This window comes from Aplidium turbinatum, chromosome 3, assembly GCF_918807975.1.
Source record: "Aplidium turbinatum chromosome 3, kaAplTurb1.1, whole genome shotgun sequence".
Classification (NCBI taxonomy): domain Eukaryota; kingdom Metazoa; phylum Chordata; class Ascidiacea; order Aplousobranchia; family Polyclinidae; genus Aplidium; species Aplidium turbinatum.
In genome coordinates, this window is record NC_137474.1 from 39,980,274 (window position 1) to 40,051,571 (window position 71,298).

The 71,298-nt window shown below is 38.3% G+C and overlaps 4 protein-coding genes across 4 annotated transcripts; 2 read left to right on the plus strand and 2 right to left on the minus strand.

Annotated features, from left to right (window-relative positions):
* Positions 1–1,548: 1,548 nt before the first annotated feature.
* LOC145767399 (uncharacterized) lies at positions 1,549–4,520 on the plus strand. Its single transcript, XM_082579216.1, has 3 exons — positions 1,549–1,919; positions 3,370–3,502; positions 3,865–4,520. Exons 1-3 carry the CDS (start codon positions 1,746–1,748, stop codon positions 4,020–4,022), a joined length of 465 nt encoding a protein of 154 aa, XP_082435342.1. The 5' UTR covers positions 1,549–1,745; the 3' UTR covers positions 4,023–4,520.
* Positions 4,521–8,242: 3,722 nt separating this feature from the next.
* LOC145767025 (CTD nuclear envelope phosphatase 1A-like) lies at positions 8,243–26,874 on the minus strand. The gene is made up of 8 exons (XM_082578753.1): positions 26,840–26,874; positions 15,274–15,340; positions 12,684–12,808; positions 11,999–12,070; positions 11,496–11,612; positions 11,247–11,358; positions 10,494–10,578; positions 8,243–9,415 (listed from the first exon to the last, which is right to left on the minus strand). The coding sequence occupies exons 2-8, from the start codon at positions 15,305–15,307 to the stop codon at positions 9,352–9,354; spliced, it is 609 nt and encodes a 202-aa protein (XP_082434879.1). The 5' UTR covers positions 15,308–15,340; positions 26,840–26,874; the 3' UTR covers positions 8,243–9,351.
* A 26,960-nt stretch (positions 26,875–53,834) lies between these two features.
* LOC145767402 (uncharacterized) lies at positions 53,835–63,103 on the minus strand. Its single transcript, XM_082579218.1, has 7 exons — positions 62,782–63,103; positions 61,855–61,986; positions 60,375–61,124; positions 59,631–59,707; positions 59,117–59,230; positions 56,466–56,629; positions 53,835–54,011 (listed from the first exon to the last, which is right to left on the minus strand). Exons 1-7 carry the CDS (start codon positions 63,087–63,089, stop codon positions 54,009–54,011), a joined length of 1,548 nt encoding a protein of 515 aa, XP_082435344.1. The 5' UTR covers positions 63,090–63,103; the 3' UTR covers positions 53,835–54,008.
* A 4,579-nt stretch (positions 63,104–67,682) lies between these two features.
* Positions 67,683–71,068, plus strand: LOC145767330 (uncharacterized). The gene is made up of 3 exons (XM_082579132.1): positions 67,683–67,900; positions 68,554–68,695; positions 69,244–71,068. Exons 1-3 carry the CDS (start codon positions 67,711–67,713, stop codon positions 69,614–69,616), a joined length of 705 nt encoding a protein of 234 aa, XP_082435258.1. The 5' UTR covers positions 67,683–67,710; the 3' UTR covers positions 69,617–71,068.
* Positions 71,069–71,298: the final 230 nt, after the last annotated feature.

Below are 71,298 nucleotides of genomic sequence, written 5' to 3' on the forward strand. Positions count from 1 at the left end.
CAGCGCTAATCAAGAAAAAAAAATTATCGTTATCAGACATTATAGGCGATGATTTTATCGTTTAACTTTTTTTTGATTTATCGTTTATCGTTATCGTTTTAGGCATTTTTCGTTTATTGACTATCGTTATCGTTAAAGCTTAACTGAAAAATGAGTTATCGCACCCAACACTAATTAGGCTATATGTTTCTCGGCAGCCGATTGTAGCAAGAATTGACAGCGATAGACACCGTGTTTCGCCCGAGAAACATAGGCTATTATAGGCCTAGTTGATTGGATGGTCTAAACGGCTAGCGTGGAATCTACACCGTTATGGTTAGCAAATCGCAGCTGCTCGCTGTGCTAATGAGTGCTCCGCCTTGTGCTGATAGCCGGGAAGAACGTTCCTTTCTTTACAAATAATAATGATTTTTGGCCAACAATCTTTTGTTTCACTTCTGTTGACTGATCATAAATCATTGCAATAAAAATTTACATTCTTAGGATTTAGCTACCGCAACTTTCAGACTTGATAGCTCAGCGGATAGCTCAGTTTGATTAGCGCCCAACTTTGTGCAGGAAGAAACTTCAAGATCAAGCAGCGATGGTTCGACTCTTTGGATGTGCACTTGAGCAACGCATTTCAAGGATTGTTCTCCGTTTAGCGTCACCTAGTGGATGGAATAATTTACAGAGAACAACACTTTGACGATCGGAAAAGCTTTACTCCGCTACTCTCTGTAACCTGCTGGCTTGCATCAGTGGTTCAAAGCTTCTACAAGTATGCGAAACTGCACCAAAGTACTTATAAGAGGCTTTTTTAGTCCGAAGATAAAAAATTAAAACCAGCAATCAATAGTTAGAAAAGTAAATGAGCTATGTTATGGGCATAACCAGTTAGCCTTACGAATTGTCGATTGACAGCGATTGTTTTCAACTGAAATTTTGGTTTGTAGCTTACTTGGGTTGAAGTGTTCTCTCAAATAGCCTAAAAAATAATTTAGCGGTCAAGAAAATTTATTAAAAGTAGGCTATTTCCAGGCTAAAGTATTTTTCACACAATAGCGTCTATATATCGAGTTAGTCTGCAATGAAACATAACAACATTGCAAATTAAAGATTTGAATTTGGTGAGTTTGAAGATTCCCCCCTCTGTGTATAGCTTAATAACAAAATAAATTAGGCTCTAGGGTAGCCTTCCTACAGTGATTTAAACTAATAATCTAAGTAGCTAACACCAGTTCTTTTACATTGTTTCAACAACTACTGACCAAAATTCATCAATTTTCTGGTTGGCTTTCAGCGTTGACTTTTTACAACTTTTTTTAATTTACGACAAAACCTACCATGTTTAAACAGCAGTCCACATTTGCAACGTTTGTCAACAGTCACAGGGTATCCCAACCAGCAAATCAATCATTTGTTACATTGATTCAACGTCTGCAGACATAATATAAAAATGATCGATTTGCTGGTTGAAAAACTTCAGGGTCATCAACCACAGTTTTAATCTTTCCTGTCATGCACATTTCACGACGTAACTGGAAATGGGCTTAAGATTTGCAATACTCGTAAACTTAGTTATATGGACTTGTTATAGCCTACTTGAAGGCAAACGTAGCCCACCGATCTAAACTTGGTAGCTATGGGAAGTCAATGAAGAGGTTTTCAAATTACAGTACAGCAATAAAATTTTCAATTGTGAGGTAGGTTATTCAATCGTTCTCTAAAAACGTTAAGTTACAGATTAGCAGCAACTTTTTATTATGAGTAACGACGACCAAGATAAGCTGAGTGACGAAGAAGCAAAATTATTTCTCAAACAATTTAACAGTTTCGCAGCCAAAGGAAGTGGATTGATGCGATGTAGCGACATAGCAAACGCATTACGAAGTTGCGGGCAAGTTCCGACTGAAGGCTGGATAAACGAAAGATTGAGGGTATGCTACACACATCCTTTACAGTAGTTTTTAAATAAACTTTACGTTTTGGGCTAAAGCAACCAAATAGTGAAATCTTAAGTCTACTACTTTGTTTCTTTCATTTCTTTATGTCAGAATAAATCATTATAGACTCAAGTTATTTGCAATCAGGGCCGGATTCAGCTGATGGGGGGCACTTTTAGATCGGGGGGCACTTTTAGACCGGGTCACTTTTAGATCGGGAGGCCCACGCGCAAAAAACGTTTTAGCGCCTACGGCGCGAAAAACCATTTCTACGTTTACAGTAGCATTAATCCAGTACTGCACTGCACAGCATTTTGCAGAAACTTCAAAGGCTGAAAGAAAAAAATAATAATAACATAAAATCACATTTTTCCCCTTAAAAGTCGGGGGGCCCGGGGCACCTGCACCCTCTGCCCCCCCTAAATCCGGGCCTGTTCGCAATAAGCTTAACGTATGGTCAGAGGCGGATCCAACGAGTGGACGAGATCAATCAAACACAATGATGTGTATATAACTTAGGTCCACATTAATCTGACCATGCAATTTAGTTACAAATACATAATAAATAAAGTTATTTTTGTGTGTTTTAGAGGGGCAATTGCCCCAAAAATACGCGGTGGTTTTTCAAGTTTTCGGGTCTCTTGGTAAGATTTCGGGCCCATAAAATTATCCGGGTCAGGGTCCAAAAGTACCTTCTGGACTCCCCCTGTCAACGCTACTGATAATTTGTTTTAATGTAGGTTTACCAAATAAAGTTAGTTTACCAATAATTTTTCGTTTGGAAGTTAACTTGCAAACATGCTGGTAAAGAGCTAATAGCAACGATCGAACAAACAATCAGGCTACAAAGTTGTTGGCTCTCACAAAATATTTAATGGTTGTTTGCTTGTGGAGTGCTTTTGTGATCGAGATAATTATTAATGACGACGCCGCTTCTATCATAAAAAAAGTATAAGCGACCAAACGGGAACGTGAAAACGTACTTGAGATTGAAATAAGTTATATTAATAAAGTTATAAAATTTGGCACGATTGCAACACCTTCATTTAAGACGAAAAAGAAACAACAATAAACAAGCAAAAAATTATCATTATGATATTGGCTAACATCTGAACCCGCAGCATCAGGCTTAAATAAGTCATTTGCATCTAAATTTGTAAAGTAATCAACAATTATGCTACTAAAAGCGAAAGTCGATATATTGCCAATCTATAAGAGGGTTTATCTGAATAGAACCGTCATGTTGGTTTGTCATACGGTCTACATATTAACCACCAATGTCGTGTTTGGCGTTATGTGATAAAAAAGAGAATGTGGTAAAAAAACAAAACATGGCCTGTTTGATAAACTCTTTACCGAATTCGTGGATATTTTGATGAAGTTGAGTTGTTTCAATCTTCAGCAGTCTTTTTAGTGCTTTTTAAACAGCAATTATGAATTGCAGTTGTTTGATCCAAACAAAACAGGAGTCATTGATCAAGAGGCGTTTCTAGAGATCGCTCGTCTTTCTACTTTGGATCATCATCCCGATGATGAGCTCCTGGAAGCTTTCAGAAGATTTGACAAAGAACACACAGGTAAACCCAATCAATACTGACTTGTTTATCCTCGACACCTCGATATGGGCCTCATCTGGTCACACTCAGCTCCGATGCATCAATACTTAAAAAACATCTATGTTCCATGGCCTGCATTGTAAAATCTTCTATCTTATGGACAAGGATCTTCCAATAAATATTCCTCTATAAAAATATTTCAAATTTCATAGCTTTTTTTTATTTCATAAGTTATTACACTTAATTCATATTCTGGCTTAAGTTGCTCTTCTGATCCAAGTCTTTAGTTATGCTCACTTCTGGTTAGTTATGACATTTTATTGGTAAGTTACTACTTTCAGTGAAAACCTGATTGGAAATCTTATGCAGGCTATTTTTGGCAGGGTCGATTAAATGTTCCGAATTGCGATCTATTTTGACTTCCTTAGGAGACGTTCTCACGAAAAAGGAAGCAGATGAACTGATTCGTGAAGCCGACCCTTTAGAGAGAGGAAACATAAGATATGAAGCTTTTGCTAGAGATTTGATCTATGGACCCTAATAGAAATTATTTTGAATTTCAGTTGCTCTAGACTTCTAGATTATGACTTGTAGCCTATGTGGGTTTGAATTCTAATACGTTGCTTCAGAGGAAATTAGTTATTCTTGCTAATTGTTAATATTTTGGTGATTTTGAAGTATTATACTCGGGGGTGCCCTGAATTGAACAACTGTAGGTTTTTTTTTGGTGGCTTTACGATGTATCCTCATTGTAAATGAAATCAGTGGGGTACGCAAAGAGGGGGGGGGGTAAAACCCACCCCATTGAGGTTGATATTTGCAATTTTTGTATTGTTTTATGACTTATCATGGCTTTATTTAAATGCGCCATCGTCTATTTTTTATTTAAATGCGCCATCGTCTATTTTTTTGTTTTTATTTGACAACAAATAAAAACAAAAAAATTGTCATACGCATAAGGGAACGTTCAATTATTACGTAACGCCTTCGAGGGGGAGGGGGTTATGCAAAGCGTTACGTTAGCGTCACATCGGGGGGGTTCAAGCAAAACGTTACGTAACGCTTTCGAGTACGAAATGGTAGTTTTTTGTGCTGAATTCGTAGTGAAAAAGCGTTACACGGGGGAGGGGGGATTGAAAAAAGCGTTACGTTGGCGTTACATGGGGGAGGGGGGGGGGGGGGGTCAAAAATTCGGAAAAAAAGCGTTACGTAATATTTGAACGTTCCCTAACGCATTTTAGAGCAAAATTGTGCAAGTACCCATTCATTTTTGCAGACATTGCATTTCTAGTGTATACGTAATTGGGTGAGAAGATAAGGTTTTCTTTGTAGCCTACTCGTTCTGTTTAAAGTGGAGGAGATAGCAAGCCGGACTCACGTATATTTATCAGACAAGTAGCCTATGCTTTTCATATGATGCTGCATTCACATAGCCCTATTCACACGGTAGCTTGTACCGCTATCATTGGTCATTACTTTACAGAATTCTTCAATGTAGGCAAAATGTGAGACTGAGCGTACGTCGTTCGTTGCGTACAACGTAACTTAGGTACGCGTGCGTATGCGTAACAGACGCACAGCAAATTTAAAATCTATAAAAAATTCACTTTTCTTGCAGTTTATTGAAATATTACTTCGAAAGTAACTACGGCGTGACGTGAAAAAGAGGAACACAGCCAGCCAAGAAGTACGCGCATCGACGCATTTTCGATAAAAATATCAACAAACAACGTCACAATACCGCAAACTGACGACAAACGTTGCCACGTCAGGAAATCGACACGAAGACGCAGAATTGTTTAGAAATGAAATTAAGAATAACATAATTAAACCAGGACCAAACTGTTCGCCATGCAATTCGTTGAAAAAACTTGCGTGCGGTTTAGCATAGTGTTAGTGCAGAATGCAGCGTGGATACATAGAAAGCGAAAGTTAAACATACAGCAAAGAGTTTTCGTGCATTAGTGATCACCAAAATGGCTGTTCATGTATCATATGACGCCCTTGCAAAGTGGGTGTCAAAAGAAACATCATATGATATTTGAACGACCAACCGCACAGTATAGACCAGGAGTTCTTAATCAGGAAAGCACGCACCATTAAAGAGTGCTGGACTTGTTCCTATGGGGTAGGTGGATGCTGAATCTTTTGGGTTAGTAAAATAACAAAGTCACCCCTTTTTTTTCTATTTTTTAACCAACATTTAGCCATTCAAGGAGGGGGTGCGAAAACGTATTAGTGATTTCAAGGTGGTATCAACAAGGAAAAGGGTTAAGAACCACTGGCATAGTAGTTATAAATACTAAACTATGGAAAACACAACTTTTTGTAGCAAGCTAAATGTCGGAAAAAGAAGTCGCAAAAAGTCGCTAAATGTCGCAAAGAAAATGTCGGAAAGAAATGTAGAAAAATTTTACACCGGGAGGCTGCTTTTACATCTTGCGATAAAGACGGACGTTTTGCATCGGTATATGTTGTTAAAACGTAATAAAACTAAAATGTGCTGACAAAGCTGCATGCTGAAATGCAGCGAACTTCAATGCTTCTCAGCAACTAAGTTATCAGTTTCACATGTAAAAACATAATTTTTGCTGATTTGGTTTAAGATTATTATTGCAAAGTCAATCAATCCATGTTAATTGTGTGATATTGAGGTGAAAGTGTCCGACTCTTCACGACGCTCGAAGAACATCAGTTCGATACCGCTCAAGGGCACGCCGCCGTGCTTTGACCAGACACTCAGTGACATGGTTGCAAACTGGTTTTTCTTAACGAAATTCAATGGCAACAAGACGACAACTCGTCTACAGTGCAGCTCAGCATACCATTGTGCCAGAATGCTAAAAATATTATTCCGTCAACTGATCACCAAACTACACCACAGCGACTTCTGTTTCACCATTGTGAAGATCCCAGACAGGAATTCAGCCGTTTTTTACATTGATTTAACGTGTGCAGACGTTGAATCAATGTAAAAAACGGTTGATTTGCTGTCTGGAATGTCACATCCCTAACACCATTTACAAAGCAATCTAAGCATTTTTTTAAATATTACAATGACGTCAGAGCTATGGACTCTATGTAGCGGTGAGGTAAAATCAATAACTGTCTTTCCACCAAATTATTGTTGTTTGATAATGGTGTTAAGCTGATGTGTGGACACTCTCGTACTTTCAAGAAAAGAAAAACTGACACAAAGAAAAGAGATTTTTCATCCATGTAGTCAAAAAGTTACAAGCCCAAAGACGCGTATTCAGACGTGTAAAAAATAGAGACGGTGAGGAATTGAAAACGATGTAATCGTTTGATAAAAGTGTTTGAACATTTTAGTGTTTTTATCACATGCTAAAGAAAAACAACATCATCTACTGCATGCGTGTCACTATACGGCATCACGTATAAACTACACTGTTCGATTAAACATGGATTTCGCACATTAAACAAATCCAATTACAGTTTAGTTGTACAGTGCTTGAAGGGAAAAAAAAGCACTTTAAAACTCTCTATTTGCTCTGGTGAATTTCAGTAGTGTACAGAATACTTGAAACAGCGTTTACTTTGCTACAAATAACATATGACAGGTTACGAACTGTATTTGCGGGCTACTTCCAGAGAAAGTGACCGTTTTTACTTCTGATGACAGGCAGCTTTTGCTGGCTTGTTTTTAATAAAAAAGTGACGAGTGCCAATCAAAATCAAGGTAGTAGGACACGCATGATCAAACATTTAGTCATCCAAGCATGACGTAATAAGAAGCACAACAAATTACAATGGTTGGGGCATTCATGCAACCCAGAGAGTAAAATCTATCATTTTTTACATTGATTGAACGTCTGCAGACGTTGAATCAATGTAAAAATGACGGATTTTGCTGTCTGGAGAGAGATGAATCTTTGAAAGAACATCATTAGTTAACATTCATAGTTTCCAAGGCGGTTTTTGAAAGAGAATTTGCTCCTAAAATGCATTTGGTAGATGCAAATCGGACCGCACTGAGTGAAGCCCTCACACAAATCTCTGACCCTCTTTTTATGCGCATGCGCAAGATGGTAAAAGAAAATATGAACCAATGCAAGTCATTATGAAATCATGATGAAAAAGTAAAAAAGCAACTTGCAAGCAGGGGAAAGTGACGCAGTGATAATTAAAAGTGTGATCAGCACTTTCACAGAACCTCCACTGAGAAAGTAGGCTAGTTAGCGGATTTCAAAAGCCTAGAAAGGCGATCTAAACACGGTCGGCCGTATAAGACCAGAAAAACATCATTAATTGAATTTCAGACCATTCGGCCTTACAACCTTTCGGTTCATGGTTTGGGAAGAAATAGTTAATGGTGTGCATAGATGGCCCTTGCTTGCTGATAATAATGATTGTAGACAATAAACCTAACAACCAGACGGCATTTAACATAATAACAGGAAAATAGACTAACAATTACAAACATTTTCGGCCATACTCATATTAGCCCTTTTCAAGTAACCGACTGACTGATGTTCTTCATAAATTAAAATTACTGATCTGATCTACATACACAAATATCGAAAAATTAAACGTATAATAATGAAACGGCAAGGCAGAGGAGAGGCAAAATCACATGACGCTTAATTGCCTTGTGTTTTTTTCCTTGGCAATTAAGCGTCATGTGATTTTGCCTCTCCTATGCCTTGCCATTTCATTTTTATGCGTTTCTTTTTTCGCTATTTGTGTACGTAGATCAGATCTGTACTTTCAATTTATGAAGAACATCAGTCAGTTGGTTACTTGAAAAGGGCTAACATGAGTTTGGCCGAAAACGTTTGCAATTTTTAGTTTATTTTCATGTTATTATGTTCAATGCCGTCTGGTTGTTAGGTTTTATATGTCTATGGTTAAAAAAATCACCTCTCTACCAAAATTGTAATAATGATTGTGGTAACTAAAGTGATCAAACAGGAGCCATCATTTGAAAACGTTTTTTCTCAGATTTGCAACGCCCATCTAAATAGGTAGCGTACTATTTACCCGTAGATGCACTTTCAGAGCATGTCCAACAACAGCAATATCACTTGGTAAGAAAAGATAAGCGTAACTTTGGTTCTTTGCAGAAGCAACCATCGTACACACGCTTACTCAGGTTGAACGCTTCAGTTGTGCCTAAAATTGCTTCAGCTAAAAATCTAAAGTCGAGCTTTAATTTTCTCCATTGCATGCAGGGTCTACCTTTTAACTCGCGATCATTATTGTCACATATCAGACAGCAAATCCATCGTTTTTTTACATTAATTCAACGTCAGCAGACGCTGAATCGATGTAAAAGGACGGATTTTATTTGCTGGATATTCATGGCCAACATACGTAAGAAAACCACCAAGTCTGTTATGTGCTGTAGAGTGCAAAGGTTTGAAAGGAGAACATTCTGGATTGTATCAGCTTAGAATGAACCCTACGTCGAATGACATTCAAATGACGTGTGACGTTTACTCTGAGAGATATACGTTGTGGTTTATAGACGGTGTGCTAAAACAGCAGCAAAGGGTTGCAGATTTAATTTGGCCAAAGTGTATTTCTTAAATCGCGTACAACTCAGGAGGAATTGGTCTAGTAGATATCCGTAGGCACATCTTGCCTTGCCGTTGATTACACGTTCTTAGACGTCTGTTAAGCGTCAAAACAGCGTTGCTGGTAAGTCTGCTATTGCACTACTGTAGGCGCCATGACTCTCAGCCTCACGTTATGATTAGGTCGAAGAAACCTTGTTGGAAATCTCTTGGCAAACTTGACCGGGAGAGCTCAGCGCTCGAATAAAACAGCGTTGTGAGTAGAAAAATGGCTAAGCGGCTTGAAGCCACCGTACATCGGCACGAAAAGTGTTCAGAGGCGGCGATTGGAGTTCATTGCCACTGCATATGCTGAACTTTATTCCGATGTAGCACGTTCCTTACGTCATTGCAGAATCTGTAAAAACAAACAGAATTGAAAAAAATGTAATATGCTCTAGGATATAAAATCATAACACAAGTTTGTGATCGAAAAGTCAAAAAAATCCTTCCATTGTACGACTGTGGGTCGGCGAAGTTCGGGCTACGCATTGTTTCCAGCAGCTTGGCAAATGAGCTAAATGCTAACATCAAACTGCCAACATCAAAGAGTCTGGGCCGGTGGTTTACAGTTCCCACGTACTGACTTAAAGGCTCACAAAGCTGTCTAGTTTGTCTTGAAATGGATTTCAAGCCCCAAGATAAAGCAAGGAACAATTCATCAACAAGTACTTGGTTTGGTAAAATCACAACAGCGATTATGATGGATTCGATGTCAAAACAGCGCAACCGTTCATTTGATTAGCATAACCAATCGTGAGTTTAGTACAAAATTTCAACAACCAGATTGCCCCCCTTCCCCCCAGGCCGATCTCTTGGTCGTGCTGCCCACCAACAAACGGGCTCCTACCATCTAAGCAGGACAGAGGTTGAAAAAGAATTCGATTGAAAACACATATGATCGATTGTTTTGCTTGTCGTATCCAGACTTACACCTGGTGGTTGAAGATTTAGATTAAGTGGACGGGAAGGCAAGGAAGCCAATCTTCATGTCCACCTTCAGGCATGCCTTTAAGTGTCCTGCCAAAGACACACCCGCATGCTCTTGAGCGGTGTCGAAACGGCGCCCTTTCGATTGCCGTTCCAACGCTCTCACCACTCGGCTATGCAGCCGATCGATCATATGAGTTCAGTGATGTTCTCTTGTGTTACCTATGTTAATGTCTGTAGTCTTTTCCCTGTACATACATTTTTATATAACCCAACATGGATATGTTACAACATGTATGCACATTTAAAATAAACAAAGTCGGTAATACAGCAGTAAAACAGTATGGTGTTAAATCCTCACACAGGGCTTTTAGATGTTTCATTCAGAGATTAATGATGATAATTAATTCACCAGTCGCCGCATGTGCAGACCGATCAATACTCGCCACTGATTTTGACTTTAGATTCGTTGATTTGCAGCACAATTCTGAAAGAGCTTAGCTTACCTTAAAGCATCCAGCATGGGCAGAACATTCAACAGTGCGGTGTCGAACGGGTCGGCGAACCAAGACTTAATAGGGACGGCGTTCTCTGTACAAACACATCAGGACATGAAACTACTGATCAAAAAAGTTCTAAAGTATTCAACTACCAGTCTACCATGCATTGAAATTGATAGTTTTACGTAATGATGAAGAAATGCACACGCGAATTGTGATGATAAAAAAGCTCCTGAGCAAATTAACACTGCGATGAAAATCCAAACATACAACCACGACCAATTTGAAAAGGTTTATTAGACTGTGAAAAAGTACACTTCTTTGAAATATGTGCAGCAGTGCAGGTATATAACCCGATACAGTGGATAAACTATGAAAACACAGGCTCATTCATTTGACTAAACATTTAAACACTGTGAAGAAGGGGCGTTCTTCCCGGCCATCAGCACAAGGCTGAGCACTCACTAGTACAGCGAGCAGTTGCGATTTGCTAACCGTAACGGTGTAGCTTCCACGCTAGCCATAAGGCTATCCAAATTGGATAGTCTCAATGTCAATTCTTGCTACAAATCGGCTGCCCAGAAACTTATCATTTAAACACTCTCTACAATTTACAGCGTTATGAAACGTCGCGTCATGCATCTGTTGGTGAATTTCATAGTTTCTAGAGTAAGTTCTCTTTGCTAAAGAGGCACTGGCTAGAAAAGTGGCGAATAAGTTTTGTATAGCAAGTATAAACAATACCCGGTGTCCACTCACCAGGAAATCCTTTGTAGGCACCAGGAGAATTATCAAGGATGATGATGCTTGTGAGATCATTATGAACAAAAGAAAGATCTTTGGTAAAACTTCCAGTGTCCACTTTACAATGCTGCACAAGAATCACCTTAAACATTCTATAGCTTTTGCTTATGATAAACTAACAGTAGGCAAATTGTGGAAGGATAAAGTCACTAGAATCGATGGGTCATATTTTAACACTGTGTTAGGTCCAACACATTTACATACCTGTCTGTAGTATCTGCGCTTCAAAGTCCCTTTGCCTTTATCCAATCGATCACACACGGCAGAGCCATATATCTCCATTGATGCGGTAAAAACTACTAGTTCATACCATTGGTTCACCTGAAACGAGTTAAAGATGAAGTACTCATGTCCAAAACACTGCGGCAATACTATACTTACAAAAGAACGAATTAAATTGACTATCATTTCAGTAGGCCTAGATAGAAGACTTTGTTGTTTGAAACTAGGCACACCATGTCTGTAGTAAAAAAAAACAAAAAACTGGAAAACACTCTTTAATAACACAAAATATTATGCGTAACTTCATGCTCTTTGTAAAGACCCGTTTGTCATCGGTGAAGCATCAACAAACACTGAAAGTGTCGCTTACAATGTTACGTAATAGTTCCGCTTTCTCTATCTCAAAAGAATGCATCAGGTTTCAAAATAACCGAGGGAAAATATCCTCAATCGAGATTTGAAATTGCCAAAAATCTTTCACTTACCACGCTTAAAAAGAAATCAACATGAGGTCGCTTGTGCACAAAAAACTTGACTGGATGACGATCGATGACAACCTAGAAGGGTAAAAGTGATAAAACTGGTAATGTACTGTGTGGGGATTGGAAAATGTCAAATAATCATGTGACCTGGAGACTGAAATCAGCCAGATGAACGTTGCGTTGTTTTCATTGTCTGAAACTCACAAAACTCTACAAAGCGGTAGAAATTTTAATCTAACTGACTGTTTTTCACAGCACCATTAAGCATTTCAGTCCAAAAAAAATTCTTGGCATACAATTCAATTTCACACACCTTCCTAATTCAAACACATATAGTCTTATACGATATTATACAATGAAGCAACATACCTCAAAGGCACCTATTACCGAAGCCGGATGGGCAAAGTAATTGCTGAAAACACTTCCATTAGAAGTGAAAGCTTCTGCCTGTCAATTAGAGTGACTAGGCTGGCACCAGCGATTTTAAGTTGAATGCACGTGTGGAAAAATAATATTACAGAAAAAGTTTTAAAAAAGGCTTCTGGGGCCTCAACGTTTAATCACACACAATCATGCAGATCCACTACGAAAATATAACGTTAGATTGTCTCCAAACAAACCTCTTCTAAATCTAATCTTCACATTTCTTTAGCTTTGGATACGACTGTAGAAAGAAGAATATAATCACCTTTAACACAAAATCTGGAGGTGTGTCAGGCTTCACTGTCTGTCGAAGCAAGCCTCCACTATCATGCCGGGAGTGTATTAACGTTTCATCCAGGTCGAGAACTAGCACCTTCTTTTTTAATTGATCTGGAAAAGAGTTCAATAACAACTGATTTGTTTACCTCCTTCATAATCTACATGCAACCCACAACACTTTGATAAAATGAAATCTTCATATAAACATTAACAGCTGGGTAATTTTTATTGTGCTGTGCATACTTTTTAAATTATGATACAGTTTAAAAACTACATAATATACAACGTGTTTTCTTCTGTTATTCACAAAAAATAAAAACTTATGATGCCATTCTTAAACAGCCAATAAATTCTTTTATGGAAAGACAATCACTTCCTAAGGGTCCACGTCTTTTAGGCGCAGACAGTTAGGCGCCGGTCAAATAGGCGCGCACACTGTGGCGTCAGGATATTTAGGTGCGGAGCACTGTGGCGCTCATTCATTTAGGTGCTATTCCTAGTAAAGTCTGCAAATTGTATCAGTTCAGCTTTGGCAAAACCTAGTCAGGGTTTTGACGGAAAACTAAATTATTCTTCATTCAAGCCTACCACTCGCTTGAATACAGGCTACGGTATATATATTTTTTACTGATGTTTAGTGTAGTTATTATTTAACTTAACTAAAAGTGAACTCAGTCATGTTTGAAAACTTAAATAATTAATTTATTGACAAAGCTTTCGCCTACGCAAACCTGGACTAACAACAAATACATGCCGAACACGCGTATTAAAAAAAACAATATATATATTTTTCTGTTCAATACATATAACATTTTGTGTGAAACGCATTGCCGGTTTAAGCAGCTTCACTCACGGAAGCCATGACATATTTTTCTTTTCAATACAACATTTTGTGTGAAAAGTATTGCCGGATAACGGAATGGCCCGTTTCGGTGAGTCCGATTCAGTGAGTCCGATCCCTATTCAGTGATTTTTTGAATTTTTTTTTTAAATTATCGGGTACCGAGCCTAATTATCATTGCCGTTTTAGGGTTAGGGGCTATAGGTTAGGAACTCACCGAATCGGACTCACCGAATAGTAGCAGACCTGCCGGATAAAGCAGCTTCACTAACTGAAGCCATGACTAACAACAAATAAATGCACACGCATTAACAAAACAACATATTTTTCTGTTCAATATAACATTTAGTGTGAAAAGCATTGCCCTACCTGCCAAGCTGATACAATCTGCAGACTTTATTAGGAATACTGAATAGTACCTAAATGAACGGCCGCCGCAGTGCTCCGCACCTAAATATCCAGACGCCACAGTGTGCGCGCCTATTTGACCGGCGCCTAACTGTCTGCGCCTAAAAGACTTGCTCCCCTTCCTAAGATCACCCTTAATTTGCATTTACAACTTTAATTCCAGATGCTGGTATTGCAGAACAATTTAAGTTCTTAACTTCAATACTAATGGTACAGTGCACTGCACAATGATCAATTTTGCTGTGGTAGTAGATAGGAATTGCATCTTTAACTAATGTAAAAGGATTTTGTTAGAATCACCAAACAAATATGCTCGTGAAACGAATAGGTAGAGCAAATCTAATAAACAGTTAATACAAATTACTTACAAAACAATCTAAATAATTGTGATGTTAATGAAATCGATGCTTGGCAGTCAAAAATAAACAAACATACTTGTTACATATGAACAGTTGTATTATTGTGCGAAACTCTCATTGTGGTATCTACGAACTGCTAAGTGCTTCATAGCTGACATGATTGGAAAAACAAATAACAAATGTTTGAACACTATTAAGTCATATGTTTATACAATCAGATGCTGGTTTCATGGCTCATAACATTGTAAATTAATGCAAGTACTTGCAAACAACGCATGAAAGTCATAGTGCAGTGCTAGCACATTTAATACCTGAACCAAACTACCAATTTCAAAATAAATTTGACTGAAAATTATACACAAATATATAAATGGTTGGTTGGATTGGAATCTTCATCATTGGACCATGAAAGCCTCTGAAAGTTAATCCTGGTAGTTTCGCAAACTTGTAAAGGCTTTGAACCACTGCCGCAGGTCTAACCATGAATGTGTTGACCAACATTTCCAATAACCATAGTTGATTGGGTAGAGACAATTGCTGCAAGAAAAGAATCAACCACCCCCAGCCCCACTAGTGGGGATAAAACCTAGTTTGGACGATGTTGATGTAAAAAGATTTTTACATTAGGGTAACTTCAAAAGACATTTTAAAATCACGCTGTCATTATTGACTGGACTTATGCTATTCTTAACAATAGTATTGTACAAGATCTGCAAGATTAGTGTGGCAGTTAAAATATAAATCAAAAGTTACAACAAAAAACAAGGATAGGTCACACAGGTCTAGGAATCTAGGATGCTAGTACAAATAAAGTGAACTGAACAAAGTGAACAATACAGATATTACAATTAACAAGCTTTCAAGAGCTTAAAGTTAAAGTGGGTAGCTCAAGCCAGTTCACACTGAGGACTTTTTTATAATTAGAATCATTGGCTTGATAATTTCACCATATACTGAACACAACTTACTTAGTCGTAGTCTTGAAATTGGAGTAATAGGCATAATTTCGTATCGTATGGTCTGGTGGCCAACAAGCTAAAAAAAAATTGCGTGGTAATTAATTGGAGGCAGTTTAACTTGTGTACATTTTTTTTAGACAAACCATTTAATTTTGTAGTGGTGGTGGGCTATAAACCCAAAAATAAACATGACTGCTTGTGACAGCTGGCAACATTTTGCACTATTTCTACAAGTGTAATTTTGCATAAAAAAAATAACTTGTGCATAAGCAAAGCTGGTTGCAGCTGTCGGGGCATTGCCAATAAAACTTGTTTATAAAATTCACAGTAAAAAAATTACTACCGGTAGAAAAAATAACACAATAGTAGTGACTGAAGCATTCATTCACATTACAAAAAAAGTTTTGTATTTTGATTTTTATGTGAATATAAATAAAACTTTCAATTGAAATGTATAATTTTCACTTCTTTATAATAAAACGATTGGTGAAGGTTTCTAATCTTTAGGTAGTTTCTACTTAGATTTTATTTTTGTACCGTAAATGACAAGGAATCTATTCTATCAAAACTTGCATTGTTCTATCAATAAAAATGTTGTTATCATAAGCAACCATATTAGATTTAACGTCATTGCGATTGAGCTAACAGATGTCCAAGCATACCCGTGGTGAAGTACCGAGTGAATGTGCTGCATATTCTATCAAACAATTCGCCAAATGCCACACCTTATTTATGTACTTGAAATGTAGCTGTCACTAAAATACCAAGGAATTTTGAAATTTTTTAAAAAATTTTGAAAAAATTTTGAACAAAAAATTTTGCCACATTTTTGGGAGTTTTCATAAAGTGGTAAATGTATAGAAATGTTTTGAATGCATTTAAAGCAAACTGACAGGTAAACATAAGGCTGTTTGAAATGATTTTTCTTCGGCAAAATAACTGCAAACAAATTCTTGCAATGATGAATTCATACAAATCTAATCAGAGTAAAATTGTAGCAGACTTGTCATAAATTAATGTTGTCAATGCAACAAGAGCCAAAAATACATTTGAGTTTCGCCTTTAGCAGCATGATTGTTGCTTACTTCACAATGTAGATATTAACGACCTGTTTTAGCCAGATGCAGAAAGTTTGCTGTGGTAATAGCGGATTGCAATGCAATCTGCAATTGCAATCCGCTATTACCACAGCAAACTCGCAGCATCAAGCTAAAACAGGTCGTTAAAATCTACATTGTGAAGATTTACTACTTGCTGATGCTAACAATAGTAAAAACAAAATATTTTAAAACCAAGAAAAACTCTGTTTCCACATAACATTTCTTGGTGCTTAGAGATTACTCTGAAATATCTCTTGGTGTTTGTTTTGAATTAGCCTAGTTCTAAAGGTTTCAAGTGCTCAATGAAAAATGATTTTTATCAGCACTTCACTACCCAGTGAACCTTAAAAACATAGCTGTTGGTTTAAAAGAGTGGTTCTTAACCGGGGGTCTGTGGACCCCAAAGGGTCCGCAAAGCGATTTCAGGGGGTCCGTGAAAGTTTCCGAGTTTGCAGCATGATTGATAAATTACAAAATTTAAAAATTGGTTGGTTGTGTGCTACTTTATTTGTGTATTACCATGATTTTCAAACTGTACTTCCAAACAAACTATTGTGATGTCCTTTGAACTTTCAAAGGACATTGCACAAAGGTTTGGTTTCCTAACTAAAAAAATAAATGAATGTTCAACATTCTTTTGAGACAGCAGTCTATTGATCAATGCTTAAATTGCAGTAGAAATGCAAACGTTTGTCAGCAGTCTATCACCACTCACAGTTTTGCAATGACAAAGATTAGAACGAATTAAAATTGATTAAAAATGAAAAAAGAGAGAAATTCTTTGTAACGGTCGCAAAAATTCTATTGATTTTTGATAAAATTTATAGAAAAACATCAAACCAACATATAGATTACTGATTTTTGATGCAGCAGGCCAACATAAAGCTCATAACATAATTTCGTCAATGTCATCAATCGTCATAAGTGCTTCGCGAGTTCAGCAAATTCTTCAAAGTGTGTCGTTTCGAAACTTATGAAACATTTGATTCCATTAAAGGAGAAGCAATATGCCAAAATTTCAGATAAAAATTTTGTAAGGGTCCGCGACCGCTCCTAAGGTACCAAAAGGTGTCCGCCAAAACTAAAAGGTTGAGAACCACTGGTTTAAAACTAGGGTCTGCTACTATTCGGCGAGTCCAATTCGGCTAGTCCGATTCGGCAAGTCCAATTCGGCTAGTCCGATTCGCCAAGTGCTCTATTCGGCGAGTTCCTTATTTGGCAATTTTTTGAATTTTTTTTTTAAATTATAGGGTACCGTAGACTAATTATCTTTGCCGCTTTACATCGTTTTAACGTTGCTAAACGTTGAAATAAGACCCTAACCCCAACCCCTAACACTTACTCCAACCTCTAACCCCCAACTCTAAACCTCAACCCTAACCTCTAACCCCAACCCCTAAAACGGCAATGATAATTAGGCTACGGTACCTGATATTTAAAAAAAAATTCAAAAAATCGCCAATAGGGAATTTGCCGAAAAAGGCTCTCGCCAAATAGGGCACTCGCTGAATCGGACTAACCGAATTGGACTCGCCGAAATGGGCCATTCCGTTAAAACTAAGCCTACAGTCGTCGGGTCTGCTACTATTCGGTGAGTCCGATTCGGTGAGTTCCTAACCTCTAACCCTAACCCCAAACCCCTAACCCTAAAACAGCAATGCTAATTAGGCTACCAGCGGCGCAACTAGAAAAAATCAAAGGGGTCGGCAACAAGAGAGAAAACTAACAATTATTTGTAGAAGCGGATATATCACAGTTAGGTTGTTAAAATATTAGCCTAATGTAAATTGACTGCGCAATGATCCAATTCTGTGACGTGCGAAGCGACTTTTTTCGCTCTGTATGCGCTTAGCTACTCACTCTCAAAAACAGTTTCCCGCGCTTTCGAAAGTAGGCAGCAAATTGTTTGCTCTCCAGGCCCACATTTTAAAAAGTAATCCACACAAACTTAGGGCCTGGATACATGTCAAATTTGACAAGATTGTAAAGAAAATTTAATTGCCGTCTTTTTGATACCAAAATTATAAAATTGGTTTAAGAATGTGTGAAGTTGCGACCATACGAAGATTATGAATCAGACTAGCCTAAAGCCAGCTGCAGTTTCGTTTTGTGGGTTAGTAAGGTTGCATCCTAAGTAATCCAATTTAATAAAAAATTTGAGAAACCAAATTCAAAGAAAGGAAAAGAAATCCTTTTAGTTTCTCCACCTTCATTCTCGTAATCCCAATCAAGACAAAGGGTTAGCTATTCTAGCCTGGCCTCGATTGCCTTATCAGGCCTTAAAACTCGTGTTTTTTTCGGGCGGCCATCGCGGCCTACCAATCTAGGCGGCGTCCTGCAATAGAATCGTTGTACCACACAATAACTGTTTTATCGGGGTTGTCACATGCTATTGCGGGACCATCTAACAACACTAAATTGTTGCAACTTCTTGCAGCTCAGTAGATTGTTTCAACTGCATACCGCCTTTCATAAAACCTGACCATTTATTCCGTTATGATGTTGTTGTTTTTTTCGCTGAGACTTTTCCGTCATTTGTCCGAAATGACTTGAAAAAATTCGGTCATTTTTTCTGATGAAAATATTTCCTTTCAAGTAGCTGATACAAACCAAAATTTGCACTTCCTGACTTGCTACAACACTAAGTTTCGCTGAAAAACGTTGTCGTGTTTTATTTGAAAAAAGTTAGAACAGACAAACGGTTCTTCAACGTTCATCAGCAAAACTCAACCTTGCAATACCCGGCCGCAGACATCTTTTATTGCACCGAATTGACTATATATTTTTTCGGACATTTTACTAAAAAATCATCAATGACCGATAAATGACCGAAAAAAAGTACCCAGTTATGATGTCACCATTGAGGGTGTGAAGTCACTAACCCACAGCGGGAACATTTCTCAACTCTGAAGACACGTGTTTTCCTCTCCGATTTCAACTACCCTAGTTCTCCTTTTTAACAACGATTCAATGTCTGACAACATTGAATCGATATAAAAACGACAATATTGCCAGCCCATGTAAAATTAACACTTTGTTAAAATAAACATCGGGAATTGCAAACAAGACTTACAGCGCTGGTGATCGCAGCTGGATATATTCCATTTATATACAATAGCAAATGTTCCCGCGCAATACAACAGTGATGATTATGACGCGCTGACCTAATTCTGCGTCACTCTTTGATACTACATATTTTCGGCATTTAATCCACGATCATTCTAATGCGAAATTAAATAATTGGCTAGAAGAAACCGGCGGCCAAACTTGGCCGACTGAGGAGGTAGCACCGGCGGTCATTCAAACACTACTTAGCGGCGATGGCCGCCGGCTGCTTTAAAGCTTGCGTTATCTGTACCCAGACGAAATCATTCATTTAAAGCGATCGATACAAATTCAAGAAGAAAATTCTATGACACAAGTTTGCGTGAATAAATGACGGTCTGTTAATATTTTGTATTGCGGTTTATGCGACTTGAGCGTGAAACAAGTTTGGTATGCATAGAACGTAGCTTGAACTGACACACGTTAAGTAGTGCGTAAGTCTCAGTCTAGTTAGTCGTCCCTCTTCTTGAAGTTGCAAATCTTAAAGGGGGCTGTCATGCCGACTAGACAGCCCCCCTGGTTGCGCCCCTGTAGGCTACAGTACCCGATAATTTAAAAAAAAAATTGAAAAAATCCCCCGTTAAGGGATCAGACTCACTAAAACGGGCCATTCCGACAGTCATCAGCCAAAAAGCCATCATGAAATTTTTTTTCAATTAGTTCACAGGTACCTATCAGTCACAGTCAACTAAAACTTGAAAGCATGTTGCAAAACAGCTGCACACACTTTCATCTGGTCTTGACTTTAAACTGAAACACTGTGATCAATGAGAAATGAGAATGCATGCATTAGGCTGTACCAAATTTTGGTGACTTTATCAGATTTCTTAGGAACTTTGCCAAAAGTTGCGGTTATACAACCGTATCAAAATGTAACAAACATTTTTTTGTTTTGTTATGGTCTTACGCCTCCTAAATCTCGTTTCCATGACGACGCGGCTAAAATCAGAAAAAATGTCATAACTCCTCAACCACTAGTGCTAGATCAAAAATTTTTTTTCCAAAAGATGCAGAATACCCAAGTTCCTATATGTTGTCAATACATTATATATGTCTAACTGCTCAAGTTTTTGTGTAAAAGCCAAAAGATGGTTTTTTATATACTTTAGCTAACATTACACAATAACACATGTATCGGTATGGAATTTTACTGGTATGATATATTTTGTAATTTTCCATTTAAACGTCTGTCATAATAGCTTATTGTTGTATATTTGAATTTCAGGTGAGGAAGTCATTGAGCATTGCATTAAAGGATTGTTAATAACAATATTTTAATTCAATTTGTTTACCGGTAATAATAATCTGTTATATTTAGCATAACAAAATGTCCTGGTTTCAGATGTGGTAATTACTGTATATATATATATCTGATATTATAAAATGGGTAGTTCTAATGTTAGTACCGGTATTAGGTTATGAAACACTATGGTTACTGGATGAATAATATGTACCCTTGAAGAATGATTCAGATCAAATAGTATTTTGTGGTGCAAGCCCTCCTTCAGTTCAAGATGTCTTCATGAATTTTAAAGGACAGCATGCTAAACTTCAAGATGAAACCAAGAGGCAGTCTAAAGTTAGGGATGCTGCTAACGAAACTGTTTCTGAAGTTCAAGATTGGTGGAAAAGAACAGGTATAGAACTAAAATCTGAAAAAGGATTACTCAAAATGATATTGACTTTACATAAAAGATATCAGGATTTGCAAAAGAACGAAAAAAAAATCTTCCAAGCAGCAAGTAGAAGCTAGAAATAAATTTTGCAAGATTGCAACCAAATCTTTTGGACTGTATCTGCAGAATTTGAATGGAAATCCAGCACTTCACCATTTTGCACTCCAGTGTTGACTGCTGTACTTCTGCAGCTCATTTTGTGGATACTTCTGCAGCTCATCTTGAATAATTAAGGCTTCATTTTTTGCAGTGCTTGCCATGTTGTACAATTCTGTTGCGGACAACAGTATGTCATCTTCTGGATTTGTAAGTGAATGAAGGATAATAGCAACATGCTCCACACTTTTGTCTACATGATGCACCTTCAAGCATTTTCCCATCCCATTGTAATATATATATATAAACAAAGCATCAGGAGCAAATTGATTACCCAATATTATGCTGTATTTTTGAGCCAGCAACAGATCTTGCAGCATCTCTTTGACGTTTACAGGTCATGACTGAAAGAGTAACCTGACCACTTGATGTTTCATGTGTCGTCACCTTATCACCAAACACAATTTCAGTTAAAGCTCTATGACTGATGTGGTGTTTGTCAGCTACGTTACATATATACTTCCGGATTGATTAGATTTACTCTTTGAGTATTTTTGGTATGTGCAAGAAGGTTTAAAGTTTTCGTCATCTTGGCATGTTTCAATTTCACTTTCTTCGCTGTCAGTTTCTAATCGAGTAATGGTTTTGATTGAATGTTCTTTTCTTTTTTCCAAAGTATTTTCATTATTTACCTTTCTCTTTAATTTTTGAGTTGTCTTCATATCTTTGGATCCAATTACAACATGCTTTGTGGGATCTTTCAATGCTTGCAACCATTGGAAATTTTCAATTAAAACAGGATTGGTTGAAGTGCTGGTTTTCCATTCAATTTCTGCAGATACAGCCCAAAAGATTTGGTTGCAATCTTGCAAAAATTTATTTCTAGCTTCTACTTGCTGCTTGGAAGATTTTTTTTGTTCTTTTGCAAATCCTGATATCTTTTATGTAAAGTCAACACCATTTTGAGTAATCCTTTTTCAAATTTTAGTTCTATACCTGTTCTTTTCCACCAATCTTGAACTTCAAAAACAGTTTCCTTAGCAGCATCCATAACTTTAGACTGCCTCCTGGTTTCATCTTGAAGTTTAGCATGCTGTCCTTTAAAATTCATGAAGACATCTTGAACTGAAGGAGGGCTTGCACCACAAAATACTATTTGATCTGAATCATTCTTCAAGGGTACATATTATTCATCCAGTAACCATAGTTTGTTTCATAACCTAATACCGGTACTAACATTAGAACTACCCATTTTATAATATCAGATATATAATTATATATATACAGTAATTACCACACCTGAAACCAGGACATTTTGTTAATTATGCTAAATATAACAGATTATTATTACTGGTAAACAAATTGAATTAAAATATTGTTATTAACAATCTTTTAATGCAATGCTCAATGACTTAGCTCACCTGAAATTCAAATATACAACAATAAGCTATTATGACAGACGTCTAAATGGAAAATTACAAAATATATCATACCAGTAAAGTTCCATACCGATACATGTGTTAAGTGTTATTGTTGTAATGTTAGCTAAAGTATATAAAAAAACATTTTTTGGCTTTTACGCAAAAACTTGAGCAGTTAGACATATATAATGTATTGACAACATATAGGAACTTGGGTATTCTGCATCTTTTGAAAAAAAAATTTTTGATCTAGCTCTAGTGGTTAAGGAGTTATGACATTTTTTCCGATTTTAGCCGCGTCGTCATGGAAACGTGATTTAGGAGGCGTAAGACCATAACAAACCAAAAAAATGTTTGTTACATTTTGATACGGTTGTATAACCACAACTTTTGGCAAAGTTCCTAAGAAATCTGATAGTCACCAAAATTTGGTACAGCCTAGCATGCATGATATTAATATGCAAGTACAACATTAGCGTCATGCACATAAAAAAATTTGCAAGGAATGCCCATATACATATATACTGCTGTAAAATATTATATGGCCAGGGTTGAAAGTTGTTAGTCAAAAAGCAATGACTAATGACTATTTCACTATTCGATAGTGCCCAAAAAAGCAATGACTTTCTGCTATCGATCTATATATACTTAAAAAAATCAATGAATAGCAATTACAAAAATATTGCATTTTATTCTTATTCTTCTTCCTGTTTTACGTCTCATTTCCTAGAATCAGAGTAGGACAGGTCTGGCAAGGTACATCCTCAGTCTCCATTCATCACGATCTAGGGGGCTAGTGTTGGTCATCTACCAACGCTTCCTGTCATCATTTATGGTATCATTCCATGTCTTCTTGGGACGTCCAGGCTTCTTTGCACTAGCAACTGGCACATCTCAGCATTGATTTATCAATCCGCTGCTCCTTTCAACATGTCCAAACGAGCTGAAAGCCGGAGACGGTTGAATCGGAGGACATCTTCATTCTTCAATCTTTCGCAAGCCCAGCCTGGCGAGTAGTGTGTCTGAGCTGGTGCACTGGTTCTCTTGTGGTCTGATGTTGCAGATCCACCGTATCATTTTGTGTTGTGTTGTCATTTTGTTTGATTCTTCCCAGTACCTCTTTTGTCACAGCCCAGCATTTACTCGAAAACAACATCACACTCCTGACACAGCTGTTGTAGACCCTGCCTTTACTGAAAAGGTATTTGTATTTGCTATTTTACTCACTTAAAAAAGTCTTTGATTAAGCTTAGTGTCTTGTTTATATTGACACCTAGGTCGCAAACAGAATTTATTTGAACCGCTGCTTGAAACGATTAGTTTTACGCATGCAGTACGCCTAGTCGTAAAAATGTTGATAATGCTAGCTCATAATTGGAACAGTTGGAAAACAGTTGAATAACAACGATCAAGACAGTGAAGTTATCGAAATAAAACGCAAAAAATCATGATTTCAAGCAGAGTGGAAACCGGCTATTAGTTTTATTAACCTCATTTCGCTCGTTTTGCTGATTACTTAACGCTTTGAAGATACATGCAACGGCGAAGTGTTTTCTCTTATGTTTTTTTATGGAAAGTCTTTACAGTGTTTTATCGGATACGGTATATCGTATACTCGAGTATAGGTCGAGATGTTTGCAAGTGATTTTCACCTCAAAAAGACAGGTTCAACATCCAACAACTTATACACGAGACAAGCTGTTGTCTCCAGCTCGGCAGTTTTCAAAAGGAACGCAGTTTTGCTGCAGTAGCAAAATCATTGCCGACATAGATTACAAAGTGTGAAATGGCGCCGGCCGAAATAAAAGTTTTGAATACGTTTATTTGCACTGATTCAAGTTTAGTTTTCAAATTTAATGATTTTATCAATTCTAAACTTCACGCCCTTGTTGAGCAATATGCAAAGCTCATGAGACAAAACAGCAGAAAGAGCTATTTTAAGAGATTAATTTTTTATTTTTGCGTGCAGAATATAATCGTTCTTATTATGTAACATTCCATGACTGTTGAAGTCGATGTCAAACCTTAGCGCCGCATAAAACAATGATGTCAGGTTAGCTAGGTGATAATAGCGGCAAGAGACGTCGTTAATGCAGGCAATATCTGCAACTGCAACCAAGACCATTAAACACCTTTTCTTTTATCGGTTTTCGATCTAATTCTCACACATTGCGAACAAAACAATGCTTTCTGTTGCATCATAATTGATCTCACAACGGGAAGACCTCGTTAAAAATAGCGCGTCTAATTTATCTGGGTTACAGCTTCGGTAGAGAGTTTGTCTTGTTGAACCATAGGCATACAAAGCCGAGCAACGTTATCAAGTTTAACATATTAAAGATTATTATATTTACAAAAAAAAACACAAAATTACGCAGCAATTAAATATCGAATGTTTTCGACATCACAGATGTCCTCTTCAGGAATAACATATATAATATATATATATACAATTTTTACTACATCTGAATAAAATACAATGGTTATTATAACTATAAACAGGAAAAAACAAAAACTGCACAGTACTTCTGACTAGTGTTTTTTCCTGTTTATAGTTATAATAACCATTGTATTTTATTCAGATGTAGTAAAAATTGTATATATATATGTTATTCCTGAAGAGGACATCGTGTGATGTCGAAAACGTTCGATATTTAATTGTTGCGTAGTTTTGTGTTTTTTTGTAAATATAATAATCTTTAATACCGTAAACCAGGGTGGCTTTGGCCCTTGAGGGTGACTTTGGCCCAAAATTTATGAAATTATTCGAAATGGTGTAATTTTCTGACATGTTCATTTTTATACTCAGTTTTGGTGTCAAATGAAAGATAACAATCTGTATTTTCAATTTCAGGAATCAGTACTATGAATACAACAAATGTAGGAAACTTTTTATGATACTGTAGTATGTTAGGCAGGTTAAAGGATGTCACACTTTTGATGAAAAAACATTCTCAAACTTCTCTGCCAAAGTATGGCAAACATAATTTTCTAATATTTTTTTTCATTTAAAATGGGTTATTGGGGTGTTGTGATGGGATGTATATACTTTTTTTGTTTCCACAAAATTTATATCTCAGATAAATGCCAAATTGTATAATCAAGTGTATAAAAATGGTGTTTTATATTTTGAACAACATTACCACCAATGTATAAGCTTGAACGAAGTATGATGAACTCAACAACAATATTGCATCAGTGTGTCCAATATTGTATATAGCCTACATGCTGCTAATCAAATCACAATCAGATTAAGCTACATAGTAATTCATTCATAATTTCATAACTTTAAAAAAACGTATTCACCCTATCTGAAAATCCATGAGAAAAATATATGTATCTGTATGCATAATTGTCAATGTGATATATTGTGACATGCTGTATATTGCCTTTTTTTAAACACATTTTTGGGCCAAAGACACCCTCCTGACTTTGTTACATTGTTCAAAATGAAATTTGGGTAGGATGGGAAGGCAAAAGCAGACATGGGCCAAAGTCACCCCAACCACGGGGTGACTTTGGCCCATGTTTTGTTAAAAAGAAAAACACGTCAAATTGTAATAATTTGAGAATTCTTTTTGGGTTATGATAACACAAGAGCTCTGTCTACAATGTAATGATATAAAATAAACCCTAAGTCATTAGGAAATCAGATTATTACAGAAAACATAAAAAATATTTGTAAAATTGGGCCAAAACCACCACGGTTTACGGTATGTTAAACTTGATAACGTTGCTCGGCTTCGTATGCCTATGGTTATCTGGATTACTTATTATTGCCTTGAATAGTTACGTGACTATTCCAGCAGCGCAAGTTACTCTACCATCTACTTTGAAATTTCCATACCATATGAAAAAGCCATGCGATCAGCTGCTGTTTTGCAGGCAAGAGCAACGTAGGCTGTTTTTCGCTTTCGGTAATCTTTAAGTCCGTTTAAATGATCTAAATCTCTTTCGCAAAGTGTTTTATCTTTGAAACACCATTTGTAATAACTATTTTTCTTGCCCCTCAACCATAAATTTACGGGGAGCGCCGCCCCCCGGAAGTCAGCGCGTATGTATACCGGTACAGCCTTTATCCCAAGTTGCAACATGATTGAATGCTAAAACCCTGCAAAACCCCGTTGGCCATTGCCTTACAAACACAATGAAACTTCTTATATAATACCTTTCTTACATTCTTTCGAAAGAAGTAGGTGATAAAACTCCACATCGTTGATAAAATACTACCAATTCCATTCATCGGTGAGGAGAATATGAACTTCCGAGGCGATGTGTTACACTTTGCTGTATGCATAAAGACTTGTGTTTACAATTTCATGCAACTCTATATATATGCAGAAAGATAGTCTTACTGATAAAACTTTAAAAGTATTTATACCTGTCACAATACGGTAACCTGTGCAAATATATAATGTATCTGTGGTCCCATATAAACAAAAAATACTTCAAAAACACATTATTATTGTTATAATAACATTAAGTGAGCTAAACTAAACAGTTTTGGTTCATTGGTCTACAACTTTACAACATGCATTTTGCTCTAAAATTAGCACTGTCAATTTTAAACACAAGTCAGACAATTTAATATAGTTTTGTCATCATAAAAGTATGTCTCAGACAAACCTACTTAATCAGACCACATTGCAAACATGCCAAATTGGTCTCATTAAGTGGGTGGTTCGACAAAACGGAAAAACCAAATTTTTATGAATTTAATTTTTTTTGCTGTTTGCCAATGTTGTACATACCCCAGGCATGATATTAGCAGCAACAAACTGAGAATAAGAGCATAAAACAAGTATAATATATAACCAGTAAATAATTTAAAATGCAAACAAAACTTTCATCTAGGCATTACGATCATTTACAGTTCATTTTGTTATTTAAGCGTACAAACTACAAAGCATTCACTCATTCTATATTTTTACCGCACAGCATTTGGCATTATAATAATTCTCCTCTCTCATTTCACTATGTATTGTACTAATGTATATATAGTCATGCAGGGGCGGCTCGCTAGTGTGTGCTGCAGCACTCCCACAAAAGTTTTCAAGAAAAGTTTCTCAAATATCTTAGCGTTTCTTCTACCCAAAATGTATTTTATGTTCTCTGTTCACATAATTGCTGACTGTCATTTAAGTGTAAATTATAGTTGGAAACTCTGCATGCTGTAAAATATTCTGCGCAAGGTTATGTTATGGACAATATCTGTACAAATCAAACGTCACATAAAACTGTTGTCTACTGAACCTGACGTCTTACGTCATATGGACTATTGCTAGAAATAAGCAAAGATTGCATCCCCTTTGTCACACCTGTGAAACATTACATAATCGTTAAATCTTGAATTACGAGATATGGTGTAAGCCAAACTTAACAGGTGTTGGTTGCATATTAAAACGGTTTTGCTTGTGCTTTACCAACTAGATGAAATTTCTGTTTTTATTTCAGTAATTTGTATTGTAGTGACAAGTTTTAGTGGGTACGGTGTTGCCCCCATCCTTCGACAGCCTTGAGGCTATTTTTACAGAAATACAATTCTTGAATAGACATTTTCAGAAGAGTGTTTCTTCCGGTCATTGCATACAGACGAACAGATCCGGGAAATGTATGTTACAAATTTCCCACTAAGAGATTATGGTTTACCGTTGTGACCAGGTTACAATAAAAGAAACACTCAATTGTGACGTCAAAGAGCCTCAAGTTCTCTTGAATTGCCAATACAATCGAATAGCAAAAGCTTGTGCTGTATACAAACAACACAATTAACAAGGGTGCCATCCCAAATGGAACGCCAACAACAAGTGTTACATCGGTGGGCTAATGAAGAAAAACAAGCGTTTTCTCTTTTATCATTTACAACGTCGTGTTATTCCACTTATTCACATTTGTTTGTTGATCGTCCCCCTCAAAATATTACACATTTGCAAAACTCTTAAATAAGCCAGCTTTATCTTAAACTTTTATCGCAAATTGGATCTGAAAATATGTTCAGAATGCACCAAATCAAATGTAATTTTTAAAATTTTCTGGGGGACACCCCCTAGACTTCCCGCTGTTGGATTCGCTTTCGGCAAACATGTAGCACTCCCATTTCTAGAACTCACCAGCCACCACTGTAGCCGTGATATCGTGAGAAAAAATAAACCAGTTGTCGTTGTTGTATTGTTTAATGTTTATGTGTCTTAGAAATTTATTTTTGTTGAAGCTTTGGTAGCTCTTATACAACTGACTAGATGATCCTTCACTGTTACTGGCCAATCACATTGAATTATTCAACACTGAGTGACTGAGTGTACTAACCTATGATGTCACTGATGTGTTCCTCTATGTTTATGAATTGTATATATATGTTATTGTGTTGTAAGGTTATTGTGTATGATATTAGCCTATTATAGAATCTAATTGCCAAAAAAATTTTTTCACTCTCAACATTTTTTTAGATCTACTGCTGAGGTCATCAGCGCTATCATAGAAAGGATTTTGGCTTGCAGCCGAAAAAAAAACTAAGAACCACTGTCTTAAAGCATCATCTTGCAAAGCACATGCATACCGTAAAACGGGTGCAACCTAATTCGTACCATGAACAATTCGTACCGTCAGTTCGTACCTTGAAAAGATTGAGAGAAAAAATTAAAAAAAACCAAAGTCGCTGATCGCAGTTTCTGCAAACATTTTAAAAGGGTTAGGGAGTATCGGTTAGGTATTGGTATCCGCAAACAAACTAAAAATATCGAGAGAAAAAAATAGAACATCGCTGATCGCAGTTTCCGTTTTTGCGCAGTTTCCGCAAACATTTTAAAATTTCCGGTAATGATCCTAAGAGTTTGCCGCAGTCGCTGATCGCAGTTTCCGCAAACATTTTAGAAGGGTTAGGGTTGATTGAAGTTTCCGCAAACATTTTAAAAGGGTTAGGGTGTTTCCGCAAACAAACAAACTAAAAAGATCGAGAGAAAAAAATAGAACAAAGCCGAAGTCGCTGATCGCAGTTTCCGTTTTTCCGCAAACATTTTAAAATTTCCGGTAATGATCCTAAGAGTTTGCCGAAGTCGCTGATCGCAGTTTCCGCGAACATTTTAAAAGGGTTGTGGTTGATCGGAATTTCCGCAAACATTTTAAATTTTCTGGTAATGATCCTAAGAGTTTTTGTTTGTTTGCGGAAAATTTTAAAATGTTTGCGGAAACTGCGATCAGCAACTTCGGCTTTTTTTATTTTTTCTCTCGATCTTTTCAAGGTACGAACTGACGGTACGAATTGTTCATGGTACGAATTAGGTTGCATCCTCATAAAACGCTATGCATAAAGCCCTAGTTTTGAGCAGAGGTTGGGCTGTTTAAGTGCGATGGTGGTCCAATCAAGCAGGCGAATTGCACATACCGGTACCGTCGGAAAATAGTACGATTAACAGGATTGCTTCTAATCATCTCAGTGGTTAAGCGCCCCACTGAAGGTCACACGATGCTGGTTTGGCTCTCAGGGCGGTACCTCTAAATACCCATTGTCAGGCATTGTCGGGCATTGTCAGGCATTGTCGGGCATTGTCAGGCATTGTCAGGCATTGTCAGGCATTGTCGGGCATTGTCGGCTTCTCGGGGGGTTGTGGAACATTTCTAGGGGTTGTCAAGCATTTTCAGGGGTTGTCAGGCATTGTAGAGTAGCTACTTTCAGGCATTGTTTGGAATTTCCAAGCATTGTCTAAGATTTCCAGGCATTGTCGCTCATTATCAGTGGTTGACGGGTTTGTTAGGCATTATAGAACATTTTCAAGCATTGTCGAACATTTTCAGGGGTTGTCAGGCATTGTAGAGTAGCTACTTTCAAGCATTGTTGTGAATTTCCAGGCATTGTCTAGGATTTCCAGGCATTGTCGATCATTATCAGTGGTTGACGGGTTTGTTAGGCATTATAGAACATTTTCAGGCATTGTCGAACATATTCAGGGGTTGTGGAGTATTTTCAGGGGTTGTCAGACATTGTAGAGTAGATACTTTTAGGCATTGCTGTTGTGAATTTCCAGGCATTGCCTAGGATTTCCAGGCATTGTCTAGGATTTCCAGACATTGTCGATCATTATAAGTGGTTGACGGGTTTGTTAGGCATTATATAACATTTTCAGGCATTGTCGAACATATTCAGGGGTTGTGGAGCATTTTCAGGGGTTGTCAGGCATTGTAGAGTAGCTACTTTTAGGCATTGTTGTGAATTTCCAGGCATTGTCTAGGATTTCCATGCATTGTCGATCATTATCAGTGGTTGACGGGTTTGTTAGGCATTATAGAACATTTTCAGGCATTGTCGAACATTTTCAGGCATTGTCGAGCATTTTCAGGCATTGTCGAGCATTTTCAGGGGTTGTCAGGCATTGTAGAGTAGCTACTTTCAAGCATTGTTGTGAATTTCCAAGCATTGTCTAGGATTTCCAGGCATTGTCGATCATTATCAGTGGTTGAGGGTTTGTTAGGCACTGTAGAACATTTTCAGGCATTGTCGAACATGTTCAGGGGTTGTTGAGCATTTTCAGGGGTTGTCAGGCATTGTAGAGTAGCTACTTTCAGGCATTGTTTGGAATTTCCAGGCATTGTCTAGGATTTCCAGGCATTGTCTAGGATTTCCAGGCATTGTCAATCATTATTAGTGGTTGACGGGTTTGTTAGGCATTATATAACATTTTCAGGCATTGTCGAACATTTTCAGGCTTAGTCGACCATTTTCAGGGGTTGTCAGGCATTGTAGAGTAGCTACTTTCAGGCATTGTTGTGAATTTCCAGGCATTGTCTAGGATTTCCAGGCATTGTCGATCATTATTAGTGGTTGACGGGTTTGTTAGGCATTATAGAACATTTTCAGGTATTGTCGAGCATTTTCAGGTGTTGTCGAGCATTTTCAGGGGTTGTCAGGCATTGTAGAGTAGCTACTTTTAGGCATTGTTTGGAATTTCCAGGCATTGTTTCGGATTTCCAGGCATTGTCGATCATTATTAGTGGTTGACGGGTTTGTTAAACATTACAGAATATTTTCAGGCATTGTCGAACATTTTCAGGCATTGTCCAGCATTTTCAGGGGTTATCAGGCATTGTAGAGTAGCTACTTTCAGGCATTGTTGTGAATTTCCAGGCATTGTCTAGGATTTCCAGGCATTGTCGATCATTATCAGTGGTTGACGAGTTTGTTAGGCATTGAAGAACATTTTCAGGCATTGTCGAACATTTTCAGGCTTTGTCGAGCATTTTCAGGGGTTGTCAGGCATTGTAGAGTAGCTAGTTTCAGGCATTGTTGTGAATTTCCAGGCATTGTCTAGGATTTCCAGGCATTGTCGATCATTATTAGTGGTTGACGGGTTTGTTAGGCATTATAGAACATTTTCAGGCATTGTCGAACATTTTCAGGGGTTGTCGAGCATTTTCAGGGGTTATCAAGCATTGTAGAGTAGCTACTTTCAGGCATTGTTTGGAATTTCCAAGCATTGTCTAGGATTTCCAGGCATTGTCTAGGATTTCCAGGCATTGTCGATCATTATTAGTGGTTGACGGGTTTATTAGGCATTATAGAACATTTTCAGGCATTGTCGAACATATTCAGGGGTTGTTAAGCATTTTCAGGGGTTGTCAAACATTGTAGAGTAGATACTTTTAGGCATTGCTGTTGTGAATTTCCAGGCATTGCCTAGGATTTCCAGGCATTGTCTAGGATTTCCAGGCATTGTCGATCATTATCAGTGGTTGACGGGTTTGTTAGGCATTATAGAACATTTTCAGGCATTGTCGAACATTTTCAGGTGTTGTCGAGCATTTTCAGGAGTTATCAGGCATTGTAGAGTAGCTACTTTCAGGCATTGTTGGGAATTTTCAGGCATTGTCTAGGATTTCCAGGCATTGTCGATCATTATCAGTGGTTGAGGGTTTGTTAGGCATTGTAGAACATTTTCAGGCATTGTCGAACATTTTCAGGCATTGTCGAGCATTTTCAGGGGTTGTCAGGCATTGTAGAGTAGCTACTTTCAGGCATTGTTTGGAATTTCCAAGCATTGTCTAGGATTTCCAGGCATTGTGGATCATTATCAGTGGTTGACAGGCTTGTGAGGCATTATCGAATATTTTCAGGCATTGTCGAACATAGTCAGGGGTTGTCGAGTATTTTCAGGGGTTGTCAGGCATTGTAGAGTAGCTACATTCAGGTGTGGCGATCCCCGCATCATACCCTTCATATCAAATTCCCGCACAGGCAATGTTGGGAATTTCTAGGCATTGTCCAGGATTTCCAGGCATTGTCGATCATTATCAGTGGTTGACGGGTTTGTTAAGCATTATATAACATTTTCAGGCATTGTCGAACATATTCAGGGGTTGTCGAGCATTTTCAGGGGTTGTCAGGCATTGTAGAGTAGCTACTTTCAGGCATTGTCGATAATTTCCAAGCATTGTCTGGGATTTCCAGGCATTGTCGAACATATTCAGTGGTTGTTAGGTTTGTTAGGCATTGTCGAAAGTTTTCTTGGGTTGTCGATCATTTCCAGGTTTATCCGGCATTGTCGATGTTACACACTATCCACAATACACAGCAAAAAACAAACATTAACACATGTTTTCGATAACAAACAGTCATACAAGGAAGAAAAACATTCCTAAAAAGCATGTTTTTCATCAATATTCCGGAGAGAAACATTTTCGATCGACTCAGATAATTTGCTTGGTAGATAAATCCAGTCAGAGCTTTAGTAAGTAGGCCATAGAAACAAAATATCCATTGCTGAAAAATGAAAATTGTTTTTGATGATTTTGAATCTCGATTTAGTGTTTTTCATGAAATCGAAGAAATAGTCGACTACGTCTCATACCCGTTCAAGTCGGATTTAATTGTGTCTACTCTCTACTAATTTCTCTCAAAATAAATGAAATATTTTTGTTGGAAACAGGTAGGCTACGTAGGTACGATTGAAGTGGAAATGTAGACATTGAAGGTTCGAGCATCCGAAGATGATTTCTGGTGGTTTGTTGTTGATGCAAAATAGTGCAATATCAAAAGATGTGCGGAACACATCTATTCTAGTTTTGGTTCAACTTATTTATGTCAATCTGCATTTTCATTTGTGAACGTAATCAAAAAAAGCAACGTGCTGTGCTAACCGACCGCCACCTGGACGATTGCTTTAGACACCTGATGTAATGATAACGGCAAGCTGAAGTACCTACAACATGATGACTCTAATATTTCACTGACTCATTTAGAAGAAATTTAAAGTAAATTTACTTGTAGAACATAATTATTCTTCTCGTGTTTTACTGTAAAAAACCAAATTAACTGAAACATGAATAGACTGCTCTGCTATTTTGCATTCATCAAATGCTGGCATTTGCACAACAATCTAACCTCTTAGAGTTATTTATTAAATAAGAATCGATTTCGCTATAGTAATAGCATCTTCAGCTAGCACATGTAAAAAAGAAAATTTGAAAATACGTAAAACGAACAAATAAAGCAAACTCCGATATTATCAACATGCATAAAATTCTATTTTAAATAGATGGTTACATAAAATTAAAATCAAAACCTGCAAGCCTAAATCTTAAACTGGTGTTCTGCTCTGTGCTGACGATGGTGGATGTGTGATAAATGTAAATGCATTTACAGTAAAGGTGTTACTGGAAAAAAATTGTTTAGTGACTTTATCACCGACCGATTGATCGCTATAGTGATTAAGAAATTTTCTAGTCGATCACAATCGATGAGAAGTTGGCCATCCCTGGCCTAGTGTATAACAGGAGCAAATTGTAATAACTGCTTCCGAAGTTTGCTTAGGCTATATCTTCTTCAACAGGAATCCAAAAATAGTCAAGTGGTATAGCGTATTGAAACAACTTTAATCCTTGAGTTCCGTCAGTTCAACAAAGACAACTTGACAAACCTTGCCTCGGAATTTTAGTATGAGGCTCAAATAGAACTTAAGCCTAATCTTTTTGTTCTTCAATAACGGTGAAAACGTCTGCCCCGAATGGTCTGTGGATAAATATCATATTTTAGTAAAATAAACAAAAAAGCAGCAAGATCAAACAAAAGTAATTTTTTAATTTTTGGAGTAGGCTATGTAACTATATGAGCTTGAGCAATGTAGGCTACTTCAAAGCAGTTCTCCATATTCAAATCTGGAAAACAAACAGTAGGCCCATAAAGAACTAACTTCATAGGACCTCCGACCGACAATTTATGCTGACGTCTGAAAATCAAATCATCCTCTCAAATCACTAGTCTGCCTTCAAATTGCGAGTCGCTTTTTTAAAAGTATGTTCAGATTGCGGTCCGTCCCGATAGCTCAGTTGGTTAAGCGCCCCCCCCCCCCCTTTATGCACGAGAGAAACCGCAAGGTTCTCTGATTCAGTTCACAGGGTGTACGTACGAGCAACGCATTTTAAGGACAGTTTGTTTATATTTCTGACCATCACAGCGAATAACAATATATACCAAACTTAACAGAGGTCTAGAAAAAGTAGGAGCGACAAAACGCGAAAGTTAATGACGTGCTTGACACCAAAATAGAATAATCAGCTTAAAATATGACACAAAGGTAAGCAAGAACTATCTCGAAAAAACTATCCTCTTCTTCAGGCGTACTGAGTAAACTTAGAAAATTTACTTCTAGAAAAGTTCTCATCAATATTTATTATAGCATTGTAGGCTACACTCGCACCTACAGTATGGAATTATCAACTGGGGATGCGCACCCACAAAATACTTGAATAGAATCCAAGTTAGACAAAATAAGATAATTAAAATGAAAACTAAATTACTGCCACTCTATCAAGAAAATAAAATAGCCTACTAACTGTTAATTCTTTCTCTTTAGGTATCATAGCAGATACAGCCCTCGATGTACAATGATGTTCCAGTTTGATCGATCTCGTGCTTCTTGCCAAATTTTAGTAGGGTTTTTGATAAGTGGTTGAAAATTGTGCAAAAATGTGAATCTTTGTGCTCCTCTTGACCGTTTTCCTAGAATTTTTCCACTTAAAGATAAATCTTCAAGTTCGCCTTTCCTTATAATGTGACCTAAGAACTTCAGCTGCCGCATTTCTAAAGATCTCAGTATCTGCTGCTCCTGGCCCATCTGTTGGAGAACTGCTCTGTTGGTTCGAAAAGCTGTCCATGGAATTTTAAGAATTCTTCGGTAAAACCACATTTCTGCAGCTTCAAGTTTTTTTCGTGTTTTGCCGTTAGTGTTTGATTGATTGGTTTATTTTGTTGTGCAATATTATAACAGCAAAATCATTAAATGATGCAGTACGCTTAACGAACACAATTGAAACAAAGAAAAATAACAAATGTACACTGCATCGTTGATAAGTAAATCACAACGGGAAGCTGCGAAGTGACCATGACGGTCTTCGAGTCAAGCAGCCACCCTCAGCCAAGTCGATGAATAAACATTTAGTAAACATTACACTAAAATATCTACACTAGCAACAAAGAGTCAAGATAGGAAACAAACTTGCTTCCATGATATGTCAAAATTTTCACATCCATACATCAAAATTGACCAAACAAAGCATTTTAATAAACGAATTTTTAAGGTTTTGGAGAGCTTTCGATCTTTAAAGATTTTTGCCATGGTGTTGAAACTTGACTTTGATAATGCAATGCGTCGTCTAATTTCTTCTTCACATCGGGTGCTTGGATTCAGTATTGAGCCCAAATATTTGAATTTTTGAACCTGTTCAATTTTGTTATCATTGCAGTACACGCAAATTGTTGGTTCAGGAAGACATTGTTAATTCTACTTATTTAAGTTACTTAAGAAGACATTGTTAATTCTACTTATTTAAGTTACTTAAGAAGACACTGTTAATTCTAGTTAATTCTACTTATAGCCTAAACTGGAAATAAGCAAATTTATGTTCAAATTTTATAATAATAAACTACCGGAAAACTTCAAAACTTTCTTTACACATGTATCAGCTATTCATTCGTATAACACCCGACGTTCAAGCTCTAATTCACTTTATATTAAACAGGCATATACCCAATTATTTCAAAAAAGTTTAAAATGCATGGGAATCAAGGTATGGGACAGTTTACCTCAAAATATGAAAAAAAAAACATGAAAAAAGGCTTCAAATCTTTCAGTAAAATGTGCTAAAAACACTTCTTCAATAATCAAGAGCTATAGAAACGACATCCACTACCTGACTATGTTAATTGTTATTATTTTTTGTAGTATCTGTATTTGTTTTTTTCTGTTCTTCCTTCCTTCTTCTTTTTTGTGTCAATTTGCTACAATATTTAAAAACCCAATAGGCCTACTTTCTTTCGTATAACTATTTGAATGAGAGAGTGCAGACTCGACGACCTCCTACGGCCTACGCCTTCAGGGCTACGGTCTTTCGCACTCTCTCATTGGATGCACACTGTCAGTTTTTGTTTTATGTATGTTTCGGCGTTTCGCATCTAAACAAAAATAAAATGACCATCCATCCATCCAACACCTTCGAAGAGTTTCAATATTTAGAAAAACAACGAGGAAAAAAGAGCAAGGAAAATTTTTTAAATTTATATTGGTAAAAACAAAAAATAATAAACAGTTGCTATGTTGATCGGCCTTGGTGCGTTATCAAGAGTGTTGATGGTCTGGAGGGGTGCGTTATAGTCATGGGGTGGGTGTCTCATCATGGAGGAGAGCAAGCTATTGAAGGTATTGCATCATGAAGAAGAGCTCCATTCAGCTACACTTACTGGATGGAATAATAACAACACTTCAGCAAACGGAAACTTCACTCTGCCAATCTAGGTGACCGGGCCAGCGGCGGTGGTTCAAAGCCTCTATAAGTAGGCTATGGGAAACTACAAGAATTAAGCTTTCAAAGAAGGTTTTTTAGTCCAAGAATAGAAACATCTCAAAATCAATTATCATTCCGTTGGCTACACCTAGTGCCGCCGCTCGGCACACTACGGTGCCACGGCATGCTGGTTACAAAGTAGCCCACTGGGCTGTAATGATGTTTCTGAAGAAAGAAATTTGAAAACCTTTACTTTTGTAGTTGGTGCATATAGAGCAGGGGTGGGCAAACTTTTTATCTCGAGGGCCGCATTCAGAATCTGAATTTGTTCGAGGGCCGCAGTATAGTATAATTAAGATTATAAGCCAAAACATCAAATCTAAAATATTCAAAACACAAGCTTTTATTTATTTTTAAAGTGACGAAAAAAACGGAGATTTTATATACAGTAGGCCTACATGTGTTACATAAAAGATATAAAAAAATATTTATCTCAATTATTTATTTGAATACAACCCACATCAAGATAACACTTTGCCAGACGCACTTAGAGCGAATTAAACAGAATCGTGGCCTAACAGAATACATCTGTGAGAGAATTAACATAACCAGAAAAACTGTCGCCATCGCCCCTTTTCTCTCTACCAACACCAAGAGTCTTGGCCTTGATCCAAGACTAAAACGAAAAAGAAAGTCTCATAATGCGACAGGCTGAAGTCAGAAATTTCAATTGTGATGTAATCGGCTGTTTTTAGCAATGGCTGCTTTGACACTAATAATAGCCATACATTCATGCAAGATCACAATGTGGCTGGGGAAACAAACTACGGTACTACAATGCGACAAAAAGACTATAATTTATCTTTATCAAGATGAAGTATATGAAGAAAAAGTTTAATTAAGTCATCATAGTAATTAAAATTTTCAAGCAATTTTAGGATGATTTTTTATATAATTGCTTCAGGCTTTCGCGGGCCGCACAGAAAGTTGTTTCGGGCCGCATGCGGCCCGCGGGCCGTAGTTTGCCCACCTCTGATATAGAGCCTAGATGATGAACTGTTTTATTTTGATCAACGACGCACGAGTACAAAATAATTGACACGGCGAGAAGAACACAATAAACATAGCCAGGTCAGAGACTTTAAAGAACCGGCCTGCCACGCCCCGTGGAGGCGGGAAGCGGCGTGATTATGGGGTGGCGATGCACCCGGAAGGGAAGTCCACCAGCTTAGGTCGCGGGGGCCAGGCTGGAGAGTCTAGGTACCTGTGGAAGGAAAGTGTGGATCGAGAATTTTGTGCGACTCGTCCGCAAAAGTTAGAATGGCGGAACGGGCCAGGGAGACGGGCTTTGCTTTCTGCAAACGCAAAAAGGTCAGCTCACGACGGGCCGGGCGACAGAAGTTTTATAAAGCCAGGCAGCGCCCACGTCTCCATCACGTGACCGTAATACAGGTACGTTTAACTCCTATACCCGGTCTGCCCGTAGGCAGAGCGGATAAACTTTGGGGTCTCCCACGAGGAAGAGAAGCTTAGCTACAAGGACGATTTGAATACTCGTGGGAGACGAAAATTATATAAAATCTGGAGCAAAGGCTCAATTAATTGGTGTAAAAAAAGATGGCAAGTGGGAATATATTGTATGCTTTACCTACCGAAAAAGTGTTGACGTTGAACCAACGAGCACGGATGTGCACTGGCCAGACGTTGAGGCAGGTTCGCCCAGATAGGTCGGGGGGACTAGCGATCGAAGCATAGATATGACTAGGCTACGTTACCAAGAAAAATATAGAATAGTGGGATGAAACTTTGGAGGTTGCATCGAGTTGATCGGGAAATCATGTTTATCGATGAGTTAAAAGCAACGCGAGGTTGATCCGAGCGGGACAGAGCAGCATATCGGGAGAAGGTAGTGTGTGATAATCTAAAATATTGCTTTAACTGCAGACAGTGCACACCGTTTCGACCTCCCGGTCTCATCAGTGTAGTAGTTAAGGTGTTAAACTGTTTTATTCGCATCAACAGCGCACGGGTACAAATAATTGACACGGCGAGAGAGCACAAACAAACATAGCCAGGTCGAAGACTTTCAGAAACCGGCCTGCCACACCCCGCGGCGGCGGGGAGCGGCGTGATTTAGGGGTGACGATGCACCCGGAGGGGTAAGTCCACCAGCTTAGGTCGCGGGGGCCAGGCTGGGGAGTCGAGGTACCTGTGGAGGGAGAGTGTGGATCGAAAACGTTAAATGACCCGTCCGCAAATTTAGAATGGCGGAGCGGGCCAAGGAGACAGGCTCTTTCTGCATTGCCCAGAAAGATGGCCTGCGACGGGCCGGGCGACCCGTCGCGTGTGGACGCTGGAACCGGCAGTAATTGACCGCCGGACGGCGCCCACGTCTCCCTCACGCGACCTCGGCGCAGGTACTTGACTCTTATACCCGGTTTGCTAGTAGGCAGAGCGGATAAAATTGGGGTCTACCATGAGGAAGAGAGTCAACTATTTAAGGATAATTTGGCTCTCGTGGCAGACGAAATTCAAATAAAAATGTGGAGCAGAGGCTTCCCATTTGAGGTACCTAAACAGTAACCAAAAATGGTAGCCTACTACTGCCTGATGTTTTTTCAATGTTTTTGCAAACATTGCGAAGTTAGAAAGTGAATTGGCTAAAGACATTCATCGTGTTTGAATCATCATCATCATCGACGTATGAGCAGGTCTTTCCAGGCTAGATTGGAGGGCAGGAAGTCATCAGCCACTCAACAGTCTCGTCGTTCAGGACCCTTAGGCCATGCGCACCGTGTGGAGGCCGGTGGATTAGGCAGTGGTGAATGACATGGTCTGCGGTCTGTTCTGTGGCGCCACACTCGCATTCTGATGGAGGAGCCAGGCCCCACTTGTGCATGTCCGAACGAAAGCGGCCGACGCCAGTTCGCAGGCGGTTAAGCCTGATCCACGCAAGCCTTGCGAGGGACATCCCCGGTGGACGGGGATCGGCGTCGGGTATGAAGTCACGGAGCGTGGAGGTATATGGTTTTGCCACTCCGTGTTCCACATGTGGTTCGTCCAGTGTTCCCCACTTAACCCAAGTTCTTCTTCGTTCTTAAGTAGTTGTTGTGCGGCAGGCACAAAGGGGCGTCTTGATTTCAGTCGCTGCTTTATAGGTGGTGGTCGCTTGAATGTTGGATGGAGGGGATGGTCGGGGTCCAGAGCGCGGCGAGCGAGAGGAATCGTGGCTCCTTTACGACGTTGCTCAGCAGATTGGATGCCTGCTAGGATAGGTAGACTTAGTCTGTCGGGGTGGGACGCAGGCATCCAGTCACAGTACGCAGCGCATCGTTGATGGCGGTGTTAATATGGTGGGTGTGAGAACTACGGCACCAGACTTGTGCGCAGTACTCAGCAGTGGAATGAACAAGGGCTAGGGTAGTTGTACGAAGAGTTTTGGCACCAGCTCCCAAGCAGGAACCCGCCAATCGCCTCAAAAGTGCGAAGCGTGTAAATATTTTTTTGCGCAGTGACTCCAAGTGTCGGCCGTACGTGAGTGACCTGTTCAGGGTTATGCCAAGATAAGTAGGTTCGGCAAGCAGGGAAGGCGTTCCCCGTCAATGTTGATGTTTATCTCGCGCTGTGCTTCCCAGTTGTTAAGGTGGAAGGCCGCCGACACTGTCTTAGCCTTGCTGAGCTGTAGCTTCCATTTCTGGAGGTATGCAGATAGTGTTTGCATGTCTTGGCTGAGGTTCCTCTCCACTGACTGCCAATTTCCCTCTGAGTGCAGGAGTGCCAGGTCGTCTGCGTAAGCATATTTCGTGGAGATGGTGGGGGCATGTCGTAGGTGTAGGCCAGGGATGGCGAACCTTTTTTAGTACATGGGTCACAAAAGAGACCTTAATCCTTGAAAAAGCAAAAGTGGGTCATACATTTAATTACATGTTAATGCGAAACTTGCTGTTGCATCTTCTCTGCAAGTCTTATTATCCTTGGTTGGTAATCCGCAGTTTTTAGCTTCACACATGCAGCACTCATATCTGAGCTGAGACGATTCCGTGTGCTTGATTGGATAAAATTCATGTGCGAAAATAAAGATTCGCACAAATATGAAGAACCAAACAACGTTAACAGAGCTACCGCAAATCTTTTCATAGTTTCAAAGGAATTTGGCAGGGAGTTCCACTCTGTAAGAATTATATTTTCAGCATGGTTTTCAACAGCAGGAAAGTCACAAACATCCATATCCGTTTTCATTTCAATTTTTTGTAGGAGATGATTTAAGTCTACAAATTTTGTTTTCCAACCTGCACTTTCTTGAAAGTCTACCATTTCCATTTCCAAGTTGTAAAGACAAGACGAAGCCATTCGAAGTTTGATAATTCAAGATTTTCAAATTGAATTGCATACGGGAAAAGAATGAACTGCAATGTAGTATCTAGCTTTCGGAACTGGGTACGGTAGCCTAAACCTTTCTGACATTACATTTTTGGCCTCTTTCGTCAGTAAAACATACTTGTTGAGTGCAGTTTGCTTTTGTTCATAAGTTAAATTGGTGCTGGTAAAGTGCTTCAACGACTGAGGAAAATATTTCAGCTGACCTTGTTCAAGGTTTACAGAAAAAATAGCGAGTTTCTTCTCAAATGCTTTAATATGCCCAAACATGGATAATACAATATTTCCACAGCCTTGCAATTTAGTATTCAACTTAGTATAATGCATTGTGAAGTCAGCGAAAAAATGTAAATCATTCAACCACGTAGGCTACTTTCGCTTAACTCTGGATATTTTTGATTTTTTTCAGCTAAAAAAAGTTGTACTTCTTCCAACAATTCAACAAATTGCTGTAAAACATTACCACAACTTAACCACCTTACACTGTTGTACATGAGTAAGCCATAAAATTTACTGTCACACGCGTTCAATAAATTTGCAAAATGGCGTTTATTAAGAGCATGAGATGCAATATAGTTGACTGTTTTTGTTACCACACTTGTTCAAATTTGTTGAAATATTTGTTTAAATTTCATTATTTTAAAAAAGACAAGTGGGTCACTGAAAATTTGTGATGGGTCACTTCGTGACCCGCGGGTCAGTGGTTCGCAATCCCTGGTGTTGGCTATGTGTTGAACAGGACAGGAGCCAAGACTGAGCCCTGTGGGACGTCGATTTTGAGTCGGCATAGTCTGCTTCGACGACCGCTACCGGTTGTGAGGGTAAAACTGCGGTTTTGCACAAGTTCCATCATCATATGAACCATGTGTCTGTCAGGGAGCAGACGGCCGCAAAGTAAGGCCGACTCGCAAGTAAGGCCGCTATGCCATACAGTATCATAGGCATTAGGCAGCCGTGAGATTGACAACACGGCGCCAGCCTTCTTCTTAGCCGAGAAGCTGTCCTCAATGTCTTGGGTCATAAGTGTGACCTGATCTACGGTTGATCGTCCGTGTCGGAAGCCAGCTTGTTCACGGGGGAGCTGCGGATCTTTTATTGGTTCGACACGGGCGTAGATGAGTCTCTCGAGGATCTTGAAGGGGATGCAGAGCAGTGACATTGGACGGTAGCTCTTCGGGTCCCCTGGGGGCTTCTTTGGCTTAGGAACCGCAACCACAAGGGCTCTTCTCCAGATCCTGGGAATTCTCAGGCGGCGCAAGCAGCAGGAGAGGAAGTCTTTTAACCAGGACTTTGAGGAGGCAGCAGCATGGAGTATCAACTCCGGGCATAGGTGGTCAGGGTCCGGGGCTTTACCTGGCTTTATGTGCTGGAGGGCGGCGGAAAATTCGTCCGTGGTGAACTCACCCGAGATGTTGTCTCCGTCTGGGGTTGTTACCTTCCAGAGGTCCGTCATTTCTTGTAAGACGAATCTGTCTGATTCACGGTCTCTCGATTTGTATTTCCCGTTCTCCACAAGTTGTGAGGCGATGGAATTTGCTGAAACGGGACGTTGTTGACGAGAGGCATGTGATCTGCCAGTTAGGTTGTTCAATGTACTCCATGCTATGCGACTGGAGTGCGTGAAGTTGATTGATTCAACGGCTTCTGTTCAGCGCTCCTTCCTCTTTGAGTCCAGCTTTGCCAACAGAGCTGTGGCTGAACTGTTGGTGTCATTGCCCTGAGGGGCGTGGAGGAAGTCGGAGAAGAGGCTTTCGCACTCCTTGTCCCAGCACGGCATGTAGTTCTTTCGTCGGCCGCGGGGGATAGAATGTTTTGCCGCTGATGTTATTGCATCACAAAAGTCCTAGTAAGCTTCTTCCACGTTCTTGGTGTGTGGTGATGGAAGATACTGCCTGGCTTCGTTGGTGAGGAGGCTATAGTACTCCCAGTTAGCCATTCTGAAGTTCCATCGCTTAACAGGCTTGCTCGGGACAGGCATTGTGAGCGTTGGAGCCGTGATAAGCGAGGGTCGGTGTTGGGACTTGGGGAACTTCTCTAGCACACGTTTGTCCGGTTGGCCATTATCGGGGTCATCACTCACGAAGCCAGGTCGGGGTTTGTACCAGTGTTCCAGCGCCCGGAGAAGAAGCTCGCTGCACCCTTGGGATCGTGCAGTAGGGTGAGGTTATTATTGGCTGACCATGAGGCCAGGCTTTCTCCGTCTGTGTTGGTGGTGTTGTAGCCCCAGTGAACGTGGTGGCAATTAAATCGCCAGCATAGAGGCTGGGTTGGAGGAAGTTTGTTTTAATTCTCAATTGATTGATTTTAATGCATTGCCATAGGCTACTTCATTATTACATTGTTATAGGCCTACCCTAAATAGTCGAAGATGAGCTGCTATACTGTATTTTCTGGTTATAGGCTACGATAGAAGCTGACTATTCTCACCCTGTGGTATTTCACCCCCATCCAAAGTAGGACTTGAGTATGGTATCAGCACCATACGCATGATAATCGAAATAGCCTACTGCAGCGGTCCCCAACCTTTTTGCTCTCACGAACCGTTTTTAAATAAAAATTGCCTTGCGGACCGGCGATAGGAAAAACAAAGTTTGACATCTACGTATAGCCCAGGTCCAATTTTTTATTGCGGTTTAAACACACTTTGAGCAAGATTTGTAAAATATAATAGACAATGTAACAGTTGAGGTCGGAAAATGAAGCTAGTTTAGCAGGGAGTCTGTGAGGATTGCTCCCCAGAAAATTTTGACTAAATATACGTTGCTTTGATCGCATTTTGATGCACTTTTAGGCCCAATAATGATTTATTTATGAAGTCGCACACCTCGTAATTGATCAACATCATCAAATTAAAAATAGATTTTTAGAAGTTTGAGTGACAAATTTTGATTTAAAATTAAAGTTACTTTTTAAATATATTTTCTTTCTCGACTACAGAAGGATTTCAATAATTTATTTGTTAAAAGTTTGTATAGTAGTATATTGTATGAGCTTAAAGTAAAATTTCGAAAATCCATTTCAGGTGCCCCCACCTTTCATATATAGCTTATACAATGCACATTTCACCATATACTTCAATTTTATTGTTGGGTAGTTGATTGATTGATCTTTATCCTCGGACTGGGAAAGCTTCTTTGAGAGCTTAATCCTGACAGTTTCGCGTACTTGTAGAGGCTTTGAACCAGCCGGTCACTGAGATTGACGGAGTGGAATTTTCGCTTGTGTTCTTCTTGGTGAATTATTCCATCTACTTGGTGCCACTAAATGGAGAGCTAAACTGAAATGCGTTGCTCAGTCAAATACACACCCCGAGAGCCGAACCAGCGCCGCTTGATCTTGTTTAACTGTAATTAGTTTATTCTATGGCTAAGGACATACTGGGTCGCGCCCCGGTTATTGGGAACCCCTGGCCTACTGTACAGCATAGCCTACCCGCGATCTTCATATTTCAAGCTGCATCGAAGAAATAAAAACAAACTGAATCTCACAATGAAGATAGAGTGGAAAGTCTAACTTTTATAAGCTAACGTCTTTCTTATTCCAATTTTGCAGTTCGCAATTTGAAAAAATCGCATCTCGAGTTGGCCCATGTTTAGTCAAAACACCAAGTAAAATGCAGAGCTTTTTATGATTATATGACGATTTAAGATAATGGAAATAAAAAACACGATAATCGTGGATGCGCAGAGGGAAAAATGGCTTTGGAGTCGGAACCTGGCGTATTCAGACAATGCCTGGAAATCCTAGACAATGCCTGGAAATTCACAACAATGCCTGAAAGTAGCTACTCTACAATGCCTGACAACCCCTGAAAATGCTCGACAATGCCTGAAAATGTTCTATAATGCCTAACAAACCCGTCAACCACTGATAATGATCGACAATGCCTGGAAATCCTAGACAATGCCTGGAAATTCACAACAATGCTTGAAAGTAGCTACTCTACAATGCCTGACAACCCCTGAAAATGCTCGACAATGCCTGAAAATGTTCGACAATGCCTGAAAATATTCTATAATGCCTAACAAACCCGTCAACCACTGATAATGATCGACAATGCCTGGAAATCCTATAGACAATGCTTGGAAATTCACAACAATGCCTGAAAGTAGCTATTCTACAATGCCTGACAACCCCTGCAAATGCTCGACAACCCCTGAAAATGTTCGACAATGCCTGAAAATGTTATATAATGCCTAACAAACCCGTCAACCACTGATAATGATCGACAATGCCTGGAAATCCTAGACAATGCCTGGAAATCCTAGACAATGCCTGGAAATTCACAACAATGCTTGAAAGTAGCTACTCTACAATGCCTGACAACCCCTGAAAATGCTCGACAATGCCTGAAAATGTTCGACAATGCCTGAAAATGTTCTATAATGCCTAACAAACCCGTCAACCACTGATAATGATCGACAATGCCTGGAAATCCTATAGACGATGCTTGGAACATCTCAACAATGCTTGAAAGTAGCTATTCTACAATGCCTGACAACCCCTGCAAATGCTCGACAACCCCTGAAAATGTTTGACAATGCCTGAAAATGTTCTATAATGCCTAAAAAACCCGTCAACCACTGATAATGATCGACAATGCCTTTAAATCCTAGACAATGCCTGGAAATCCTAGACAATGCCTGGAAATTCCCAACAATGCCTGAAAGTAGCTATTCTACAATGCCTGACAACCCCTGCAAATGCTCGACAACCCCTGAAAATGTTCGACAATGCCTGAAAATGTTCTATAATGCCTAACAAACCCGTCAACCACTGATCATGATCGACAATGCCTGGAAATCCTAGACAATGCCTGGAAATTCCCAACAATGCCTAAAAGTAGCTACTCTATATACAATGCCTGACAACCCCTGAAAATGCTCGACAACCCCTAGAAATGCTCCACAACCCCCCGAGAAGCTGACAATGCCCGACAATGCCTGACAATGCCTGACAATGCCTGACAATGCCTGACAATGCCTGACAATGCCTGACAATGCCCGACAATGCCCGACAATGCCTGACAATGCCTGACAATGGGTATTTAGAGGTACCCCTGGCAACCTAATTGCAACAAGAGGAAAACTTCACTCTGCCAATCTTGGCAACTGGCCCTGTGTCAAAAGCCTCTAAAAGTAAGTAAAACTTCCAGGAATAACCAGGCTTTGTCAGTCGGAGGACAAAGATTTAAAACCAAACCAAATATATATTGTCTAAACTACTGTAGTGGCACTGCAAAAATGTTTAATGTAGGCTATCCACATTACTATTGAGTCTCATTCATCCTTGTTGTTTTATCTCACCTGTGCTAATAAAAGATTACGGTAGTTGGTTAGTTTTGAATCTTTATCCTCGGACTGACATAGCCTTGACAAGTTATTCCTGGTAGTTTTGCATGGGTGCAACCTAGTTCGTACCTTGAACCATTCGTACAGTCAGTTCGTACCATGAAAAGATCGAGAAAAAAAATTAAAAAAAGCCGAAGTCGCTGATCGCAGTTTAATAGCACAAAATCGAAGTCGCTGATCGGAGTTTCCCCAAACAATTTGAAACAAACTCGAGGGTTAGGGTTAGCGGAAACTGCGGAAAAATGTTTGCAGAAACTGCGATCAGCGAGGGTTAGGGTTAGAGCATAGATTACTCTATGGTTAGAGTTAGGGTAAGCGGAAACTGAGGAAAAATGTTTGCGGAAACTGCGATCAGCGAGGGTTAGGGCATAGATTAGTCTATGGTTAGAATTAGGGTACCGTAAGGGTTAACAAAAACTGCGGAAAAAATTTTGCGGAAACTGCGATCAGCGAGGGTTAGAGCATAGATTACTCTATGGTTCGAATTTGGGTAAGGGTTAACGAAAACTGCGGAAAAAATTTTGCGGAAGCTGCGATCAGCGAGGGTTAGGGTTAGAGCATAGATTACTCTATGGTTAGAGTTAGCAGAAACTGCGGATAAACATTTGCGGAAACTGCGATCAGCGGACTTCGGTTTTGAGCTATCTTTTCTCTTGATCTTTTCAGGGGGAAAATTTTAAAATGATTGCGGAAACTGCGACCAGCGACTTCGGCTTTTTTTAATTTTTTCTTTCGATCTTTTCAAGGTACGAACTGACGGTCCGAACTGTTCATGGTACGAACTACGGTAGGTTGCATCCGTTTTGCATACTTGTAGAGGCTCTTGACGCAGGGCCGGTTACCGAGATTGGCAGAGTGAAGTTTACCGATTGTTGAAGTGTTGGGGACGGGGAATTATTCCATTCACTAGATGACACTGAATGGAGAGCAGTCCTTAAATGCGTTGCTGAAGCGCACATCCCGAAAGTCGAACCAAAGCCGCGTGATCTTGAGCCCGGCGAGTAACCAGATTAGATTTAGTGCCCCATCAGTAGGCCTATCACCTTTGAGGCCTTGATATCATCTGAACTTACTGAGATATAACGTGCAATTGCAATTCCACAATCGGCCTAACCACTCCAGTCTCCAGTTTTTAGTTGACAAGAATATGACGTTAATACGTTGACGTCACACATTGAAATCGACTAATATTTAAAGCGGATGTGGGGTGAAAATGTTTAAATCTTCATCCTCGGACTGACAAATTCAATTCAATTTATTTTTCTTTGTCGGAAAACAACAGCAATGATAAAGTTACGAATAGTGAACGGGAACAATGCCAACAAAAGGAAAAGGTGGCAAAACTACAAAAGTTTAAAACGTGCAATTCAATTCAATTTATTTTTTACTGCTGGCGCAAACATGTACAGAACGGCAAAGTAAACATACGAATTTGACACCAACAAAAGGGAAAGATGACAAAACCCAAAAGTTTAAAATATACATCAACAAAACAGTGTTACCACTATCTTAAAATTGCACAGCCACCAAACCTAGAAGCGAGATAGAAAAAAAATTTTTTTTTTTCGTGCAATAGTTCTACAATTACAATTAACACTTGCAAGTGCAAGGGCGATTAAACTTTATAACACAAAAAAAAAATTCAAAAGGTGACAAATCCTTGATAGGTTATTCCTGGTAGTTTCGCATAATTGATTGATTGAATCTTTATCTTTGGACTGGGAAAGCTTCTTGCAGAGCTTAAATTTTTACCGTGTGAATGTGTAGCGGACGCTGTAGTCAACACGCGTGCTCATATACAGCCGTCAATGAGGATGGCGACATTCCTGGGCATGACTGGCGAAGAATGACCGGGACACGAAGTCGTCTTCTCTACTGCCTTGTTTATCGACTGCACTTAACAAAATAATGCTTGATCACAAGTAGAGTTCTTCAAGACTGCGTTATTTATTAACTCGACTCCTAACTTCCCAAGAACAGAATCCAAACACACCAAAAAGGTAAACACCGAACAACTAATAACTTTACCACCAAAACTTAGTTCAGCATACTGGCGTACTACATCTTTAACTCAATTCAAAGGAAAGAAATTTAACTTCGGAATTGAAGAACTTCGTTTTCACTTTCATTTACAATTGCATCTTTCAAAGAATAGAATTTTACATATTACATCTGGAATCCTATAGTTTCATTTTACATATTACTTTTTAAAAGTTACATCTTCCAGGTTACATTTCACAAGCCACATATCACAAGCCACATCCTACAATTTACATCAGGAATCATAGTTTCAGTTTCTTAAAAAGAACTGTGGTTTTGATTGGAAAGGCGCAGCCACAGGCATTACAAACTCTACACGCGACCATATAACGCAACACAACGGTAGATCTACGTGTCGATGAAGTACAGTAGGAATGCGATTCAGGCATAATGCAAAAATTGATTACAAGACTGCATTACGAGAGCACGCGGTATTTGTTAATTGGAGCAGAATATTCCAGAATTCAACTTGACGTCAGTGAAGTGACGCGCGTTACGTCAGAGAAAAAGAACTCTCCAGCGTCACAAATGCAATCATTTTTCATTGGCGTGTTTGGTTCAGTGGTTTCGTCTTTTGCCTTATATTCGTGAGGACATCAGTTCGACGCCCATCGAAGTCAATTTTTTTTTCTTTACATAATTTTTGCGGTGCACACAGTGGCGTAGCTAGGGAATGTGAAGGAATGTGCCGCCAGGGGCGCATTCAGATTTTGCCGCCCCTTCAAGAAAAAGCATGTGAAAGTGAAAATGAAATGCATTTTTTTATCAGATTATAATCAAAATCAAAAATCGTAGTCTGAAAGTGCCGCCCCCAGACGTGTTTTGCACCATTCTTCGCAGTTGGGCCAACTTATTTTAAAATCTTTGGGCCTACGTAATCCCAACTTTACTGCCAACGTAGTTCATCGTTGGTATCTACGCTGGCCCAACGTAGGCTATTTTGCACCATTCGTGGTAGTTATGCCAACTTATCTTAAAATCTGTGAGCCAACGCAATTCCAACCTCACTGCCAACGTAGTTCATCGTTGGTAACTACGCTGGCCCAACATATTTTGCACCAATCGTTGTAGTTGAGCAATGAGTTTAACCACTAACGACACGGAGGCGAGTCGTCTTTATTAAGTAGGCTACTAACTTTTATGTGCAAGGTAAACAAACAAAGGGACGACAAAAATGAAATATTTTGACAATATCAAGCAAATTACCGGAATAAAAAATATGCCAAAAGTACTAGCAAAAACAAAAAACAGAGCAAAATGGAGGGAGTGCATATGGGAGGCCACAGCTGATCAAATATGATTAATCTGTTGAAAACGAAAAATAAGCTTATAGCCAGTGATGGGCATTATCGGCGATAATTTATCGGCGATAATTATCGGCGATAAATTTTTATCGTTTATCGTTATCGCTTAATTATTTTTTCAGTTATCGTTTATCGTTATCGCCAAAGGCAATATTTGATTATCGCCGATAATTAATCGCCGATAAATTTTATTTCGGATCAACACACAAGTGGAAAGATCATGAAAAGTAATATTTTTACTAGCCACCTAGTTAATGATACTAAAATTAAAACCAGTTCTTCTTCAGTGCCTGAAGTGTGTGTGCACAGGTCGTTGTCAAGGGAGGGGGCACGCCCCCCTGCAGTGACGGCCCTGACAACACAATAATTCTTAGAGTTGCAAATTGCAATGCAATGAAATGCATGCAACAAGTCTCTTGTTGTTTTGCTGCAATGGGCAATCGCGAGTGAATTTTACAATTAAAATGTAAGCGCATGGCGGTACAGATTCCTTTGAAGCGAAGCAAAAGAAATGGGCAAGTGGTTTGTGAAAGTGTCGCAATACGAGGCCGCTTTTACATCGGAAACATGGTCTTTCGCGCCACCTCACGATCAACTATTTTATTCTTGTGTTTTCTTTTCGTTGGAAGTGTTAGTTTTTAGTAATTGTCGTAAAAAAATAAAATCTCTCGCGTAAAAACATGAAACTTACTGTTTTAAGCGCATTAAATCTTTAGATGAGTAGATGAACTAAAATTGTAAGAACTGGCCTTGAGACGTGTACGTCACAAACTCAGTTTACAAGACAAAATTCATACACAATAACAACACAAGATCGGTTATAGACTGTAAGATCGATTTTTTTCTAGCTTGGCGATATAACTTTAATCCAAAAATAATAACCAAATGCGTAAGTGCCATTTAACTTAAAAAGTTAACCCATTTGTGCCGAAAGTGAAAGTAGGCCTACTTAAAAAAAATTTCGGAAAATTTAAATATTGCATAGTTATGACCTAAAAGACATATCACAATTATTTTTTTCCTTATTGTGTTTGTACTTTTTGAGAAAAAAGCTGTCCTATATATAAGACGCTAGGCAAATCCGTTATCAAATTTCACAAGTTTCTTGTGCGTAATGCGTGTTATTACATTTTACTTATCGCTCAAAGTGATAAATGGGAAATGTCTTGTTCATGTTTTGTCATGTCAATATTGTCATCGAGCATTTTATTGAAATAAAAGTTCAAAAAATATGAAGATGAAAATTAGCAAAGTAACACAACATCACTGAAACAAGTCATTGCGGAATATGATATTGCTTGAAGCATTTGACATGCAGACCGACATCATATTTTTTGCATCTTGTAGTAGTTTTTGCATGACAATAGGCGCATTGAGTTGCGTGGTAAAATTATGCTAAATACAGTATTACCTTTCTCATTTACTTATGCGAATGCGACATAGCCTACCTCAATCAAATATTTTTATTCCCACTAATACAGCGCCTATATTGTAATTCTTATCTCAACAACTCAGCGTTCTGCCATTGCTTTAATGATGGTGTTCACAAAGAAAACAAAAAAATTTATCAGTAAATTTCGATAATTATGTTATTGTTCTAAAACAAACACGACTAATTTGACAAGCTTGATGGATTTCACAGTATGCACATTTTTACTACCAATAACGCTTAAGATTACTGATAAATTTTCAAGCATTTTGCGTTTTTTGGAATTTTTTTAATTATTGCTGACTTTGCTGTAGCCTAAACAGCCCTTTAAGCAGAAAGCAAAATACAAAGTTTGAAATTTTTTATGGTATTTTCATTTGATTTATTTATTTTGCCTACTGCACGTAAGCGGCAGTGTAACTCAATTGATAAAAGCAGCCAACTGGTATCTGAAGGTATAATTATGAGCACGGCGGTTACCTCAGTGGTTTGATTCTGGATCAAGAGGTTGAAGATTCGATACCTACTGCCGCTGTTGCGATTCTATTCATGCATAACTTTAAAAAAGTTTTGTCCCTTTACACTACAGTATATTATGTTCGATTTTTCGTCATGTTGATGAAAACAGTTCGTGCTGCATGGAATGGGGCAGCGCTAATCAAGAAAAAAAAAATTATTGTTATCGGACATTATCGGCGATAATTTATCGTTTATCGTTATCGCTTAACTTTTTTTTGATTTATCGTTTATCGTTATCGCTTTAGGCATTTTTCGTTTATCGATTATCGTTATCGCTTAACTGAAAAATGAGTTATCGCGCCCAACACTGCTTATAGCCTACTTAAGTTTACTTTAGCCTGTATGTGAACTTGAAATCTAGGCTACATCATACACACCATATGCAAACACCTCACATGTTTTTGATCTTTTCCGTTTGTTGGTTTTGTTCCTGTGTTCTATTTTAACAATATCATTTCTTATGCGTTCCGAAAAAAACAAAACAAATGAATTTAGTTGAAAGTTACGCCATTCTGCCTGAACAGTAACTTTGTAGGTGGCGGTGGCGCTATGGTGAAATCTTTTTATAGCTGTAACAAAACAATGAGAGTGGGATGGCGCAGTGCATAAGGCATTGGCTTTCCAATTATGCGAATCTGGTTCGATTCCCAAGCCTGATTGTTGAAAAAACCGCTCACGTCTACCCAGGGTGTAGAAAATCGGGTGGGCATAATTTCTGCAGGAAAGGCGGCCGAGAGAAAGAAACTGACCACCCTGCTCTTCTTCGTGCCGAAGGCTTAGTACAATGAGAACCTTATCTTTTCTTACCTCACGCTTGAATAAAGTATGGGATCACATTTATCTTTTAACAAAACAATGTTATTGAATAAACCTATGTCAATAAACCAATGCGGGTTCAATCGTTTGGTATGAAGAATTTTTAAAAGTTTGCAGTTACAAATAGGCTAATTGTCGTAATTGATAGTTCTACAATTATAGACGATGATTACTATATGACGAGTCACCGAGTGACTGTGGTCTAGCCTGGCCAAGTAACTTAACCACGAAGGCAAGCTCAAATCAACCTCATGGAATGAATCATAGTTCAAGAAGATAACTGATAAGTCAAATTAAAAAAAAAGGAAAAAATAGGGTTTCCCAGTTTATTGGCACGCATGAGCCCGTAGGGGAGGCTTTATTATATTACATACTACAGTTTTGAAGCTGTCGTATTTGCACATGTCAAAACAATTCGCAATTCATTGTTATGACTCTGTCAATACAGCAATTAAACTATGTTAACAATATCTTATTTTGTTTCACCAAATCCGAGGACGACAGCATGCAGCAATGAAGGAATGTGGACGAAGTAGTGTAAAACACAAACATCGGTCACGAGGAAAGCGTGTATTTACAAGGTATTACAAACGAAACAAGCACTTGTACGTAATATTAAAAAATGTTGAAGAAAACGTTACAAGAAATGTGATTTTTTTAGATGAATGTCCATTTCGTACCAGTTCCTTACACACGAAGCAATCATCAAGTTTGCCATTGTTCTGCCATGTTCGATGGATGTCACTGCAACAGAATTGACAATAAGAAAATTTACCACACTGGATAAGCACATATTCCTATATCTAGCAACTAATATTATGTTTGTTTGTCGTATCCAGGCTTACACCCTCGTGGTTGAAGATTTAGGTTAAGTGGACGGGAAGGCAAGGAAGCCAATCTTCGTGCCCACCTTCAGGCATGCCTTTAAGTGTCCTGCCAAAGACACAGCCGCATGCTCTTGAGCGGTGTCGAACCGGCGCCCTTTCGATTGAAGTTTCATGGTTTTGTCGGCTGCATAGCCGAGTGGTAAACTAATATTATGGTAGGCTATATATCAATTAATTACAACTGCTGTATGATTGCTATCGGTTTCTTGGAAGCCCATGCAGTGGCATGAGCAGATTATCTTCATGGAAAAGAGCGTATTTTGATTCATGTAAATCAGCAGAAACATTGACAATAATATGGGAAGGCTACGCTTTATGCAAAGAAATGTTTGATATGAATGTGATAACTAGGTTACCGTACTACATGCTCCTTTTTATTTTTTTTTTAATCTTTTTACAGAAGGCTTTGCTCATTTCAATAAAACCTACATCAACGGTTGTTGTGTTTTGTAAAAATTTCTTGGAGCTGTTGTGATATCACATGACGCAACAGGTGGACACCAAACGTCACATTTGACGTCATACAGGCTTCCGAATGACAAGACCGCATTAAGTCATATTTGTGGGTGAAAAACAGCAAGAGAGTTGTTGTCGATTAATTCGTTGAGATCCAGGATCTTTCCTTCTACCATCCCATATTTGGCAATGTTCACCGGGACTATACAGCAAAAGGCCATTAGAAACCAGCCTTAGTTCATTGCTGAGAAAGGTGGTGTGGTGTCAGTGTCACTTTGTAACGCATATGGTCGGTGTGGATTGCAACCAACTGTTAAAGCGAGGCAGAGGAAGGAAGCTGACAAGATGCTGTCTTCTACTGGCTAACAACACGGGATGATAAAGTCGAAAGTTATCCTAACTAGCTTGAATACATTGAGCAGACACAGTAGTTGAGTCTCCAGTCCTCAGAAGGATTTCTTTATTGATTACCCTGCACGTGCACACGTGGCAAACACAACACACTATGTACCCAGGTTATCAAACCAATAAGGCATAGGTCTACGCAGTGGCGTTGCAGCCACCTGGCGGTTCTGACTGCAAGGAGGCGGAAAAATGAGGCTGCACAGTGCACACAGCACGAGAAATGAAGTAATGCATAAATAAATAAAACGTAAAACAAGAAAATGATTTACAAAGAGACAGCTAGCAAGTAAGACGATGCATGTTTCAAGCTTTGGACAGATTTAAACTTGAAGCTGAAACTAGGTTTACCGGCATACACCACTTGAACGATATGTTTGGATTTTTAAATCCTCACGCGCTGCTGTAAAGCGAAAGTCACAATGGATTCATCAACGCTTTTAAAAGCACTTATGACGACGAGATGGACTTTTTGGAGTTAGCTGTGGAAATTGACAGATTTAAGAAGCTGCGGTGTGAAGCAGTGAAACCACGTTTGATCGTAATGCAACAGCGTTTGATGTTTTACAGTGGTTAGCTAAATCCATGGCTAAATCACACCTACTTGATTCGACACCATATTTATGCTTGTGTCCGAAACTTTATCTTACCATTGGTGTTTCAATGGCGATCTGTGAAAGGAGTTTCTCAAAGCTCAAAATGATGAAGTCGTATTTACGTTCTACCATGAATGATAATCGGCTATCAGCTCTATCAATTCTTTCCATAGAAAGAGACTGCGCGTTCAAAAACTTGATTTTGAAGATATTATCGCTGATTTTGCTTCGGCGAAAGCTCGAAAAGTTCAATTTTGAGGCGGCTATTGACCTTTTATTTGCCTAATAGCCTACATTTGTTGTCCATTTTTTGTCTTTTATTTCTGGCCTTAACTCTGAGACAGTGAGGCTTCTTTCTCAAGCAATATAGAACTTCTGAGACGCGGCACATTATTTGTAATTATTTTTATTGAAAAGATTGCTTGAACATGAAACTATGTCAAAATTTGCTGCCGTCTACATAGGGCGGCATTTTCAACGAAAGCCAGGGGCGGCAGCATATGCTCCTACGCCACTGGGTCTACGTGCACCAAATTGTTTCAACTTGAAAAGAGCGATCGAGATCGTGCGATAACTTTTATACCAGATGAGAATGTGACATCTAGTGACGACAAGAAAGATTAATCATGAATTTCTTAATAAGCGTCTAAGAATATCAGTACTTCAAGAGATTGAGAAGTCGAATTCAATGCAAATGCAATATGATACAGAATGCGTAGTCACAGTTGGTACGTCATATGTGGAAAACCATTTAAGGATCAAGTTGTGTTTAAAAAAATCATCCAGTATTGAACCATCGCGGCCAAGAGGTCGCGGTTATCTTGATGTTACCTAAAAATCGAAGTATTTCAACCTACCTGGCATTCCACACAACTCTTCCATTTGCTTTGTTCCTTGTTAGTGTAACACCAGTCTGACCAATAAAGAAAAGATTTAGGAATGCAGGTGGTGTATGTTTTCCGTAGGTATTCAACAGGGAACTGACATTCTTCTCCGTCTTCAGTGCAATATCGCTTCAGTTCTGAATTTCAATAACTTGTTTTCAAAACGTCATTTAAAGAATGCTCAAACAAAAATATAAAAAATTATTAACTGTAGACAGTGCACACCGTTTCGACCTTCCGGCCTCCTTAGTGCAGTAAGTACACTGGTATGGCCATGGAGATATATACCTCCATGTGACATTTTCTCATTTGTTGTACCTAAGTTCCAAATATGGTAGGCTACTATTGTCAACCTTGCCAAAGTTTAAAAAATAGTTAGATGCCTAAATGGGATTCGATACTATTTATAGGCCTACAACTTAGTTATGCGAAATTTTTATTCTCAAACCGAGAAAGCTTTTTTTTCGCTTAATTTTGAACCCTAATTCTGCATGCTTGTAGAAACTTTTTAAAGTTTAGACTTTATACCCTTGACGCAGCCCCGGTTACCGAAATGAACAGAGTGAACGTTTCGCTTGTTGTTGTCAGTAAATTACAGCATTTCACCAGTAGGTGCGCTACATGAAGAGCTGTTTTTATCAAACCATCGCCGATTGATCTTGCGGCTTCTTTGTGTAGCCTACAGCAGTGGTTCCCAACTCGTTTTTCAGGCGACCCATTTTTAAATTTTTTTTAGTTCGGTAAAATCTTGCGACCCAAGCAAATTGTCGTAATATTTTAAAAGCCATACAAGATTGTGTTGCAAACAAACAGCACTACAAAAGCCGTAACTTTTTTCGAAAATAATATGTTTATCAAATCACTAATGAGATAGCTGTGCTGGCTTGCTGTCAGTGAGTTTTTGAAATCGAGGCGTTATTTTGCTTAGGCATAGCCGCATGTCGGCTTCAACTTTCAGCCGGTTTCGCTGTTCAGTTTTCAATACACACATGCCGCTAAATTTAATTTTACAAAGCCAAGTTGTTGCAAATGGAATCTGTTTTTGAATCCCCAATTGTGAAACTGTGGGATACACTTTGTACATGGAAGCCCAAAAGTGGATGTTTACATAATCTTTGGGGTATTTGTCTTTGAAGGACGCAAAAGAAATACGGTTTGCTACTTCTGTCGTTACTGTTCTGTTCTGCAACATGGATGGAAAGTTGAGACAGATCTTTTCCAACAAATGGATCAATTATCCAATCATTTTGGTTACTACGTGTTAGAGATTCTCCATAGCAGTGCCAAACTTTTTGGCAAACTGTTCCAGGTGTCTAATTATTGTTATCGTTTGCTTAATATCAACTTCATTGCCACAGATATATTGCGTTAGCTGAGGAAATATATCGTACTCATCTCTGGTGACATAACTTTTCCAGAATATGAGTTTTTTGTGTTAAGCAGAAACTTTTGCGGCGCGATCAATCACCGTAAAACCGTTGCCTTGCATATATAAATTTAGAGAATTCAGAGAGTCAAATATAGCCTATCGGCAAGGTAAGCAACTTTTGCCTTGAAATCTTCTTGCAAAAACTTCTCGGTTAATCTCACACAGTTCTGTTGCCTCAGGAAGATAGCAATCTCCTCTCGCAAATTACAAACTCGCTTCAGGACACGACCTCGTGACAACTATCGCACTTCTGTGTGCAACAGCAATGCTTGATAATAATCAGAATCCACAAAGACGAAAACAAATGCCGATTTAGTTGACTTGTTTTGATGAAGTTTACACACTTCACATCATTCAACACTTCGTGCAGCTCTTGAGACAGCTTTTTTGCAGCAAAGGCCTCTCTGTGGAGAAAGCAATAAGTCCATACAGCACTTAGGGCTTTGTCTTTGATGCGTTTTACCACACCAGACTATGCGTGGTCCAACGTGTGGAAAACTTTGTCATAGTTTGTCCGACATAGCGTTCGTGACATATAGTGCACGTTACAATATATATCCCGTAACTTTGTCAAGTTAATTTATGTTTGAGACTGAAATTTTTGTTGGGTTTACATTTAATAATAATAATAAAAGCTAAAATTGTTAAAACTTCTTGCACTATTATACGATCATGCTACAAAGCTTTCCGATGTCTCGACATGAAACGCTTCATGACTTGTGTTTATATTTTCCAGTTTTGTGATCGAACTCTTCACGTTTTAAATTTTTTTTATTGTTATTTTTTTTCGCCCAAGATACAATATGCCTGAAAAACAAGCGACCCCAAAAAATTATCAGGCGACCCAACTTTGGGTCGCGACCCATGAGTTGGGAACCACTGGCCTACAGTATAAAGTCGGACACGACTGCCTGAGTTGTTGTTGTTGCTTTATCGTTACAAGAATAGAAAATTATTGCGAACGTTTCCGATGGCGGGCGGCGGCAGCTTGCATTTATGATGACATAATGACCCTTTGTGAACATCACGTCTTTTTAGCATCATTTTTTAGATTTCCATAACCAATCAATCAATTCTGATAGCAGGCTCCTAATCTACACATTCATATGTATGATCAACCCAAACTTTTACTCAGACGAATAGGCCTATAACTAATTTACGACGTGCCATTCTCATCTGTCTTTGTTCTTTCTACCTGGCAATGGTGTTGCAGGTTTCATCGTTACAAGTCTCCTTTTCTGTCTTTTCTTGTCACAGGAAGACTTGTCGATGCTTGTAAAGTTTAGACCTGTCGAAAATTCATCACGTCCTGAAAGTGAACAACAATATGTGGAAACATTATAAATTTAACCAATAGCGTTGACAGAGAGGTTTTGGGGTTATTTTGAGGCCTGGGCCTGAAGAGTTTTTAGGGGGCTGCAACCTTTCCAAAGGCCCGGGAACTTGAAGAAGTCACTACCGTACGTATTTTTTGGACCTACAATAAAGAGTTTTTCTAAGAAGTGTCTCAACCGCCCTGGATTTAACTCCTGTAACGAAGTGGTTCAAATTAATTAGTCTAACTTAATAAAGATTAGCCTGCTACGATAGGAAACTTTTTTCGTCAAGTCGGTCGGAAAAGTAAACATTAGCGGGTAACAGAACACCACTCATTCCATTGTTTTGGTTAGTATGGTTGGTTATAAAAAAAAACATTAGCTACACTTTACCTGATACCTTTCTTAGTTTTGGTTCTGTCTCATTGCAGATGATTCTCCCAAAATCATTGATAAAGTGAATCTTTTTGCTGAGAAATACAAAGTAAACTTAGGCCTAATCTTAGTTTTCGTTTGGCTTCACCCAACCCCTGGTTGTGCAAGAAAGCCTTTAAGTCCAAAAAAAATTAAGAGTGAACAGCCCGGCACAATATAGGCGACGTAGACGGTAGACAAAATATTTTTTGTGCTGTCAGAAGAATCGAAAACAAACCGTCCAATCTCTCAAAACCTGCAGAAAAAAAGAAATATAGGCTACAATATGTATTCGACCTGTATATTATGCGTTGAAATGATGTTGAGATACTATGCATTTACATCAACAACTTGAAAAACAGTCCCACTTCAATGTCATATTTCGCCCACCTCCCCTGTCTGAACTGGATTCTTCGATTACCCAATGGCTCTCACGTTAAGCTGTAGATCTCAGTTTTATAAACAAATTTAAAAATTTCAGTCTACAGCGATTCCTCCATGGATCATTAACTTACTAATAGTAGAAGTTGATATCGAATGACAAAATATTTTAGATTTGTGTCAGATAGGAATCAAATCTTTGACGAAAAACTTTGGCAAAGAAAAGAGCATTTATGACCTACAGTAGTTTTCATATTTCGCGTTTTAGTAGAAATATCCTAATCGCAGTTCACCTTTTTGGTCTTTAAGTTTATCTTTCAAGCTCTTAGCCATGAGACCTACCCGATTTTCTGGCTCTTTTTCGCTTTCTTTTTTAGTTGTTTCCTAAGGGCGACTTTAAGTTTGCTGATGTCTTGCACAAATGCACAGTTGCAAATCCATTTGTTGCCAGCTAAAGTCATCCTTGTCAACTGACGGTTGTAAACGAACCATTGAGAATCATACGCCTTGAGTTGGTTTCCAGCTAAATCAAGTGTTTGTAGATTTGGAAACAAAGAGAAAGATCCAGAATCAATGCTAGAGATCTTGCATCCTCTTAAATCCAATTCTTGCAACTGACTAGTTGTGTGAAAAAACGTGCGGCTTGTTATTTTCTTTATCCCGACGTTCCCAGCTAGTCTCAAACGTTTCAATCGTATCAGATTATTGAAAGACAATGAGTGGGAAGTTGTGAGCTTATTGTTGCACAGGCTAAGCTCACGCAACGATATTGGAAGTGAATTGCTGTCAATTGTCAAAAGGCTATTCGAGTCTAGCTTCAAGCTTCTTGTATTGTTGAGATAGCGAAGATCTCCCACGTCATCAACAGCATTTTTAGACAAGGACAATTTTACCAAAGTGGTCGGTAGATTTTTTGGCATGGTCTTCAACAAATTTCTTCTCAAAATTAGCACTTTCAGGCTCAGTAGATTCTCAAATGCGGTATCGCCAATTGTTGATATTTGATTGCCACCTAAATTGAGAGCTCGCAAGCGACGCAAATCGTGCACGGCTGTGGGAATAAACTCGAGCTTGTTGCGGTGGAGATCTAGTCTGGAAAAACAGATGCAAGCTATAATTTCTATGAACATGTAGTAGACTGATTTTTGCTTTTAGTAGTGTAAATATTTGTAGTGTAAATATTTCAGTATTTCACAAGTGTAAATAAAACGATCTGCTTCTATCAACACCTGTGAAGCCTTCTATGAGTAATTTGCTGCACCAACATTTTGAAACATTGAAGATAATGCCCGGATTCCTTTCGCCATTGAGAAAGTTTATAAAGCATAAAGCAAAGCATAAGCATAAGACATGAGAGACTACAACTGGAGCTAGCATTGAGTCCACGAAGAACACCTCACAGAGAAACCCTTACTATTAAAAAAAAAGTGATAATAACCAATTTTATGACTGGTTGAAAATTGTATCAAATGTTTTGATAACAGCCATTCAGGCAGTAAGAAAAGTAATAAATCGGCTCCAAAAAAATATTTTTTTAATTTGTAGCTTGTGAAGCTAAATTCTTCAATAGCCTATTGCATAAGCTATCACCAAATGAAATTATTATTTTTTTTCATTTGATTTTCGCTTCTTTACCAGTCCGTATTTTTGAGGGTCTCTGTATTTTTCAAAGCAGAGCTTCTCGGAAGTATACAACGCTTCAAAGTTAAATATTCAACATTTAAACACCGGGTAGGCCTAACCTAGGGATGGTAAAAGTAGTAAAATATCAGTCAATTCTTAATGGTAAAAGTAATAAATTCTTAATGATCTTTCTTCTTACATTTCAAGGTGTGGTGTTGGGAAGAATACGTCACGAGCCATATATTCAATACCATTGCGAGACCATCGAGCACTTCTTAAATTTGGAAAGAAAATCAGATCGTCACTGGACAAAGTTATCAAATTTTGTTGTCTGCAAGCACAAACAGTCTGTTAAAAAACTTCAAACGAAGAAAATGTGTAGGCTACTAACTTGTTGAATTCGATAGACTTTTCTATAATTTGTCCCAAAGCTAGGATTTGTTCGATTATTCCTCCTCTTGGTTGGTAAGCTGCTTGTATTGAGCGAAAGAATGCATATAAATCATTTTTTACGCGTGTAGCAATAATGTTGTTGGTATCACCGAAACTAAATGAAATGGTTTGATCATTTTGGGTTCAAAAACGACTTTGGGAAGAATGTTTGTAAGTTGCTTCAACACTAAGTTTGAGAAAATCCGACGACCAAACTTAGGCTACGTTAAACATTGTTTCGTTGTCGCCAAACATTACATTGATTTGGAAAGAAAAAGTTTGAAATCTGGAAGGTGCGCTACGTATTGAAAATAAAGTTAGGCAGGTTTCTTGTCACTTACTTTAAAGGTTTGTCTCTTGGCCTGAACCTAGGTAGACCTAGCCTACTGGTACGCTTCTCGCATTACCCGGCGAGGAAAGGTTACTTTTCTTTCTATACCATGTTTAACATTATAAGACGTTGGAACGACGTAAAAATGTAACTTTTTCTGATTGAATAATGAAACAGTAAGGTGAGTTTTTCTCTCGGCCACCTTCCTTACGACAGCTGCTGCTTAGCTTTCCAAATCATTGCACACTGCGCCATGGTCAGGGGTGTCTTTCAACACCCAACCTTACCGAGTGTTAAACCAGGAATATATGGTTGTAAGCTACAGTATCCACTTTGCCATTCAATTACATCACATTATCTTACCTGGTTACAATAATACTTGTTATTTTTTCACCAGTTTCCTTGGTCACGTTCCTCGTCGGAAGGCTTTGCAAGCAGTCAGGCTTGGAACAAACGATTGAGTGTCGTCTTCTGCACTTACAAAGTGGTGTGCCCGCAGAACAAGACTTTGTGGCTCTTTTAACTGGTAATGGCGAGCTTCTGTTAGTTAATCCTGTTACTCTATCAAATCCATGAGCAAGCTTTAGTGACTTCCGTTTCAATTTTCCACAAGAAAACTTGAAGCTTAATGTTAAAATTACAAAAATCAGAAAAACTGTTCTTTTCCTCATTGCGAACTGGATTATAATCTAAGCAAGTAAGATCAGTCAAGACTGTGCTTAAATGTAACCGGCCTAAATAAGAACCTATGCGACTAAATTTAAGAATTTTTCGTAATGAGAAGCGAAACTACATAAGTTATGCTATTTAACTTGTCCTCTAGACTGGCAAGTTTTAAATATTTTTGCTCTACGGTACACCAAAGAATTTCGGAAACTACGGCGCCACATCGCCTTTTTTCGTCATGGCTTCTGGTCGAAATGTTGCCTTTCACAATGTTTTTATCGAAGCTGCTACGTTAGACAAAGCATATAGAATGAAAGTTACTTAAGTATTTACATCAATGTTTGTCCATTTACTGTACTTTATTACAATGTGATATTTACAATGTGATTACCAAAGCCCACACTAAAAAAAAGCTTGATTCAAGTCTCATTGCCCATCTTCGGAAACGAAGGGCGAACATCATCATTACAATCTGAGCAGTGATGGCAGGATGGAAACTCCAGTCCACGTGAATTCGCATTGGAAATGATTGTCGTTATGCTGTCAACCAACTAGTTCAAACTTTTTTGGATGCAGCACCTTCTTTTGCCAAACATCTGATGATCAAGTAATTTGCGCAGGTAATTTTCGGCAATTTATAGTTTCTTACTGTAACAGGAAAACAAATGCTTTCTTTTAAACCAGCTTGACACTTTGCAGCTTTGCAATGGGGCTGCAACATTCAAATCATCAATGTTTATGGCAACTTGAGACACTCTTGCGGCACACTAGCCGCGGCACATAGCTTGGAAAACTCTGCTCTGGACCGAAAATGCAGTTTTGTTTGCACAGCAAAGTTTTCTTTCCAGTTCTTGTAGCCTATGCTGGGAGGTTAAGCAGAGTTAATGTTTGGTGTTGTAAGATCTCATTGTCCATAGATCTATAGGCCTTTCAAAGCGCACAATATAATTAAAAAAAAAGTCTTGTTCTATCATTTAATTCTTGCAACTGTTTTTATAGCAAAAGGTTTTGGTGTCGGGTAGCAAATACCCATTTTGGGAATCTGGACTTGACTTTCACCACAGCAATCGGCACCGTAAACGCTACCGTTACTGTATCTACCTGTAGCTATTCGAACGCGATATTTTGATCTTTTGAAATGGAAACTTTAACTGTCACATGTTCAATAAAGTAGGCCCCAACTTCGAAAAAAAAAAACAACGGAATGGCAAATACTCTACCATAAGTATCTTTATCAACGCAATATGCTCATAATAATTTCACTGGTATTGGTGTCAATTAACTTGTGTCAGTTCTATTCGCTACCTTTTCTATCTGCAACTTCATTCTCAGGTCAATAGTTTACAATAGTCTTTTGACGACAATATTTCAAAGCAAGCCATTGGTTTCCACAAGGAGTTTTTCCTTTCCATCAACCTGCACTTCTTGTGAAACTTTTCCAAAAAGTGAGGAGGCAGGTTTTTTTGATAAGATATCAACCAAACAATGTGTTATCTGTTAATTCAGGGAGTTGTCTGTGCAAAACGCAAGAGAATAATACAAAATGTTGTTTTGCGGTTTCAGTATGTTTGGTATTCATGTTAGACGACGTCGTTTCAACCTATTTTTAAGAAGTTATCAGATTGAGTTTTCAAATGATGTTGTCAGATAGTAGCTTTAAAGTGATAACCACGTAGGCTGATAGGATCTTTCGCAACTGTTTTTGGAAAAAGGACTAAAAGTACTTGGGAGGAAGTTACTGAGAACGATGTCATGGAAAACGTTATTGAATCTTTTCAGACTTACAACGTTAAAACTCCGTAAAAAAATTGAAGAAAAACCTATTTGATATTTGACAGGATTTTTCTTGTTTGACGGAATGAGGACCTCTTCGACGCAAGTCAGTTTGGTGGAATGGAGCAGACTACCAATCATACCATCCTTGTCTGCTCCAATGCCCAATCTATCTCCCTAACAAAAAAAAACTGGCCTACGCGCACTTGCTGACTCGACAAGAAAATAAACCTGGGACTTCTGCCAATCCTCTTATTTCTGCTTAAACCCGCAGATGTTGAATCAATGCAAAATTGACGGATTTTGCTGCCTTGGAAGGTGTGTGACATAACCTATCGCTTCTCTAGTTCACAAATGACCACATGACTTGAAAGTGTGCCATGCCAGTGTTGTTTTGATTAAAAATTTAAAGACTCTTTATTCTGACGAGACAACCACTCCGTTTTAATGGTTACTAAGCAGCGGAAGGATATTATTTGTACGAGGATGTTTGGTGGTGTAGCTGATGACCGGAATTGAGATCACATCCTGCTTTTAGATTGAACACGTGAGATATCTGAACAAGATTTCAAACATGAGAATTGGCCGATCAGCACGAAATCTTTCAAAAGAAAACGAGTGAAAATTAAAAAACCACAGACTTTGTATTTGCTGCTCTAAACGCTGTCATGCGTAATTATTCACACGAAACAAAAACACCTTTTTAATTGGAATCAGATGGATAAGATGTTTGTAATCTTTTTTCTAAAAGTTTGATTCATTTACTGTTGTCAAGCATAGATTAGGTTTATTAGTCAAGTTGAAATGAAACTAGTGGCAACGACAGGAAAACAATATTTCTCAATAGCATAATTACATTTTAATTGATTGGAAGTGTTCTTTTTCAAGCAAAGTGACAACTAGTGTCTTTTACAGCGCAAAGCTTTTTTGGTGAAAGAAAATAAACCTTAATTTAATCTCACCAAAGCTGCTATAAGTTTCCAGGCATCTGCAAACGTTGAATCAATGTAAAACGGCATTGATTTGCTGCCTGAGTGGAGATCTTTGCCGCGGTAAAAATGGAGAAGCATGAAGTTCGTGTGCAAGTCGAAACGGCGTATTTATAGAAGAGCTAACTTACTCACGTAAACACGCTGAACCGCTTATGCTCTTCGAACCTGGTTGTAGTTTTATTTATTACTACGTTTTTTACGCAAACAATAAGCCAAAGTGGAAAACTAATATATTGAGAAAATTCTAGCATTGAAAGAATCTATCACATATTTCAGAGCTGTCACTAAGTTGAATGTGTTAGGGTTAAACATGTTTGGCATGGGCTATAATGCATCACACAGAGAATGTGGAAGATTCATCAAGTGAATACTAAATTTTTTTGTCTAGCTAATTTTCTGAAATGCTAAATTTACTAAGAAAAAAAAACGAAATTTGAGATTAAATTGAAATGTGTTTAATTATATTTTATAAACAAGCAAAAATGGCAACTCTGAATTGGAGCTCGATGTTTTTATAATAGGCTACCTAGCTTTAAAAATTACGACTCAGTCGCTTCATTGTAAAGTGGACTCAACTCTCAGCATCTTACGTGTAGCTCGTAGCTGCCTGAAATCATATTAAGCAGAAAAGAAAAGAAAAAAAAAAACGGCAGCGTAACACTAAAACAAATTAAATTAAAAAATATAGAGCCAAAAATTGTAGATACTAAACTCACTACAAATTGCAACTTACCTGCAGAAAATTATCACATTAAAACAAATTACTTGCAGAAAATTAAAAATCAATTTTTTTGTCCACACGTGACGAGAAAAAGAATATTCACAGGTGAAAGCGGTTCTTTGTCACGCTTTATATAAGCAAGATCAGTTAAAATTTCTTAATGGTTTCATAAAGCTAATGTCAAAACCATCATAATTTTTCTCGGTTTTCACTACAATGATGACTCTGCTTGAGGCAGGAGTTTTGATATGAAGTGATAAAGTTATCTTTAGACTGCAAATGCATGACCTGTGGCTAAACTAACATAGTTCGCTTCTTGAAAGATTTTGTTATGCTTTTGGGGAAAAAAAGCGTTATTGTTAGAAGTTTGTTACAGAAACTCTGCAAACTTTTTTTGGAAATGACGTAAAATCGTCAGGCTACAAAGTCTGATGTCTGTGTAGTCGAAATCGTTATCTGTACCTACCGCACACCGGACAAGGCATTACTCACGCAATTGTATTTAGAACAATAATCCCAGTTATTAATTTCGACTTTGCCTTCAGTCACAAAACCGGATTTGTTACATTGTTTCAACCAAAAAAAAAGCTACAATCAACGATAAAAATATGAAACTGAGTGAAGAACAATGGTAACTCGTCACACAAGGCCTTTGTGTGATGTTAAAGTTTATCCTGCTCAGTTTTGGGTTACAACAAGGTTAAATTGATAATCATGAATCAAAAAGTTATCAGCGTTGTAAAAGCTTTTTTCTTGTACTTGCCTTTCCCCCGAGGCCATTTCTACGCACTACGCGGCCGTGCCCTTATAAAATGAGAAAATACGTTACGGTTTAAGTAAAGTTTTCAGAATTGTAGCAATAACAAAATGAAATGAAATGGTGGAATTTGAAAACCTCATTAAATTATTATCGAAAGTATAACGAAGAAAATTTTTCTATTGGATCTTGGTTCAACCATTTTAAAGTGTATTGAGCAAAATTTTCAAACCTTGTAAAGATGAAGACTTAATAAACAAAACAAAATCTTGAACTAAAAATTAAACAAATTTGCTTTTTATGAAATGGCAAAAAATTATTCATGCTTTATTTTCATATTTTCATAGGAATAAAAGTTTACAATAAACAAAACAGGTTGAAAAATGAACAAATTGCAAATGTTAGATCTTGGTGCTTGGATTACAATACTCTGTGGGATATTCGTCGACATGGCATGCGCTTACAACAACGAGATGAATTCCTACTTTCCAAAGTTCCAAAGTCGCCACAAACAAAAACACCACCATTTAAGAGCGAGAATAAACGAAGGACTGCCTTTGTTGATTGGTAAAGGTAAGCTGTGATGTAGATTTATTGTAGGCCACTGAAGACACCAATAGTAAGCTAATGACAGTGATAGACATTTGCATTTTCGTAAGGACTTTGGCACTCAGCCTGACCTTTTTTCGAGAGATGTTAGACGCTATTATGACTCTCAAGGTTTGGGAATTATTATTCTGAAAAGCAATAAATTTAATAACTTGATTTTTTTTAAAGATATTGGCGAGTATTTTGGGAGGGAATCGAACCTAAATCCTTTTGGCAATCACACTCACCAATATGTCAAGTAGTTGACAGCCTTGAAAGTGAAAGTATTCTTATTTAGGCATTTGCCTAGTTGGTGATGACTCAGAGAAAATGGGTGGGATCTAGGATGTCAAGGAAGGCAATTTCACTTTTAAGCATTCACTCAGTGTCTTGCCATAGCATATCTCCAAGGTCTCTTAGCAGGTTATACCGTCAACATTTCTTTTGTTTGTCAGAGGATCATGGGCTATATTTTATTCTATGTAGCCTAAATAGTGCCAAGGTAAGAACAGCAATGCAGAATCATTGATGAAGAGACACTAAAAAGTCAAAGAAGACACGTTGGCTCAAACAGTCATCGTTTTAAAGTTCCTCCAAAGCTTTGCGAATGATTTGCTTAATGTGAACTTTTTTCACAGCGAAAGGTGTCGCGTCGATGTCAGACGATTCAACAACCTGCAGATACAGTGGGAATTTATACAAACCTTACCAAAAGTGGGTTGACAGTGATCACTGCAGAGTTTGTGAATGCTTCTCCACCTTCATCGGCTGCTTTCAAGTGTGAGTTAAAATTTAGACACTTCTACAGTATTTTGCCTGGGTTTCTATTTTCAGGCTAAACAATTGACAACTGACATATGAAAGTGATTTTGTTTTGTTGTTGTTTTTTTTGGCTGTTTTTTCGTCAGTAAATCTTTTCTTGTTTTGCTTTTAAAGAAAGCCGGTCCGAGATTATTAACTTTTAATCGTCAATTTGTGGCGTCTTAGTTTCATTGAATCGAATGTAAGGTAACAAGTTGAGAAACTTAAGACTTTTCGGGACGATTTTTTTTGTCCATTTCATGTCAACAAATTAATTTAACAGCTAGGTATCATCCTTAACATCAGAAGGTAACCTAGTAGCCTATACTCACCAGAAGAACTCAAGTCACTTTATTTAACAAATGCCTGGTGAACAGTTCCACTCTGTTTTTAAATTTTGCAATTTTTACCTTGCTTGTGAAAATACAAACGGGAAGACGAAAAATAAGTATTCAAGTATGACGTTGCAACAGGTTTGCGTAACGAAGTCAAATTTCACTAATTAATTGTTTATACTTTTTATTTAGGACGATGACACCTGAATTTTTACCCGAAGGATGCGCGGAAGATCCAGCAGGCAGACACAGCACGGTCAAAAAATTAGGAGCTTGCGTTATTCCTTTGGTAGAAGTCGCTTCCCTTGGAAGAGGAAGAGCACCCGTTGCTTGTAGAGATCGGAAACTTAGAGAGAAATTGACGGGAAAGCGATGGGTTCCAGACCCGCAGAATATCGATGAGTTTGCGATAGCGAAACGTGATTGGGACAGCAATGCGAAGAGGGAAGCGGTGCGTAGCCATCAACATGCCTCACCTCGCGAGAGACTGCTGCGGTTTTTAACAAAATCTGCAAACTTACAACTTCTTGAAGAAATTCTTTCAGAAGAAGCAAAACAATCATAAGAAACGCTAAATTATTTTAATGAATTTATTGTCCATCGTTTCCTGCTGTTTACGCAATAAGACATGTTTGAAGAAAATAACAAAAAATCTATTTTTTTTGTACTAAAAGCTTGTTTTCAAATTGTGAAATGTAAATGTGTTTATACAGCCTAAATCATCATTGCTCTTTTTTTCTCATCAGTCTGAAATAAAAAAAAGAATGAAAACACGAATTTTCAATCTTACTACACATTATTACTGTGTTTCATTTTAATCCTTAGTTAGAAAAAATCCGTTTGGCTTGAATAAATCATATGGGATAAATTCTTCTGGCTAGATTAATAGGTTTGTTGCAATTGTCTGTAAGCTATATTGCGGAAGTAATTGCCGACAAGACCACTGCTAGTAGATGGATGTTTCGTTGTCTATAGATGTCAAACAGGTGAATTTTTAGAGTAGATCACGTAAAAGTGTATATTTTTGTTTATAAAATATTATAGGATATTTTCCAAATTTAAGAACTAGGCCTACTCCAAAGTTACAATTGAATCACACTTAAGTCTTAAAACTTACTCTTTTTTTAAAAGAAACTGTTGCATGGTGTAATTAATCCGATGTTGAAAACTCATAAGCTTTATTAGCTCGAAAATAACTCAAAACGTTGTGTTTATTTAAATTCATTCTGTTGGAAGCCAAGCTTAAACTTCATCAGTTTTATCATTATTATTGTACAGTTTAAGTTGCTATCTTGTCAAAAATTGTGGATAACGTTGACGCTTGAAACTGTAAATTGGAAAAGTTTTGTTTTGTTTGCTGATGTACAATTCATAAAATGAGTTTATTTATTTGTACAGTTTTGTTTCTTTTTTTATGACGTCGCAATTTTAGCAAGATCGAATTGAGTGAAACAGATCGTATCTATCATTAAATATTAAAATGTGATTGGAAGATTTTGATACTTTTTGATACTAAATAATTTAAACAAAGTAGCTGTTAGTTTAAACCTTTAAGTTATCTTTACCAGCGTAAAAGAGTAGTAACATGTATTTTTTACAAAGTCGCTTCATTGTTATTGGTTTTGGAAGGCTGTGGGATCGGTTGTGCTTGCAGGCAGATCTGCACTATACAACCTTTTTTAAACAAAATACTGTAGTTACTGTAGAGTTTTAATGTAGGCCTACGACGGGAAAAATGCTGTGAGGGTTGAGACTTGAGACTCATAAGTCGCCAAGCAAGCAAAATGGCGACCGCAGCTTCCCGAATCAACGACCCCAGCAAGCAAGCTATTGTTATTTATAGATAATAATGTTAACTTTTTGTTGATTAGTCGTCTGACAATGTTTATTGCTCTATTATTATTTCATGGATCACATCCCACCAGCAAAACGAAACTTGCTTGTTTACTGTGCTGTGAAATTTCTGCTTACTCGCCTTTGTTTGTTTGTACGTTTTTGTAGTTTTAATAAACAGAAATTTTTCATTAACGGATGATGCTTGAATTGAATGGAGTTTCGCAGAAACTCGTGAGTGGTTTTCTGCAGAGAGAAATTTTGCATTATTTTCTATGTAAATGAATGCACGGAAATCACACAAGAGTTGAGATAAGAGATTCGTAAAGAAATTTAACCTGCTAAAGTTTTGTGTTTTTAAAGAAATGGAAAGATAAACATTAAGATCTTTATTGTGCAATCAAATCCACAACT

Coding starts and splice junctions, on each gene's coding strand:
- LOC145767025 (XM_082578753.1), bottom strand. CDS start 15,307: ATGCCTATTACTCCAATTTCAAGACTACGACTAA. Junction 12,071..12,683: donor CTCCAGATTTTGTGTTAAAG/GTGATTATATTC, acceptor TTACCCTTCTAG/GTTGTCATCGATCGTCATCC. Junction 9,416..10,493: donor CCCATGCTGGATGCTTTAAG/GTAAGCTAAGCT, acceptor TTGTTTTTACAG/ATTCTGCAATGACGTAAGGA.
- LOC145767330 (XM_082579132.1), top strand. CDS start 67,711: ATGAACAAATTGCAAATGTTAGATCTTGGTGCTTGGATTACAATACTC. Junction 67,901..68,553: donor GCCTTTGTTGATTGGTAAAG/GTAAGCTGTGAT, acceptor CTTTTTTCACAG/CGAAAGGTGTCGCGTCGATG. Junction 68,696..69,243: donor TTCATCGGCTGCTTTCAAGT/GTGAGTTAAAAT, acceptor CTTTTTATTTAG/GACGATGACACCTGAATTTT.
- LOC145767402 (XM_082579218.1), bottom strand. CDS start 63,089: ATGAGGAAAAGAACAGTTTTTCTGATTTTTGTAATTTTAACATTAAGC. Junction 59,708..60,374: donor AAAAAGAGCCAGAAAATCGG/GTAGGTCTCATG, acceptor TGTATTTCTCAG/CAAAAAGATTCACTTTATCA. Junction 59,231..59,630: donor AAAACTAAGAAAGGTATCAG/GTAAAGTGTAGC, acceptor GTTCACTTTCAG/GACGTGATGAATTTTCGACA.
- LOC145767399 (XM_082579216.1), top strand. CDS start 1,746: ATGAGTAACGACGACCAAGATAAGCTGAGTGACGAAGAAGCAAAATTA. Junction 1,920..3,369: donor GGATAAACGAAAGATTGAGG/GTATGCTACACA, acceptor TATGAATTGCAG/TTGTTTGATCCAAACAAAAC. Junction 3,503..3,864: donor ATTTGACAAAGAACACACAG/GTAAACCCAATC, acceptor TATTTTTGGCAG/GGTCGATTAAATGTTCCGAA.